The 59166-nt window shown below is 43.8% G+C and overlaps 2 protein-coding genes across 2 annotated transcripts in view; one reads left to right on the top strand and one right to left on the bottom strand.

The window, feature by feature from the left end:
• The first annotated feature begins 233 nt into the window (after positions 1-233).
• Positions 234-45424, top strand: dync1i1a (dynein cytoplasmic 1 intermediate chain 1a). The gene is made up of 18 exons (XM_079287941.1): positions 234-283; positions 1277-1390; positions 1660-1777; positions 2195-2288; positions 2849-2890; positions 4308-4367; positions 4680-4795; positions 19102-19197; positions 21315-21486; positions 22730-22829; positions 22971-23096; positions 32208-32354; positions 33789-33902; positions 34107-34240; positions 34618-34762; positions 39457-39597; positions 42106-42231; positions 44579-45424. The coding sequence occupies exons 2-18, from the start codon at positions 1283-1285 to the stop codon at positions 44687-44689; spliced, it is 1950 nt and encodes a 649-aa protein (XP_079144067.1). The 5' UTR covers positions 234-283; positions 1277-1282; the 3' UTR covers positions 44690-45424.
• A 2009-nt stretch (positions 45425-47433) lies between these two features.
• slc25a13 (solute carrier family 25 member 13) overlaps positions 47434-59166 on the bottom strand; it is a gene marked incomplete at both ends in the record, with an annotated part of 38391 nt that continues 26658 nt past the window's right edge. Inside the window, 5 exon segments of the mRNA XM_079287783.1 lie at positions 47434-47647; positions 48610-48700; positions 49223-49381; positions 52037-52154; positions 56596-56736. Of these exon segments, the coding sequence (XP_079143909.1) occupies positions 47434-47647; positions 48610-48700; positions 49223-49381; positions 52037-52154; positions 56596-56736 (723 nt within the window).

Below are 59166 nucleotides of genomic sequence, written 5' to 3' on the forward strand. Positions count from 1 at the left end.
CCTCATCTTCCTACTCTTCCTAGGGATGTGTCGGCGTGCGGTGCACCTGTTTTGTGTATTATATGGGTCATCAACCGCTAAGATGCTGTGCTTTGACCGGTGCCATCAATAGCCACACGAAACGGTACAAACGACCTCTCCGGTGGTTCCCGAGAGTCCTCGATTCACTGTGACTTCACGTTTGGTAGACTGTGTGTTGATTTGTATCTCTTGCTTTCGGGGTGCAGCAGTGAGACAGCATCTTTTGCCGGGTGACACATCATTATCTGCACGAGTGGACAAGGTACGAGTGTTACAAGAACAGTGCGTCATACGGTCATTCGCGAGGAAAATTGTCCCCTTTATGTTAATTGCTCGCTATCTGAACCCACAGTATTTTTAGGGAAGGCCTTCAACGCAGTTTAAATGTCTTAATTTGTGACTAGCTGGCTGCGAGTGCATATTCCCCTGCCAATATAATAGTACTTCAACATGCCTGTTTGTCGAGGACACATTTAATGGCGTCATTTGTGTTTTCTGTCATGGTTATATACTGTACCATTTTAGTTATTTTCTTATGAATTGTACCAAATAGCTTTAGCTGACGTTGTTAAACCTCCAGGGTCAAGTGTCGTCTACACATGTGCTAAATCACTGGGGCGGCTCGGTGCAGCAGACCGATACAGATGTGCAGACTGATGCAGATGTGTAGCCCACCTTACTGTAATAACTCACAGCATTCTCAGGGAGCCTTTTCAACATCCGGACTACCGTAAGGCTACATTTAGGTTGTTTTTGATAAAATGTATCAAACTAGTATATCCTGTATGTACCAAAACGAGAAATGTGGCAATAGAGGTCCTATGAATCACAGAGTATTTTAATGCACATTAAAAGGTTTGTTGAGTTATTTAGAGTACTTTATTTTGATTAAGGTAAAATAAGTGTCTGTCTAAATGTAGCCTGCACGCACTGGACTAGTTCCAGTATATAATAAGAGAAAAGGTACTATTGTCACACCAATGTGGAAATCCCTCTCGGCCCAGTATGGCGCAGTATTGACAACTGTTTTGCCGATATGAAGTTCGTTGTGGTTTGCTGAGCCAGCAAAGTTATGGATCTACTGTACTGATGGATGTATAACGGCCACGCCCGGTGTGTTTTCCGTATCATCGCTGAGGCTCACTTGATGAACGTATACTCCTTCACACTGTATCACGTTCTAATGAAACCTGAGCAGATTGTGACAGCGCCGCGCCAAAGCTCATTCCTGCTCGTTCCTCTCTCTCTGTTGAAGGACGCCATGTCGGACAAAAGCGACTTAAAAGCAGAGCTGGAGCGCAAGAAGCAGCGCCTCGCCCAAATCAGACAGGAGAAAAAGATCAAGGAGGAGGAGAGGAAGAAGAAAGAGGTAAGGAAAAAAGTGAGTAACTTCACACAACTGGCACTCATACTGTATGGCACTCTGGTGTGTGTGTGTTGCCCGTGTGTTCGATTGCTTTTTGTCAGGCCGTGACACAGGCTGAGGTTGTGTGTGTCCAGACGTGCGTACAATCATCTGCGTGTGTGCAGAAGGTTGGTTATTGGACTTTTTTTTTAAATGTCAAAAATGTGCATGCACGTGTTTGCTTGTCCTTTAGGTCTTGGCGAGTGAGCTAATGTTTTTCTGTGTATCCTGAGCAGTCGGAGAGCCAGCAGAAGAGAGAGGCCACGCCAGAGGACTCAGACTTGGACCGAAAGCGCAGGGAGACCGAGGCCCTGCTACAGAGTATTGGCATCTCACCGGAGCCTCCACTAGGTACCGTAACCCGCACACCCCACACAGCTAATGTATCCTGAAAGGTTCTTTCACTTTTCTCTTTTGATTGTACTGCAAAAGGTTTCGTTAATTGTCACAATAACTCCGGTAAAAGTTAGCGTGACGCTTCTGAAACTACACCAAACCTCATTAATTACAGCCCAAAAAATCTCGGATGAACCCTTTAATGATTAGACTCACCAAGCAGTGAGCTTAAGTTGTTCATAATGCATCTTCAGAAGAAGTACAAATGTGTCACACGAATCAGCAATGCGCTTGATGCTCTGCCCTTCCTCTCTAACAGTTCTTTCATTTGTCCATCACCGGTTTTACTTTGTTGCAATTCATCCAATTTCTTATGAGCAGTCCATTCTTTGCAGCCTTTAATGTTCGATTCATGTTTTTTGCATTATTTAGTCCCGACCCCTGTGTCACCCTCCAAATCAGTGAGCACACCCAGTGAGACGGGGAGCCAGGATTCAACCGATGGAGCAGCAGCAGCAGCAGGCAGGTAGGCCAAAATCACACACGCCATGCCCACGTTCAGTGTCAGAAGTCTCATTAAAGAGACGTTAAAGGTGTGAAAGACCTACATCACACTAGAAAAAACAAATCAAGTGGCCGAAAAATGATGATAATGTGGAGTTGCTTTGGCACATTGTCACCTTTGACACATATTCCGTTTCTTTTCTTGTCAATGGCACAACAGGCTAAGGTATGGATGGGTGTCCCCAGTGGTGAGGTCGTGGTGCCCTCTTAGGTTTTGAATGTGTGGTATCCGTCTCCTGTCACGCCATCACTTCTCATAGCTTGTAGACACGAGAAGGGATTAGAAGGTTATTGGAGCTCAATACAGTTTCTAGCAGAAATAAATGAACTTATGTACGATTTTTTGTTTTTTGTTTCTTTTTAGCTTTTACAAATTGGATTTTACAAAGCGGTGAGTTAGTGCTACTGCCTGGAATGATTTCTTTCTCCCCCAAATCCACCCGTGATGATGGCATGACATTTTCTAGCTCCTCCATTTGTGGCTGTGTGTGTGTGTGTGTGTGTGTGTGTGTCCCTTCTTAGGTCAGGTTTCTCTAAAAACAAGTCCCAAGCACAGAGCTCAAGGTAAGCATTTTCACGTCAAACCCAGGAATCGCCCCCCCCCCCTTCCTTTCTTTAGCTGACTTTACCCTCACGTGAACACAGAGAGGCACCCGCAGTGTTGTAAGTGGTCTTAGCAACATGTTCCCAGAGCACAGCGCCACTCTATTCCTTCGTTCCTCCAGTCTCCTCCGGTGACGTCCTGTCTGCAGCCTCGACCGTCTACCCTCAATATCCGCTCAAAAGATTTCTGTTTGCACGAGTCGAGCCACAGAAGTCACTTCAGCCTTCACGGAGTTGACGATCTGCTGCTTAAAGTGTCATTGCTGTTACTGCAAAACAGCCAGTCTGTCAGTGTAAAGCAATGCCTTGCCACTCTCACCTCTGCGCTGTGTGGCACAAGCCGAGCGTCTGACGGGCATGTTCACTGGCCCTGAAAGGTATCATCAGAGAGCGTGGGGATGTTGGAAGCATTATCCCTTCACAGTTGGTGGACTTCATCCAAGTTCCTATTAAACTCTATAGGTTGCAGTTGTTGCTTGATTTCCCGACTGCCTATTCCTACCTCCCCAAACTAAAGGAATGCGTTTCTGCGGATAAGCTGTAAATGCACTGAATGAGCTCAGCAATGTCCCCGATGTTTGGGAAACTCATTGATGATGCATGGCAAGTGTATCGTCACGTATATATATCGAGCAGGCTAACTCTTTATAAATGCATTTTAATGTGATGTTCACATGCTGAAACTTGGACAGTTCATCGATGATGTATGTTGTGCTGCAGGAGTGAGATGGAAATCATGTTGCTGGAAACATTGTTCATGGTTTCATGCATCATTTGGCACAAGTTTGCATATGAAACATCAAGACACAGAATGTCACACAAATGTGGACTAATGCCATGCAAGTTGCTAAAAATTGGATGCCGTAGTAGATTATTTAAAAAAAAAAAATCCAAACGAAGATTCCTGCAGAGGTTTCCAGCATTTCAAAGTCAGCGGGTCAAATTGTTTTCCCACTGGAATCATTTTGAACCTTCCTCATTCTCCATAAATGTTTTTTCAACTCATGGATTCCTGGCAGAACACCGAGACATCTATCACAAGAGAAGAGCAGAGAGATCTTTTAAATAGATCGAGTACATTAAAGCCTAATGAAATGCAATGTCTCCCTAATGTATATCGCCCTCCCACGCCACGTCCACTTATCTCAACATTTTTCCATTAACAGTGCCATCTTTGCATGCAATTTGATGGGGAATCCCCGTGTTAAGCTGGTCCCTAGATAAGTGGTCCGTGGGTGAGTGTGTGTGTGCATCCACGTGGCAACGTGTGTCGGTGCGGCGGCTGACACGCGCGCCGATGTCTCTGTGTGTTTTGTTCTAACGTGTCCGTTTGTAAACATGCATGTCCTTCTCTTGCTCCCCCTGTTGGTGACATCAGGACGCTGCAGTGGGACACAGACCCCTCTGTGCTGCAGCTGCAGGCTGATTCTGAGCTCGGGTACATCTTCCTTCTCTCCTCTAGTTTGCTGTCTGACCAAAAAAAAAATGGATGCTGTAAATACACCTTACTTTGGGCACTGTGCATGGCACTCAATAATAGCCGACAGACAAAATGTAATATTCCATTTTAAAAAGGGTAAACCACTCTAATGACGCGATCTTCTGAATATTGAGATAGTGGTTGCTACAGACAAAAAGGCTCTGCATGTTATTCATTGCTTTAAATCTTAAAACAAATGTAAATTGGGAGAGATTTGGTGTGTGCACAATGTAACCGTGCTAACGGGAACGTCTTGTCTCTGTTTCCCAGGCGCAGGATGCAGAGGCTGGGAGCCTGTAAGATCACACAGGTAGACTTCCTTCCCAAGGAGGTGGTCGCTTACTGCAAGGAGACACAGACGCCACTCACCGCCCACCTGTCTGAAGGTGAGGATTTGTGTGTGTGTGTGTGTGTGTGTGCATGAGTGACTTCTCTTGACACTCCATATCATGGCCTAAAAGATTGGAGCTGTTTTAGGGTCCACGGGGCAACACGGGTCACAAGAGGCAACAGAGGGTCTCAGGTTGCAATGATTGTCGTCGTTGTGTGGTTGAATCTGATACTCCTTCATTTAGCCAGTTCACAGCCTGTAAACCTGGAGTCATTTAAAGCCTGACAGATGAAAGTCACCCAAGAGGATTCCTGCCTGCTATGCTGTGTGTGTGTGTGTGTGTGTGTTGTATACACACAAAGATCTACATTTGTGTGTTTTACGTATTCCTTACCATTATGGACAGTTTGGTTCTTGAATAGGAACAGCTGTCATTCATTCCATCATCATTTTTGTGTGTGTGAATGAGTGAGTTTGCATGTGAGGTTATGCGTGCATACATGGAAACGTATACGTGCATATTTGTGACTCTGCAAGTGGGCGTGCGCATGTGTGCCGAGCTGCAGTTACTAAACACATCCATATGGTGTAAATTGAGGTTAATCCTCCACTGGATTTGGCATGACGTTGGTGGTTGTAAATCCAAGGCGTATACGTTTGAGTATCTTTCTGTTGGAGCAGGAGGACGCTGGAGATTTGGATGGATGGCGGTTGCAGTTAAATTGAGCTTCAAGCCGTTGCTTTTATTTGGAATGCAGATCTTCCATTTATCTTCACGTGTAGGAATGCACAAACACATACTCCACCTACACACTCTCCATCCAAACCGACTGTCAGACATGTATCGAACACACACTCTCTCACACACACACACACACACACACACATACACTCCCTATCATCTTCTCTATCGTCCCTCTTTTTGTTGTCAAGACAGCTGGCAGCCATGTGACTCTGAAGGGGTTGTACTTCCTGCTTCCTGTCATTATAATAGATGGTCTGGTGTGGATTCCACGGCCCTCCTCCACCGACAAATCACCACACACACGCACACGCACACTCACACACACACACACGTCTGTAGTGATCAGCATCCATGGCACGCCTCAACTCCCCCCATTTCCTTGACAGACCCAGGAATAGATTAATTTATTTAACAAGTGCACAGGCACTGACTCACTTACACCCACACACACACACACACACACACACACACTCACACACACACACACACACACACACCACATTCGGAACCAAGCTTTTAACTTTTTTTAAAGTCTGCTCGTACAACCTGTTGTCGAAGGCAGTATACCTTCAATAAAAGGAGCGGCAAACCAACACACGCACACAAACAACACAACTTGTGAGTCTGAGAACATCTGGAAGCCAGAGCGGAGCTGTGGTGGTCTACAGGGAGGTGACCTTGGCCTGAGGAGACCCTTTTGCAAACTACCACAAAGCTTGTGTGTCTGGAGGAAGAGGAAAGGAGGCTGATGGGAGCACCTGCCTGCACGTCTGGCTGTATGTTTGTTCAGGCCAGTTCCTTTTGTTGATTACTGAACCCAACATGCACACCACACACATCTCATTTCCAGCTCGCAGCTACAGGTTGTGTGCAAGGCAAACCAGATCTATGCAGATCCAGACACTCCCACACACGTCTAGTGGTCTGTAAGTGACGATCGAGAGAGATTCTTTTTCTAGAAGTCAATTGTTTTTGAGGAAAATACTCATTCTGCCTAGAAGTTATTTGTAACTGTCGGTACTTAAAACTATTGGATGCAAATCTTTAGTGGATTTGTTAAAGGATGCAAAACGATTCATATTTAATAACATGCTACTGAATCAACTTACTGCAAGGTTGGACACCTGGGTCCCCTTTAGAATTAAACATAACAGTCTCTTGGAGCTTCACAAACAGTGTGTGTGTGTTCAGTGTGTGTGTGTTTCATATGTAAAACTTCGTCGGTCATAAGTGTGTATGTAGCGTTGAGGTAAGAGAGCCAGTAAGCTCACCTTTAAGCTCCTGGTGGTTTTCTCATGCATATGTCTCAGGCATAACCTAAATAATGCAAGTAACGAAAAACCACCTTAATCCCCTAATCACCCTTTTCTTGTACAGTTTACACAGAATGCGTCTGCGTTTCTTTCTGAAACATGCTTAGTCTCTCTTTTCCTCCCTTTCCTCTCTGCCCTCAGGGTCTGATCTGGAACTGTTCTGTAAAGCAACTAATGCTACCTCTGTGTTATGTTAAACATATATATATATATATATATAAATGAGAGAGAGATTTAGTGGGGGGAGGAAGCCAGCTGGCTGCTCTGGAGGAATGAACGGAAGAGTAAGTTGTCTTAATGATGGTGGTGTGTCTCGGGGCTGTACAAATCTCTGTGGGACTTCTGGTTGTTTGCGTATCTGTTTTTGAACCTGCGTGCACGTGTTAAACAGTGGTAGTATGTTGTGTTTAAGGGTCATTTTAACAGTGGTTCAGCATGTCTCAAGCTTAGCAAACTGCTCCTGGGTTGGACTGTAGTGGACCTCCCAAACTAAAAAGAGAAAATCCAGAAAACGATTAGTATTTACAAAGAAATAGTGTCCTATCTATCGATTGTGTTTGTAAAGGTCACATGTGGCATTCATTCTTATGTTAGTAGGGCCTGAATTGACTAGATGGTTGTTAATGTAGAATGTTTGTGTTTTAAAGCTCTCATGGAGTTTGTGTGTGTGACTCTCATTCAAACCAGTTCATGAGGTGGCTTTTCATTTCCGTGTCCGACTGCCTCCCTGTAATCCTGATGTGTGTAGCCGTCTATGTGTGTTCCTTTCTCCCCATTGGCTGCTGGCTGATCGGTGTGTCCTGAGCGTCCATTGTGAGAGGCAATCGGATTAGCCCCTGTCACGGTTGGCTCCGGCTATTTACTGCTGTCCTAATGGGTATGAATGGACGTGCTTGTCGCGAGCGACGGACGCTTTGTCTGAGGACATAGCAGGGAAATAAAGTACGGGATGATGTGTGATAGTGACCTAACCAACTAAGGTCAAGCAAAGTGTGTGTTGGATAGCTGCTGTTTCATGCCTACGTCTTGTGCTTCACCATGTTGACATGTTCTCGAGAAAGAGAAGTGGTTGGGATGTGACTATGTGCTTTTCACCCAAAACACAATATAATATGTAAACAATGCAATTCAGTGTAATGTAATTCAGTTATACCCAATTTACGCAATTCCAACACTGTTTAAGTGCATAAACATTCAAATACACCATTTTTAAAAAAGGCGAAAATAATATCTTGAGGTGCCAGGTCAAGGGACCCAATTTAAAATGGCCATGCAAGTTTTTGCCGTTCCTAAATTTAGCCTATAACTTTGGGCCGTTATTTAGCCGCCTTCCCGTCAAGCTAGCGTGCCATGAACACCGAGCCCGGTCCAGCCTCGTAAAGACAGTCATGTCAGCTGGGTTAACAGGGTTTATAGACTTTTAAATTAGATTGCATCCAAGTTGTTGGGCTTCAGAATAACTTTACTCTGCAGTGACAGTCTTAGACATATTAAATGATAACGTTTCTCTTTGCAAAATGTAAATTGTGCTGTATTTTGTACTTGGGTTCTAAAATACAACACTGTAATTATCACTGTTGAACACTGACACTGTTGAAGTATCTCAGGAGTTTCACTGGGACTGTGAACCCTTCCTCGTGACTGTTATTTAACCACAGCACTTGAAATATTCCACCTCCATTTTACTCCGATCTGACAATATTTTGTGGAGCCAAGTTTTAAACTCTACACGTGGGAGGAGGCGCTGAGATTTCACATAGTTTCAGCAAAATGTGGGCAACCTTACGGCCTCTCTCTTTGTTTCTCCCTGCATCCCTCCTCTGGACCGGCCAATCCCTCTTGGCCATGAACGCAGTGAATGTCAGACTCTGACAAAAAAAAAACACTCTTTTACTTTCTACTGATCCCAATCTGGAGATAACTATCAAGTGTGTGTGTGTGTGTGTTTACTTGAGATGTTGGCAAGAGCAGGAAAGGTCAAGGTGATTGCAGGCATTTTTGTGTGCACGTATACATGTGTGCAGGTTGGCATTAGTGGAGCCTGACCCAGTTTGTGGTAAATTGGTTTCGCTCAGTGGAGCCTTAAAAGATCCGTAATCGGCCTCAGTGGAAAGGTAGCCCAAAGAAAAACAGAGAAAAATGAAGGGAAGGGAGCAAGTAAAAAGGTGAGGAGAAATCTTTGGTCATTGGAGAATAAGCCGAGTTTAAGGAGGAACAAGAGAGAAGCAAATGGGAGAGAAGCAGCGGTGGCCACTGAAAGATGTCGTAGCAGTTATGATATTACAGCAGTAATTGTTTGTGTGTGAACACAAGTAGGCCTTCAGAAATACAACTCTGAGTGTGTTTGGGTACGATTTGATGTTGCAACTGTGAAAAACCCCAATTCCTATGGTTAAAAGTTCATAGGGTCAGGAGTGTGTGTTGTCAAAGTACATGCATCTGTATGCAAAATTACGTGTGAATGTCTCTCTCTCTCTCTCTCTCTCTCTCTCTCTCTCTCTCTCTCTCTCTCTCCCCCCCCTCTAGTATTTTCTGGCCCATTAGTTTTCAGGGTCTGTACAGCTTGAGTATATAGTTGGTCAGTAATTCACTCCTTAAGTATATTTACTGCAATAAGTGGCTTTCTTTTGACATGTGGTGAACTGGTAATGGCCTCTAATTGCAGGAGAAAACTTATTTTCCAAGCACTAATCTGAAAAGACGCACACATTTTGTTTTGTGAGTGTACTCGCACACACATAGATTCATAAATATAAACACACATGTGCAGACCAACAAACACTGGAATAAACAAGCATGCACACACCACCAGAAATGTACACAGGAGCGCACACACACACACACACACACACACACACACACACACACACACACACACACACACACACACACACACACACACACACGTCAGCTAAACTCTACATAATCCCATAATGGAGCAGTTAAGAAAGCAAACGAGAAATTAATGAAATGATCCTGACCATTGGCAGCACATTGGTCCAATTAGAGTGTTTACTTTTGTTTATTTTTTCACAAATTTCTAAATATATTCAATATGGTTCATCAGGTCATGAACTTGTAGGTATTTATCAACAGGATTTAATCCAACGGGGCTGGATTTTAAATATAGTTTTGCATCTGAAACTCGACTTAATAGTTTATCTCACCAGGTTATGATGATGATGGTGTTTGTATTACACTTATACGTTTGTCTGATGTACTGCATAACAGGAAAATCTGTTGGTTTTCAAACATGATTCTGCATTCATGTATTAACATTGGAAAGATATTCATATGACTGTATAGAGAGCTGGTTGCTCATTGGTTGATCTAACGCTGCAGACGTTCCTCTTTATTCGTGAAAGTAAAGATTCACCTGAGAGCAATCCATCGATTCAGGATTTAGAAAAACAAATCTATATAAAAGGTGCTTGACAGATTATGGCAACTGGTTCAACCATGTAATGATTTATGAAATGTAGATGTTTTTAGGAGTATTCAACAGAGAACCAGTGTGTTTTTAAACAACATGACAAGCAATTAATAATGTAGGAATCAGCAGACAATTGCACATCAGCATTTGAATTAATGTGCCAAAGCATTTACATTTTGTTCCAAAGAATGCAAAATTGCTTTTATGATGTGTGATGTAGTTTTTATCTCAGAAATGTACCAAAGCGACTGAGAAAAACTATAAAATTGTGATATGTATTTCAACCACATTGCTCGTCCTAGTTAGCAACTCAAAGTAAACCTTAAAATATATATTTTTGACATTCTTTGACATCGTGCAACTAATGTAAGTAATGCTTGATTGTAGCTGTTTTGTCTCTCCTGTAAGACATCATCAGGAGGGAAAGTATTGCTGTATTGGGCAGCGGCTGAGGCTCACAGGTCAGTCAAGTTGTCCCGCGTCTGTAGTTTGCGCGATGCATTCAAGTACAAGCAGTGAACGCAACGCACTCCCAGTCTGTACGAAACCGACATGATTGAGGGGTTTGTGGGCAGTCTTCAAGGAGGAATGTGGTTGCATGAGTGTGTGCTTTGCATGGTTAGGTACTTATATGTATGTGCACATATATGTGTGTATATATATATATATATATATATGTGTGTGTGTGTCCGTGTGTATAGAGGCACATATGGAAGTGCTTGTCTCATACATTCTTGTTGTTCCAGCCAGGCGGCTACAACAGACGGGAACAGACCAGAGTGTGTGAGTGTGTGAGTGTGTGTGTGTGTGAGTGTGTGTGTGTGTGTGTGTGTGTGTGTGTGCGTGTGTCTGTGTGTTTTTTCAAGGCAAAATTCAAGGCAAATGGGGAAAAAACACAGTGAATGGATCCAGTGGTCTCGAATATAAAGTACTAAATTAGTTTTACTTTGAATCTGTTCTCGTGAAAGTACATTTTAGAGTTGTCTTTTTATGTTTGGTGAGTTCTGGAGTTATTGCCTTGAGGTAGCAGCTTGTAGGGAAACTGTTTAAACCAACTGTGAACGTGCTGTCCGTGCATGTTCACACACAAACTCATTCTTCAGATCTGACTTGGGTTTTTCCTATCATGATCTCCTCTCGTCTTTCCTGCAATCACACATAATCGGCCAAACGCTTCTCACTTTCTCTCCTCGTGAAACAACTCTGAGTTCGTCTTTCGTCGGCATCGCCCTCGAAAAGGGCGCAGCCTTCACTCTTGTTTCACTCCCGGAATTGATGCAGGGTCCCAAGCGGATTCTGTCAAAACGGCCACGGCGGTGAAAACCCAGAAAACTCTCGATATTAGAGAGAAATAATGTCTTTCACAGTGCGTAAGGTATGCCAAGTGAGTCACAGATGATTGCAATTTTCCCCCATGACCACCGTATAATAAGGTACATGAACCCCTTCTTCACCTCCCACTGGCTTTCTCTCTCTCTCTTTGGCAAAATGGCCATCATCCAGAATAATATTTGCCATCTGATGAGGGCTTTAGATGAGAAGGAATACAGTTTCATGTGTCCCATTTTTCTGTTTTCAAGCTGTTTCTTTTTTTTTTTTGCATTTCGTTGAACTTGACTTTTTGACATGCGTGCCCCACCCTTCCCCCTCCTTGCTGCATGTTCTTTTAACGTGTGTAAAACAACGTTTGCTTGGGTGGTCTCGCTTGTACTCCGAGATCCCTTCCACTCTCCAGGGATTTTCATTTGAGAGGGTAGCGGTTCACTGCCACAGCTAGCCTGAAGCTCATAGCCCTGCTTCACTTTGGTTGTTTCAGTTTGATGTTAGTTAACCCTTCGTTTGGTACGTTTGTGCCTTTTGACTGTGTTATACGCTCAGTTAAAAAAAAAATGGCACCTTTTAACAAACCAAACCTTTTAACTCAGGCGGTCAATTAAGAATATAATTCAAGTCAAGTCAAAATAAATCTAGGTTCAAACTACATACGTTTGTTTTCAATTGTTCTTCAGTCAGCCCCGGTGATCAAATTGAACAGGCATTCACTTTTTTTATTTTTGAATTCAACTCTAAATTTTCCAGATTATTATCACAGTTTATTGCTTGACAGTTGATTGAATGTGATAACCATGCTGGTTTTCTGTTTGGCTGCAGTGTGACATGCTGTTCTGCAGCTCTACAGCAGGGAGCACTCTTGGCACATATACTTGAGGCCTCCCTCAAAGTCTCACCAACCAGTGTCAGAGATTTTTATTAGAAGTGAGTTGAATTCAATTATGCTAATATGAATTCACTGTTTTACAATTAATCTCACACACGTGTTGGCTTTTAAAGTCTTAATTTAATTAAGAAAATTCCATGAAATAGCTTTCGTTGACTCAGAATATCGGTGTGTATGTTTATTTGACAGTGTTGCTGACTTGCTGTGAATACTTTTGTCTATTTTAGTACAATCCAGAGGGATTCAACCTCAAGCGTCAACCTTCAGCAGGCCTATAAAAGCTGTTGGTTCCATCCGTCCGTCCGTCCCTCATTAAAACAAAATGAAACACCATCTCCATCCAAGTGGTAAACACAGACCTCCAATCACCATCCGAGCCACACACACACACACACACACACACACACACACACACACACACACACACACACACACACACACACGCACAGCGTTATTTCTGAGTGACACAAATCCCAGCTCAGATGACGCGTTGAAAGTGAGTCGATGCCACAGCGGTGATTTTATGTAGGCTTTTTTCTTCTTGCTGTTGGTCTCTCTCTCTCTCTCTCTCTCTCTCTCTCTCTCTCTCTCTCTCTCTCTCTCTCTCTCTCTCTCTCTGACTGGGTTCTTGACAGTTTGGAAAGTTTGAAGTCATGGGTTTTAATCAGGGCCTTGCGGCCGGGCTCAGAGCATGGCGTGGCGTGGCATGATGGCTCGTCTTAAAGATGTGGGTCTGGGTCGAGGCCAAGCCTGGGTGGCACTGCTAGAAAGAGAGAGGGGGGTGAAACAGAGAAAGGGGGAGGGGGGGGGTGAAAGAGAGAAGGAAATGGGGAGAGAATCTACTCTGACGGCGCCCTCAGCACACAGCAGGGTTGGCCTCAGACTCCCAAAGACCTAAATGGGCTGCATTAACTGAATGCTGATTATGTGAGGGCATGCATGTGTGCATACGGTGTAGACTCGTGTGTACATAGACATGAACACACACACACACACACAATACACAATGAGGAAGTGCGGTGAAGAGATAAATTAATTTAAATCATCCTGCAGGTTTTAGCCTCACCAGTTTTACATCAGGTCTTGCTGCTAATGTGTGTGTGTGTGTGTGTGTGTGTGTGTGTGTGTGTGTATGCGGCGAATACTTTTACCCCTACTGTGGTAATCATGACTTGATGAACCATCATGAATTTTAAGTATTATTTTCTATTAAAAACAAATGGAAAGGCAAAAAAAAAAACCTGAATACAATTTAACAAATTGAAGTGAAAGGGTTTAGTGGGTATTTTATGCACAATCCTGAAACACTCTCGGGGGGGGGGAAAGGTATTTAACAAACTGACTTTGTAAAAGTGGTGTTGTGTCTTGGGAATACAATTTACGAGCAAGAAGTTGCAACTGTGGGATCAGTTGATGCCATTTTGTGACTCTCTTCTCTCCAATCTGTCCTGTGTGTCCTGACCATCTACACATCAGCGAGATTCTTGGCCTCTCACCTCTCGGCAAATGATCTTTTCGACTTTACTGCAAGACTGACTCCAACCCATCAATTTGCTGTCCGGCCGGACTAACGGAGGTCCCTAAAATGTTGGCAGTGTTTCACTGGGTTCAGAAGTTGAGTATTAACAAAGCCTATTGATCTGTCTCAGGTTGTTCAGACAAGTTCGCCAAGACACTTGTGAGTGGGTACTTACAAAGAGCACGGCTGGTCTAAAGCATGAGAGATAAGGTGGAGCAGTGCTTATTTTAATCGCTGAGTCTGTACTCAAAATGAACTTGTTCCATTTAGCTGAAAAATCAAAAGACTCAAAAAAAATAAATAAAACGGGGAGACATGCAGGCATTACAAAATCTTAGGACAAGTAACGAGGAAGGAGATATTAAAAAGCCTTTTATTGTCGTGGCTACATCATTAAAAAGAGAACAATGTTAAAGGAAATCACATGACAATATGATAATAACATGAAAGGTGAAAAATATTGAAAATTCTGAAAACACGAAATATCATGAGATGTTTCTTACATCATTATTGGACGATAGGTTACAGGTTTTAACGTTTGCCCAGTGTTACCGTTCATGCGTTTAGTCGAGAGTGAGTGTGTGCTCTTGATTTGTACAGAATTATCGGACAGATGGGTATCTTTTTAAATATTTATGTGTTGAAAATCTCCCCACAGGCTTGTCATATCACATTTGATTTATCTTAGAGTTGCATCATTGTACTTGTGACCTATATCATTACATCAGTCGTATAAGATCATCGCGGTTGAATAAATCTTTTAGATAACAAGGATTACGTTACTGGAGGTGGGACGAATTAAAGTCAGAAAATTCCCCGGCAGCCTCGGGTCATTTGTAATATATGGAGAGGTGAAGTGGATGTAGTGTGTGTGTGTGTGTCGTGTCTGTCGGTCTCTAACACTACGAGCTGCTTTCAGTGAAGTCGATGCATAGCCTGTGTGTGTGTGTGTGTGTGTGTGTGTGTCGTGCCAGGGCCACATTAGAGCAGCCTTTCAAGTCATGTCAGCCTCCTACTCCTCTGCATAGTGCTTGTTGTGGTCGGCCCAACAGCCAACCTCCAAGAACCCCTGCAAACTCTGTGTGTGTGTGTGTGTGTGTCCCCATATGAATGCCTATATAATGTTGTAGGGTTATTCCCAGTGCATGGGATCCCCCAAAGTCCTGCTGGATTTCTCTTTTGTGTCCCTCTTCCTGTTTCTGCCGCCTCTTCTCTATCATATCAGTATCTCACTTCTTTGTGATTAATACAATAGAGATCTATAAAAATTACGAGTTCTGTCAACTTTGATTGTGCGTGACTCAGTTTAGCAGTCACCTCCATACTGCTATGACAAGTCTGCGGCTCTGCCCCCATAATGTAGTCAATGACAAACTCCGGGCCTGGTCTCATCCTCCCTTCTACACGCACACACACACACACACTTACACACACACACCCGCAGCTCTTTGATAACTATGCCAATCGCTCCAAGCATGCGCTAACACATTTCAACACACTAGCACTTACTGTGGATTGGGTTCAGAGTAAAAGGTTAGCGAACGCTTTGATCCTTACCAAACAGAACACATGCTAACACATTGTGACACACCAGGCCATTGTGCTCTATGTAGTAGCCGAAGGGGGGGCAGAAGACAGTGTGTACATCTTTTATATACGCTGTCGGTGTCTGTACAACTTCTCACCACATGCTCGACAGTAGCAGCCTACTGTGAAATAATACAAGATGTTTAAGCGAATGAAACGCTCAGCGGTGTATCAGCCTTCATTCAGACTATGTTGTCTTTATTCCACAAACAGATCAGCCCATTACTCGTACTTTCACTCTTCTGTTGGTTCATAAAAGCAAAAAAAAAGACAGAAAACATGATAAGAAAATGTTAATTGGGCTCAATACAGCAGCTCGTTGCATTTGAATTACCAGTTAACTCCTTCCTGTCAGTCTGGGAGGGTTAAGAGTGATCTAGCTTTGGAAGAACTCTGTGCAGGAAAACCAGCATCATTTCAGAATATCATAAGCATTTTCTTTTTATTGCTACAGTACCAGCACATGTTGCTGCTGTATATTTGCAATGCAATGCAGAAAGGATGCACGAACAGAGTAGTCAAACTACATGACTGCATTTGTTACGGTAGTATTGTATTTCACTGTTCGCCTAACTGACAGCATCTTGGCCCGTTTCTAGCATAGTACTTATGAAGAGACAGTATATCAAAGGCGATGTTGTTACTTCCATCCTTTCTTGTAGTAAATAATATTTCTCCGCTTCCAAACAATTTCACAAATTCTCGCACATGCCTCTGTATGTGTGTGTGTGTGTGTGTGTGTGAGCATATGCATTTACAAACACTTTTACCCATTTGTGTGTGTGTGTGTGTACTTGTGTTTTTTATCTCCACACTGTGAATCTGTGTGTCTACATACCTGCTGGGTTGTGCTGAATTGACTGGGCACAGTCAGCATGAGTAAGCAGCCAGGGGAAGATTGAGGCAGCCAGATGCGGCGGTCCCGGGCTACCGAGGATATCATTACCCCGGGTGTGTAGCCGGCCAAAACGGGAGCCCCCAAGCGGAGTTTCATCAAGGTGGACCCCCCGTCTGCGGCGAGGGGGAGGATACCAGTTAACCTGTTGTCCTGCAGTGAGGAGCGGTATTAAGCGGCAGGTGGAAAGAGAAGGCAGCCCGTACCTGGAAAGAGGTGGAAACAAGAAGTGTGCAGATACTTACAGGGTAGCAGGCAGACACACTCAAACTGTGGAAGATTGGCTCTTTTTGATTTATCCTCCCTGCTTCTTTTGCAACTCAACAGGAAACCCTGTTGTGCCTCTGTGTGTGTGTGTGTTTACATAAAGTTTTATATTCTTATTTTCAACCCATGAGTCCTACTTTCCTAGTATCATTTACCGCAATCTAAGCTTTTGCTTTACTTGCATACATAGAAATGTATCTCTGAAAATTTCCATTTGGAGGAAATAGTCTGGATATTTTTTGGTGCGGGACTCTTGACAGAACAACTTGATGCATGGCTGCTGGCAACGACATCAGCAGTATCTTCATACAGGAATTGGACCGTCTCCCCTCGGTGAGGTAACCCATAGGCCATGAATCACGCTGCCTTGCTCCAGCGTCCTGTGGTCCCGGGGGGGGTTGACAGTTTGACCGCTCCTCAATGTGGTCTCTCTCTCCTCTGCTCACGCTCCTCCCATCCCCATCACCACACATTCCAACCACCGGACGGACCGGTCACGTAAGGTCAAGAATAAAAAGAATAGAAGTTTGTTGTGTCTCTTCCCAACGCTGGTTAGCAGGATCCGCATTTCTGTTTCACATCCTGAAGCCTTTGCTGAGTAATGACAGCAGTTCGTGGAGGGGGGAAAGTGATGAGAATGATAGATGATGACAACAACAACAAAAAAAGCATTCGAGGGAAATAAAGCTCCACAAACTGAAGCATGGCGGCAGAGACAAAAGGATCTCGATAGAAGGGTTTTCCTGTGCGTCTCTGTTTGCTTGTCTGTTTTGGCAGCTCAGACATGGAGCTAGTCTGGCAGTCTGCCTGTCTGGTCCTCTCTGGCCTGCCCTCCATACTGGTGGGTCACTGGTGTTTGGATGTCTACAGCTGACTGTTAACCACCGACTTGGACTGAGCCTCACCGCCGCGTGTTTGATTTAGCGCAGTCATTTATTATATACACACAGCATGCAAAGGTCATAAATCAAAAACTTTCACGTAGGAGTGAAAAAGAAAAGAAAACAAGGAGGGAGAGAGCGAGAGAGAGAGAGAGAGAGATGTACTGGGAACCCTTAAATAATCAATCAAATAATGCCAGAAATTATTGCAATTGAAATAATAAAATTGCTAAAGTGCTCCACCAATTATCATCGTATTTGCGCCTATTTAAAGCTGCAGCAGTGAGTTCATTAAAAGCTTCGGCGACTTCAAGTGATGAATGGACAGTTCATCCGGTGCAAGAGCGGCTCTTGAGCAAGTGGTTTTAACAGTGCCCCGGGCCATACTCCAGCTGAGTTAAACACACCCCAACGTGTGTGTGTGTGTGTGAGAGAGAGAGAGAGAGACATGACACGTCTGAGGGTGTGATGTAGTCACTTCCTCCCGCTGGACTGAGCGACTGTTGTCAGCTTGACCCTGCGCCAGTTAACCCCTCGCCACCCCTGGCACTGCAGGCGAGGGCCCCGGGTGTGTGTGTTTGAGAGAGAGTGTGTATGTGTGTGTGTTGGCAGACCACAGGTGTCTGGTCACGGTGTCAGAGTGTTAAGAGGTCTTCTGAGAGGCCCCCCGACTCTCAGCATCTGTTTCGGAGGGAGGGGAGCGGCAGAAAAGGGGAGGAGAGGTTGGCAAGGGTTACCAACACATACACATAGCCTGAGGGGTGTGGGGCTTGTTGGGGGCGCAGTAGCTGACAAGCAGGTGCCTATGTTGACAGTAACCCTTCATACTTGAACCCCACCCCCTTCCAAACACTCACACACACACACACACACACACTGCACACACTTACAATGAATCCTGAAAAGGCAAGCGTAATTGCAGAGCCTGATTGGAGGGAATGCAGAGGGAATCCCCTTTTACACACACACATCAGTGGATCTTTTTGGGGTCAAAGGTGGAATAAAAAGAGGAGAGCTCACACAACTCTGACATGTCCTGCTGTGTGTGTGTGTGTGTGAGATTTGCGTGCACAATGTCCACACATGCAGACCATGTGCACACATGCTACAACTACAACACGGATTTGGGCACGGGCTTGCTTCCTGTTGGATTTCTTTTCCCAAGACCATGTATACTTTAGACACATAAGCAGCAGCAACATAAACTCTTTTCTCTTTGTGTTTTCTAAAAAAAAAAAAGTGAGTGCGTGTGTCTGTAAATGAAACCCATTTGGACCAAATGTTAGTTAGTCAGGTGTACCGGTGCATGTCTGGCAATGATTATTTATTTTGCTAAGAAGGGGGGGGGAAGGCAGTACCCAGCGGGAGGTCGAAGAAAATTGGAACAGCTGTTGATTAACATGAGTTCTCTCTCGCTCTCTCTCTCTCTCTCTCTCTCTCTCTCTCTCTCTCTCTCTCTCTCTCTCTCTCTCTCTCTCTCTTTCTTTTTTTTAACTCTTTCAGTGGAGGAGGAAGAGGAGGATGAAGAGACGATGGCGGTGAAGCCAGGCCCTGAGTCTGAGCAGCAGGAGGACGATGACAACAGGGAAAACAAAGAAGGTACAAAAGGATGATGGGAGAGTTAAAACGATCAGCTGTTATGATTTCATAATTCAGGTGTAAAATGTCCTCCTGCATGAAAATACTTTATGTAGCAGTTGTCCTCCCAATTACTGCAAACACAAAACTTCCCATTCTTTATCCTCCAGGCTCTTTCTTCCCTCGACTTCTCACATGTTGCTGGTCAAACTGTCACGAAACACGGTCACTTGTGTGTGACACCCTCAGCCAGTCGGTGGGTGTATCAGATGGAGGGATGTGGGTAGGTTACGGTGGGGGTTAAGGCGGGTCCAGCATATCAGCTCCATGGCATGTGGGGGTCAGCACTGATTAAAAACCTGTCATTTGACCCCCCGACCGCACTTCAAAGTGGAGAGGAATGGAGAAGTGTGTCTGTGGACGCCTATGTGGATGGTTCATGTGGTAAAATATGGAGAAAAGCGCTTAGGTGGTGTTAAAAACACACCATTTGACAGACACTCGGATTGATAGACATAGTCATATTCAGACACACACAGTGACTGCACTGAATGTGACTCAAACACACACACACACACACACACACATAGACAGATGTATGCACACACGCACTCATAAACACACAGTCATCCGTCTCCTCTCCATCCTGGCCTATTAGAAGGTCTGGCCTTTGATCTCTGCCACTCGATTCACTGGGTCTTTTCTGACAACTCGTAAGAAATACAAAGGGATGGGGGGGGGGGGGGATCAAAGTCAAGAGGCAGGGTAAAGGTCGATATATGTGTGTCTGTGCATGCTTGTGAGTGTAAAATTGCATGTGTGCTGCTTGGGGACAGTGACTTCAAAAACCGGACGCCGTGCTGTGCAGCCATTACGTTCAAAGGGAGGCGTCGTGCTCAGAGGGCTTTGTTTTGCTCTTGTTTGTGAAGTTCTTGCCGTCGTGTTTTATTCGAAAAGATGCATTAGGAGCCGTTTGTAGTTTATTGTGTCCTGGATGGGATTCTGGTTTTGATAGAGATGAAGTGAATGTTAATCTGACATTGGGAACACGTGATGTACTTTGTTTTTTGTGCAGAAGTAAACAGGACAATTACTGCGTACAGTACAACAAGATGCAGCGAGGTGTCTGTACTTCTGTCAGTATTAAAAGTGTCATTAACTGGCTCACAGTCCAGAAAACACAGGATGGAGGTCAAACATGAAACGGTTCATTAAATAATGTAATTGACAAAACTAAAATAAAGAGACGTGACAAAACAGTACATCAGTGCCAGGATGAGTAAAACACAATATGTTATGAAGTTAAAACCAAACACAACGCAAAGCAACCAAACCAGAGGAGCGGGTGAGACAGACGGAACTGGCCAGCTTTGTTGGCTCAGCAGCTCACGTGAACATGCCAGACAGAGCAGAGACACAGGGCGGGTCGTCACAAATGCCACAATGTCAGCTGATTAGAGTAAACAGACGCTTCTCAGTTCAGAGCTCCTGCACAGCAATTGAGAGGAAGGTGGAGAGAACGAAAACTCGCTCTTATTTGGCAGGTCACATCAAATAAAAAGGACTTGTATTTACTTGATTTGAAATGCCATATTCAAATGTATTGTTATTTGTTTTGTTAATATCGGTAAATAATGAAAATAAGAGGGTTTAGCCTTAAAAAGAAAACAAAAAGAATTTGTGTAATGTATACTTTAAATATAAATAAAGTAAAATGGAAAAGTTGCAACACCCTGGATTGAATTTATGCCCATTTATATTTGTGGTGTTATTTATTATAAGAAACTTGTTCTTGTACTCGATAATCTGTTAATCATATAAGTACATTTTCAAGCAAAAGTGCCAAACATTCCCAACTTGCAGCTTCTAAGTTTGGAGTATTTGCTGCCTTTCTTTGTCTTATAACTATGATAAATGGAATATTTTTGGGATTTGGACTATTGGTCTGAGTTTGTAGATGTCGTCTTGGGCTTCAAGTAAGTATGATGGGCATTGTTCACAAATAACAAATAATAGTTGAGAAAATATTAGTTTGATCCATCAACAATGAAAGTAACTGTTGTAAACCCAGGTGTCCTGTGGGTGCACAGTGTATGCACATTCACAGGATTGTGTCTGTATTATGTTCCTTTCTCCAGGCTCATTTCCAGTTCTGCGGGAACTGACGGAGGAGGAGAGGCAGCAGATCCTGCACTCTTCTGAGTTTCAGAGTTTCTTCGACTGCAGCATCCGGGTGATGGAGAGGGCTCTGGCCGAAGACGGCAACATCTTCTTTGACTACAGCGGCCGGGACCTGGAGGACAAAGAGGGGTGAGCAGAGAGAAGGCGAGAGAGGGGGCAGGAGGAGTGAGGGAGGAGAGAGTCAGTGTTTGGACATCACAGCACATGCGAGTGTTTACTTGCATGCCTCAAACTAAGAAATGTGCAAAGACTGACTCACGCCCACTGTGTCAATCTAGCGGGCCTGGGGAGCTTCTTTGTCCTTCGAAATGCATGTCTTCCTGCTGATGTCACACTCTCAGGGGGTCTTGTGTCAGTGCGAACTGACACAAGAGCTTTGTCTTGCCGTCTGAAGAGTTGCCTCCAAATGGAGGTTAATGAAAGTGTCGGTTGAAGTTATAAGAGTCATAAGAGCAAAGCTCTTTTAGTATACTGCTCTGCTATTATAGAAGAATGCAGCTCACTTCGGCTTTGACCACTGCAGCCACGGAGAAGCATCAAGCCTGTGGTCAAATAGAGATTATGTCTAAAACAGGCCGTGACCCGGTGCTTAACATCAGTCCCCTTCTTTTTTCCACGGACATGCTATTTATGAAATTGTAACAACATAACTTACATTTCCTTACGTTGTTTTTACTGCTATTAACTCTCACACATAGCATTGACGACAAAGTGGATAATTCGCACTGGTTAGTGTACAGCATCTGTTGTAACAATACGAATCTGCTTATAACTGACGGTCTGGTAACTGAGTTGACGTTAACGAATGGACACAAAGACAACACTGCGACGATACAACGCTCTGAAATGATGCAACAACGTGCACAGGATCCAGTTAAGCACGTGCAACATGTTGGCTGAAACTACTGACTCACTATGACTCACGACAACCAGTCAGACTGCTCTCTCACCAAATTCTTCTGATGTCAAATAAATATGCCGAGCTGTTCTAGAGCCAATGCATTTCATTCAGCTTCAGGCAACATGGACGGCCGACTGTGGACTCTGTGTGTTCGGGCACTTTTGTGCCCATGAGATGATATTTTATTTCAATCACTGCGCTTCATGAAGACATACTTCATGCTTCTGTTATTTGTTAGACACAAGCACATCACATGTTTGTTTGTTTTGCTGTGCTTTGAACTACATTTGACTTTATCGCACTAAAGTTATGCATTTTCAGAAGATTTGTATTTCTGATATATGTTCATGATAAATGCACGAATTCCACTTTTCGCATTCAGTTAGGCGTAATGCAGCGCAATGCATTCCGTTTAAAAAAGCTGCTGCACACTTGCGTACTGTGGCGAGTACACTGCTGTCTGTTTTTCAGAGACTCGGGTGGCGGCTCCAGTCTGTCCTTCAGCAGACTCTTCTACGATGAACACTGGTCGAAACATCGCGTGATCACCTGCCTTGACTGGTCCCCTCAGGTGAGGCCAGCAGCCCGGCGTCGCTGTGAACTCAAACAATGCACCAAGAACAGTTTCTTCCATTTCGAACTTTTGACACCAATTATGCAGATGTTAACCGTCACTATTAAAATATGTATTTTTTCTCTTTCTCTCTCTCAGTATCCTGAGTTGCTGGTTGCCTCTTATAACAATAATGAAGACGCTCCTCATGAACCGGATGGCGTTGCGCTGGTATGGAACCTCAAATTTAAGAAGGCCACACCAGAATACATCTTTCACTGTCAGGTACTGGAACTTATCAAACCTCTCACATATTTCCATAACTATGGAATACGATGGCAGTTAAGTTAGTTGCGCTCTTTGTGTTTGTTCCTCTGTTTTGTGGGCGGTTATTTGCAAGCATGAACCTAAAAACATCTGCCACAGAGCTACATGCTGGGAAAAAAAAGAACAAAAAAACATCTTCCTCTCATCTCCTTGTTTGCCTCTCAGTATTTCACACTAAAAAGCACCATTATTATTCTCCACTATTTCCTCTTTTCTACCCTATAATGACGGCACCTTTGTGACTGGAAAATACAGAGTGAAGGAAAGGGAAATGAGAAGCAGCTCCACATGCGTTCATTTGACCCTCCAGATTGGATTAAAGCTGAACGCTGCCACGAGAGGCGAGTTTCAATGGAAGAAACTTGGTGGGAAAGAAAGTCGTTGACGGGTGAGACGCTAATAGCAAGTGACACTGAGAAAACGGTAGGGAGGAGAGAAGGGATAGAGGGATTGGGTGTGAGGGCTTCACGGCTCCCACGAGACAGGCGAGGCCACGTAGAAACGTCTCTGTAGTAAAATGATGCGGCCGACCGCTTCCTAATCCAACGCTGCCACATGTGTGTGTTAGCCCACCCACATTGACGCTGCGTCTAACGTCAGCGGCGCTGCGTTTCCTACTAATGACACGTCTTCCTGTAAATGTATAGATACACCTGTACTAGTATGAACGTCAAAGGCATTCACCTCACTGCTCAGATATGATGTCAGAAATGCACACGCATGCGCTCGCTTTTAAGTTTCATTCAAACAGGGGAAATAGATTTTCTCTCTCCTTTCTTCCAAACACATACAGAACCACATATTCCTGCAGACCACATGCTGCGTGCAAATATTTCAATATGAAGCTCGCCATACAAGTCTTAACGCCGTAATGGATTTTTAAAGCACTCCGTTCTTTCACTGCACCATAATTTATGCCGCTGCCGAAATCCATGTGGTGTTACGGATAGATTACATTGATGCGTCTTGTAGCTGCGACTCAGTCGTTTTTCCATGTGGTTCTGTGACGGAATATGTACAGTGCATCTGACTTTATTAACAATGCGGTTTCTCAGCATGCTGTGAGCCGTGAGTGTGTAATATTAGCCGTTTGGGAACAAGGATATTTGTGTTAGCAGCTGATAAAATGCTCGGTTTATCAAAAGGGGGCAATCAGCTGCTGATGTGTACGACAGAGGTGAACTGTGCTCAAGTGGAAATGTGGTCCGAAATACAACGGCGTCGGTTTTGCATTGAAAAACAGAAATAGCGATATGTAACATATCAAAGCGTTGTCATTGTTTTTTTTGTTTTTGATTCTCCAACTCATACAAACCACTTCTTCAAACACAGTGGTCTTGCCCGCATGCTGAGATTCATTTCAAGCGAGTGTTTACTGGAAAGATGCGCATTAAATGAAGCGATATCAAATGGAGAAAAGACAGAGGAAAGAAATTGAGGGGGAACAGGAACTCCCAAGTGCCCCACTTTCCTACCGCCCCCCCCCATGTTAGTCAGTGAGCTAGTGTGGCCTGGGGCGGTGCCATGGTCTCTTCATGAGGGGAGGAAGAGAAGTGAATGACAGAAAAACAGAGAAAGAAAGATAGAGTGGGGAGCAAACAAACTTATGAATCATTTCAACCGTAGAGGAGACACGCAGATGAAACAGATTGGAAATAGAAAGAAAGAAGTCGTTTTGAGTCAGCCATGACTTCCACTGTCACTGTTGGATTTGGATGAAAGGAGCACAGGAGTGGTTAGACTTCTTTTTTTTTTTTCTTGCTCTTTCGTTCTGCGGGGGCCTTTTGCAAACAGAGTCGCGACTCCCTAGTGAGCTGCGGATCGAATGGCTCTTAATGTGCGAGCATGTTCTGCCGTTTAACCCCCCGAAACCACAGGGCTGGGTGCCTCCTCCCCTCTCTTTCTCTACTTTCTTCTATTTTTCCTTTCACCTTCCACCTCCCCGTCCTCCGCTAAAGGAAAGCAGAGAGGCAAACTGTTCACATGCTTTCTCTTTGCAATTGTTGCAAATATTCATCTGGAGGATGGATAGGTAGATGGCTATTTGTGTGTATGCACATGTTAATGTGAGTGTCACACACACGTGTAAAGACCGTGGCGTGTGTGTGTGCGTGTGTGTGTGTGTGTGTGTGTGTGGAGTATACAAATGAATGACAGTGCTGGGTCGGTATTGGAGGGTTGGGGTTTTGTGGTTGAGGTCTGGTTCAGCAGGGGCTTTATTGTATCAGGCTATGGCTTACAGAAGGCTTCATGTTTCAGATGGGGTTTTGGTGAGGTCAAGCTTCTACATTTCTTGCCTGGCTGTGTGCAGTTTGGTGAATGGTCTTAGCAATACAAAACACTGTTCTTTTAAAAAAACAAAACTTTTATTCAGGGATGTTTTTTTCCGATGGGGTCAGCTATTTCCAGTGACGTTTTTTTTTTCTGCGGATGGATTTTTTGGAGCTGTATTTTGCTTCAGATTATTCACAAAAAACAAAGTCATAAAAACTCACGTGGTGCAAAGTAAAACATTGAAAAGATGGTGTTGGTTTCATTTTTGGGAGGAGTCTCAGTGTGTCTACTTTAGGCAATTGCAATCTGGGAATTGTGCACTAACATTTTTTGGCACAATGCAGCAGTGTTGTATAACTGCATTCTGACGAATGCAACAGTTAGACAGACAGGTCCTGGGATGACACATGTTGTTCCCTTGTGGACAGAACAAATCTGACAGTTATGCATTCAATGTTCCATTTCCTTCTCCTTTTTCCTGCTTTGCTGTCTTTAAGCTCTTATATTCAGGGTAAATAACCTTACACTTCTTAATTACAGCCATGTAGCGAGTCCATTTAACGATTTTATTGTTACCAATTTCACTTAACAAATTAAGTATATCATGGTCCTCTAACTCTGCCTAATTCTAGACAGTGAATAAACTATATCTGAAATCAAACAGTGTCACAGTACACTAAGGGGTCCTCTCTACAATCCCCTTGAGGACCCGTGGCAGTTTCATGAGCCCACTTTAGGAGCCATTGATCTGTAGTATAGTGGAGGAAGTGTGTGACCCATCAGTGTGTGGGTTGGGGTTGTACTTTAGGAAAGGGGCTGCCGTTGCTGTGGATTCTGGTACCCTCATCGCGGACGTCTCAGCAGTTGGATCCATCATCGCCCCATCCCAGTTGGGTCCAATCTTGTAACTTCACACCAGCCTCTCAAGTGGGCAAAGTCACACCACATTAAAGGGCCCGTTTGACTTAAAACCTCTGCTGAACCCCCCCCCCCAAACCACACGCCTCCCTGTAACAACCCCCGCCGCGACTGTCAAATCCCATTGGACTCAGTCATATTTTGTTATTAATATCTTGCTGCCTTGCGTCGGTCCCTAGACCTTTGACGCTTCCAGAGAGGTTGAGTAAGAGAAGCAGAGTGGGAGGGAGGGCCAGGGTAGAGCATTTTTATGAAGAGAGAACAGGCCAACAACATTATTCACAGATATTGTCTAAGTGGGAACCCGTGTGATAATAAACTGGAGGATAAATGCTCACTGATGGGTTAAGACCGTGCGACTGACTGTATGTGATTTGCAGCAGACTACACAGATGTAGCTTCTACTGGCAAAAATAATTTTGTGTTGAATTTTGCGCTGAATTTGATTCTTTTTTACAACTTTGGCTCTGCTGATCGGAGGTGGCTTTATTGATATTATAGGATTAAATTGGAAGCAGTCCGTGTTTCGAGTATATGTTGCTCATTGTGAAAGAAGAACTAGCTCAGATTCTGGGTATCGAACCCAATTATTGGTAAGAATCAAAATTTGGCATTTAATTCATGGTCAAATTCTTTGGTTTCTGATCTAAATCAGGGGACATTTTCATTTTATTATTTTTAAATGTAAATGACAAAAGAGTTCAATGTTTTAGGGAAAATGTGAATCATACCCGGTTAGCTTAGCGAAGCTAAAGACCTGGAAACGGGGAAACGGCTAACCAAAATCCTCCTACCAGCTCCTCTGACGCTCATAATTAAGACGTGTCTTGTTTGTTAAATTTGTACAAAAACTGCAGTGTAAGAACAACACGTTGTGGTTTTATTGGAACTATTTTATGTGCTGGACTATTTCATCCAGGTCGCTTCTGGTATCGTCTTTGTGAGGTGGCTAGCATGAAAGCTAATAAGCACATCCAGGTATTAAAAGAAGTATTGTCTTGGTGTCAGTACAGAATCTTTGGTCTAGTATTGACACTAATATCGAGAGGTTCGGTGGGTGTGCTAACATTGCGATTGATATAAATGTGTTTGGAAAACTGACCTGAGGAAGAACTCAATATCAGATAGAACAGATTACTGTCGGGTTGAGTCGGACAATCATTATGTCGATAACACAAATCAACCATTAAAGCCACAAACCATGAAGTGAGGCAATGAGACAAGCAAACAAACAAGATATAGAAAATAAAGGGAATGGAGGTCTAGGAGGCAGAGAAAGGCCTGTTTGTCTTCCCGGAGCCTCCTCCTCATGCTTGTGCTCCGTCAAAACCCTCAGTCTATGCCTGCTGAAATTGAGACTCGACATGGTATTTCTCTCTCTTTGCCAGAAACCACAGAGTGACAAAATCCGTGGGGTGTCATAAACGAGTGAAGCCAGGGGGAGAAAGGGAGGAGAAAGGTGGTTGAGAGGGGGGGGAGTTGAGAAGCAAGGGAAGACGGTCGGATCCATCTGGTCCTGATAAGGCAGAGTGGAAAACAGATGAGTGTGGTGAGCAGGGGGGGGGGGGTGCATGGATCTACTTTGGAGGATATACTGTCTGGCGTGCACTGTCAGCCCCCCACCTCCCTCTTCCTTCTCACCATAGCCCTCTTACTCCATTTCTGCCTTCCCAAGCCGACTTAAGCAACAGTTTGTTGCCCGAGGAAAGAGCGAGAAGAGAGGAGGAGGCAACAAAGGAGGGAGTGTTCGCCTCTCTCTAGCTTTCTTTCTCTTTCTGTCATTCCTTCGAACCACCCTAATCCCTCGCTGGGTGCCATCTTTCATCAGTACCTACCATGTGTGTATTATCCTCTACAGAACACTTCCCATCAATATAATGAGGGCTGCCAGAAGCACTTAGCCCTGTGAGCCTATGTGAGATGTGGTAGATGATACTTTGTGTGTTTGAGTTCTCACACACACACACACACATAGCAGACCTTGCCCGGGGAAAGAAATGAAACCCACTGTTCTGACTGCAAGAGTGTCTCCCTGTAAAACCTCCACAATTTATCTGGGGCCTAATATACCGAAGTGACTCTCTCCGCTGCTTGTTCTTCCGGGAGCTGTCACTCCCCACATCCCCTCCGTCTGGGCTGGCAGGAGATGACTTGGCAGGTGTCTGACCCGCGCTGCGTGTCAGATGAGAACCATCCACGGAGCCACTCTGCGTTTTGGAAATGAAATGTCAGGCTCGGTATCAACTTCAAGTCAGCCCTGGTATGCGTGAGCATTGTTGACATGAGAGTTGTTGAGGTGTTATTGAGACAGATGTGGTGCGCGTGTGACTGATGTCCAAACCTATCAATCGGAAATGAAGAGGAGCTGCAGGGGAGGGAAGGATTGTGGTTGTGTTTGATTTGAAGGGAAACGATTGAGATTTGGGGAAAAATATACTTATTCAAGAGTTAGATGAGAGGATTGATGCTACTCTCAAAGGTTTATATGCTAAGTATGAAGCTACGGTTTAGGACTTCCTGCACCGCCCTATTTATCGCACGGACGTGAGAGTGGCATGAATTTCCTCATTTCAGGAAGAGAGTATTTCTCAAAATGTCAAACTTTATCTTTAATTCAGAATATCAGCTTTTCAGTCGTGTTTGCAAAATAATTTGAGTCTTTGATGGCAAAGCCTCGTCAATGAATACAAATTTAACCGAGAGACAAAAATCCAACTGAAACACAACCCAGCGCTCCATAATTCAGCCCTAAACTCAGTCATTAATTCCCTACATGACATTAAAATTGAGAATCCGCTTTAGAGTGTCAACCAATTCCCCTTGAGCTTAAATCATAAACTTCCTTATAGCGCGGGACAAATTGATCTTATTTCATACAGTAAGTTTAAAAGGCATAGAACTCCAAAACACATGTGCTGATGTGACATTTTGATTAGAAGCATTTAGGGAGAATGGCTTTTATGTTAAGTCCAACCTCGCTGCTGGCAAGGCGCCTCAAAGTGCACTCCCGGGACAAAGCCGGGATCATTTTCAGTAGCTCTTTGGCAATGATGGCATAACGTGTGGTTTCTTAAAGAGTGGATTCAGAGTTTAGTCAGGCTTTTTCCTCTTAAGATGGGGACACTGATAGGGCTTCGGAGTTACACTAACATGTGGAGCGAATAGAGGGGGCTCTTGATTTGATTTAGTTTCTCTTTGTCATTACTCATGTGGGGTTGGGATGTTTATTTAGCGTGACAACCGGTGGAAGAATGACAAGAAAGACAAGAGAGCAGGGATGCTTTCTATTTGTGTCTGTGTATGCTTGTGAATTTGTTTATTTTTTTTAATTTTTGATGGTGTTAATAGTGAAAAAATAGGGTCGTATTCATCTTTCCTAGAAAGATCAAAGAGAGGAAGGTCTCTGCAGTGAGTTTAAAGATACGGTATTAATATATTTGAGGTATACTGTTAAATTGGAACAATCTGGAGTACAACATAGACGAATATATATATATATATATATATATATATATATATATATACAATTCAAATTAGAAATTACACTTTTATAGCAGTCCTATGGTTTCTATCTCTTTATGCATAAAGATGAGCTTTAACAGAGTAAGTGATGATGGCGGAAAAAGACAGAAATAGTTTGAAGGTTTTTAGCTTAATTTAGCTTAGCATCAAGACTAGTGACCGGGAGAAACTTTAAGCTCAGCTGATGAACACATGTGAAAGTGGTAGCAATCTTATTTTATTTATTTTTTTAAGAGTTCAGAATCAAGAAACACTTCACTCTGCTCCCCCAGAGGCTGAATATCGTGAAGAGATCATCTTCTTTTTGAAGACTGATCAATGGTTGTGGTGATGGAAACATGTGTGTGCGTGTGTATTAAGTGAATGTGTGTGTGTTTGTGTGCAGAGATGACAGAGAGGACAGGATCTGGGTTCATTAGCCCACTGATGGAGAGGGGGGGGGGCAGACTTCAGACAGCAGCCCACAGAGTGTAAAGGTCATCCCAAAACTCTTGGCTATTTAAAGAAAGTGATCAAGTTGGAGGCACACATCCTTGTTTGAGGAGTATGAGAGCTCTCGTAGTTTTACTGTTAAAAACCTTCTTTTTTTACTTTTTGTTTCCATACACACGCTGTTTGCCAGGTTAGGAATATTTTTCTTTAATTGTCCAAATTAATTGAGAAAAAAAGACCTCCTAACGTCTTCAGACAGTTATTTATGTTTTGGACATTATTTGAATGCAATTGTTGGTGCTTTCACTGCACATCGTGTGTGTTAATACGTGCTAAAAGACCAAAATTGCTGATCCCTTTTTACTAAACCGCGTAAATAAACTTTTCAGTAGAGTGCCTCCTTCCCGGCGGACGAGGGACTTTATTTTTTCCACCAAAGTTCAGTTTATTTTGAGCCATGACATCTGAAGCGACTTGCCTCGAGTCCTCAGAAGAAACAACACAAAAAAAGAGAGCGAAAGAGTGTGCAGTGTTTTCTTTCCCTCTGGTTTGTTTTCCAGTCTCCGTTCAAAACGAACTGGGGTTTGGAGTTGGCCGCTTCGCACATGGTGTGGTGGCAGAGAGAGCGAGAGAGAGAGAGAGAGAGAGAGCGAGAGAGAGAGAGCGAGAGAGAGCGAGAGAGAGAGAGAGAGAGATGAAAAACGAATAATGTAATGTCCTAAACATGAACTGCCATTGTTGGATTTCCTGCCGATCTACTAACTGGACCCCAAAACTGCCATGATGACCACATTTAATATTGGCACATTGGTGCCTTGTGCCTAAAGCATGTGACGGAAAAACAGATTTGACATTAACGATGCCTCGGTCAGACAATTGGCATCCTGCAGCCTCAGCAGTTTATAAATGTACTGCAATGTTTGTTCACACATACTTTGTATGAATTGGCCGATGTCAGTTTGTTTTTAAAGGGGCTCATTCGTACGAGGAACGTGTTCATTAACTTAATCAAATATGAATTTCCTTTTATTTGAATTCTTAAAATCATAAAAATGACTAATTGTCTATTATTAAACCACCAGTTCAAGGTAGTATAGTATCACCAGGTTTTAGGCCACCAACCATTTGAAACATAGGATAATGAATACTTTACTGTCAATGTATTCACAAACATCTTTGCTAACATTCCCTTGTTAACGCTAATACAGTGATTCATTTGGGAGGATTCTGATAATTAATCTTTGCCTCCAAACAGCGTCTCACAGCTGTCGTTCAACAACAAAACGTCTGACATACCGTTTACTGGAACACTCAAACTGTCAACGGCGGTGTGTTATAGTTTCAGGGTTTTAAATTGTGATGTGCGTCTGCGAGCTTCTTGTTTAATGCACTCTTGGCCGTGTCTTGCCCTTATGGGACGATCAGTGAAGAGGAACCAAGACTCAATAAACACGCCATTGGGGAGGGAGGGAGTTCAAGGGTGCGCTTGTCATGATGGAGGCTACAGTGAGCGCTCCAGTGGCTGCTGGGGTTTTGATGCTGTAATGTGAAACGGCTGGGGGAAGAGGACTACAATTCCCCTCTTTGTCTGGTCTCCGCCCCAGCGTCACCCCTCTCTCCTCTCCTCAGCGGACCCTCACCGTAGCCAAACTCATCATCTCCCTCTCCGTCTATCTCCCGATGTCTGCCACCCATCACGATGCCTTGATCAACTCGTGCTCCGTCTAGCGTTACCGTTTTCCGCTTCATATCTTTCTTTGTTTTAGCTGTTTTCTCTCGCTGTCTGCTGTTTTATCTGCACATTTCATCTGACTGAACCATTTCAATCGTCACCATGTTCCTTGCTCTGTGATGATTAAATTCAACACCAGAGTAATACGCAGTGATTCTGTTATCTCATCCTCTGCGCTCCTCTTTCCTCAGTCTCCCGTGGTATCTGTGGGCTTCGCCAAGTTTCATCCCAACCTGGTCGTGGGGGGGACTTACTCGGGACAAATTGTCCTGTGGGACAACCGCAGCCACCGTCGGACCCCCGTGCAGCGGACTCCTCTGTCTGCTGCTGCTCACACTGTAAGACATACAGTCCAGCACAGCACACTGTGAATCTAAACACTGGGAGAGTGAGGCATCGCTGATTTATTTCAGTTTTAGAAAAACAAATTAAAAAATGTACATGTTGTGTTTTTGTTTCATGGCTGAAATGATTTGACGGTTTGTTGATTGAGAGAAAAGTGTCACATTTTTTAATCAGTTTATCAATTAATTAGTTTAAGAAGCAAAAATGCCAATTATTTGTCTAGCTCCAGTTTCCCCTGTTACATATGATTACAAGTTCAATATCTTTGGATATTGTTGATTACGTTGGTTTTTGGACGTCACCACTGGCCCTGTGAAATCTTGAGGAAGAAAATAATGATGAAAAAGTTTCAGTCAATAATGAGAAAAAAAAGTTTGTTGCAGACCAGGTGAAATGAGCTCTGACCTAAATGAAAAGCTCCATTTTAATTAGTTACATAAAACAATAATGAAAATGTTTCAGTCGGAACATTATTCTGAAATGCGTCACATTAATCCTGATGTATATTTATGTATATTCACATCACTGGAGCTTTACATTTTACATGATAACACTGCAGCTTTGACACTGATCATTTTCATATTAGAAACACACACACACACACACACACACACACACACACACACACACACACACACACACACACACACACACACACACTCTCTTGACTTGTGCAGTCAAATTCTAGACATAATGAAAAGGACGGCACAGTTTAGAAGCTCATGAACTCACTGACCCTCGACAAATTACTGACCAGTGCACACTAGCAATATCTTCAGACCCGAGGCCGTTTATAATCAAGGCTACAGAAGCCACACACACACACACACACACACACACACACACACACACTGCTACACGACACCCTTGCTCTAGGTTTAAACTCCAAAATGTGAGGCCTTCGCTCCCGTCCTCTTCAGTCCAGCCCAGCTAGCATGGTGCTGATTGCTGAATGGATTCTTTGTGCTGCCCAGTACACAAATGCATTACTGCCCAGTAATGACATAATGGTTTCACACACTCCTGTCGTAAGGGACGACTGCACGCTGGCATGTGAGCATGCTGCATCTGTACAAAGTATCTCATGTGTTTAAGGGTGAAATCACATGATCATTTCAGGCTCATGGAGTTAGGAATGACCCAAATATTTATTATATTAACTGACAAATGTGCTGAAATGTTGAATGCCGCTAATCAATGAGACTAATAAGAATTTATGATTGTGACCATTATATGCATCAGAATAACAAGCACTTTAGAGGGGGTTGTAGTTGTACCATGTACCATGTTACAAGTTGAGTTAAGTTACGAGATGCTGAAAGCACGGGGCATTAACTGTTCTATTTTGCAAGTGTGCATCCTCCCCCATCTCATTGATGTGCCATGTGTCTTTATCTTTGTGTGTGTGTGTGTGTGTGTGTGTGTAGCACCCAGTGTACTGCGTGAACGTGGTCGGCACACAGAATGCCAACAACCTGATCACTGTGTCTACAGACGGCAGGATGTGCTCCTGGAGTCTGGACATGCTTTCCCAGCCACAGGTACACAACACACTCAGCACCGAACACACTGAACTGATTTCAGTTTTAGTGTTGAAGCATATTCCACATGTACTTTCTATAACTGTTGATGAATGTGTATTTAAATGTTTGTGTCTTTGAATGTGCGTACTGTATATAGGCTCACATTAGTTCTTCCACCTGTGTGTGTGTGTGTGTGTGTGTGTGTGTGTGTTTGTACTGTAGGAGACCATGGAACTGGTGTACAATAAATCCAAACCCGTGGCGGTGACAGGCATGGCTTTTCCCACGGGAGACGTTAACAACTATGTGGTTGGGAGTGAGGAGGGCACTGTGTACACTGCATCCAGACATGGCAGGTTGGTGGACACACACACACACACACGCACACACACACACACACATGGAGAAAACATCACGGGCCATTCTTTGCTGGATCACTCAAGTATGTTTGGACCGGTGTGTTCATTTGTTTGCTTGGATGATCGAGAATTATATCATCGCAATCGCTAAAATTATTTAGCCAAAAATATACATTTAGAAAGTAGATGAAGCAAATTAATTTGTCATCAAAAATAAATCTGTAAATAAATTTCAGGTAGACACCTTCACACCTTCACTGCTTTGCATTTATTCAAGTTAAGACCACTAAAACACAGCAGAACTGAATATTGAATGAATGAATGAATGAAAATATTGTGGTTATGAACGTCTCATCTTTGTCTTCACTCCGCAGCAAGGCGGGTATCTGCGAGATGTTCGAGGGCCACCAGGGGCCGGTGACGGGCGTCAGCTGCCACAGCGCAGTGGGCACCGTCGACTTTTCCCACCTCTTCATCACATCCTCCTTCGACTGGACCGTCAAACTCTGGAGCACCAAGGTATGCCGTGTGTGTGTGAGAGAGAGAGGAAGAGAGAGAGAGAGAGAGAGAGAGAGAGGATGTGTGGGGGGTTGATTGTGGACTCTTGTGGAGGGAAAATATGTGTGAGCGAGAATAAACTCGTGAGTGGGGGGGGGGAGGGGGGAGCTGAGTACTATAGGTAAGAAACTGTCCGTCTCCTACTCGGGAGTTGGGTTCGTTGTATTGGTTCGCTTCATTATACAATAGTAGAGTGACACAATTAGCGTCTGTGGTGTCGCAGTGTTGTAAATCCCCTATTCATTCATCAGAGTCAGTCAGACAAAGCTTTTATGACGTTGATACTGATTATTTTGACGTGAATTTTCCTCCGAATCTGTGCGCTGCCTTCAGTTAGGTCTACGATGCTGTGGGTTTCTAGATGTCACAGAGCAGGTGAACAGTCAGTACTGCAGAAGTAGGCTGGATGTCTTCACAACAGCTGTGACGTCTAACAGAGAGCAAAACATAATTCAATGTATCATCTGTCAGTGGAATCATATCGGGATGTCATCGTACATCAAGATACCGTGATACACTTATGTCGTCTAAATTAATAATAATAATAATAATAAGCACATACTAACTCAAATTTCTCAGAAAATATAATTATTCTGCACTAAATATCGTATTAAATTGAGAAAATACTTTTCATTTGTCAAGTATTTAATTCACACACGACTGTACAAAACCATGTCGTTTTTTTCACATGGAAGATTTGATTGTTGAACAACCAGAAGCTATATCGTGACATATACACAACCTCGTTCACTTTATTTACCAGCAGCTTTTGATTATTGTTTTAAAAGAATTGCACACGGCGCTCATTCAGAACAGTAGGTGAATCAGATCAGCTTCTCACGTCGGGCGGTCTGCACAGATCTCTGTGCACCTCAGGGAGTTAAATTCCCCGAGGTGCACTCAGTGAGTCCAACACAGACACACTCTAAAGGTAGACGCTCCTCCTCTCGCTGCTGTTTGAGTGACCTCGTCCACTCGGGGCATTTGTTCTCCTTTCAAACCGCTGCGATGAATGCCATTTGGCAGAAGTTCAGCGGCAGTAAAAAAAAAGAAAGAACTGTTACTGTTTCTGTCAAAATGGGTGTTGGAGAATAGAAATCTTAGCTAATAGATTCAAGGACACTTTGTGACGATGCTGACATGCAGGGAGAGTGCACTCAGGCACATTTGACAGACTGCACAAGAGAGGAAATTCAAGATTATAAACTTCGTTGTTAAATGAAGAACCTGTAGAAGAAGAAAGTGGAATATTGAAGAAGGTAGGAAGTTAAGAATGGAGGACAAAAGGTAACGGGATAGCAAGATCCAATACCAGGACTTTGTACAGGGGATGTAGACACAGAAAGAAGGAAAACAGATAGAAGAGTCAGTGGGAGAGAGTGAGGGGGAAAGTGCCAGGAGGCATTTTAAAGAATCACGGTTAATAATGGAAGTGATGCTAACGTTGAAGGACAGAGGGATCAACATGAGCAGGGCGTCAAACCGCAAACACAACCAAAAATCAAAGAGAGACCTGTTCAACGTGAGCAAAATACATAATGCATATTGCATAATACCTTCAGCTTGATGCGAGATCCAGTTACAGCCTTCATACTTGGCTGTGACGGGCAGTAAAGCACTCTGATGAGTTTTAGCTCATGTTTTGCATGCAGCTAGTCCAGAAGTCTTGTGCCACGGGTCCCGTGACACATATTCAAACATTTCTGCGGATTTTCATCAGAAGAGTGTGTTCTTTTTCAGGGTTTGGGAATTCCCTTTCCTTTGAGGGGTACCGCAGGAATGTGTGTCTGTCTCTTATCCCACAGAACCGATATTTGTGTGTGGGCAGGCGGAATACCTGACTGTGTGTGTGTGTGTATATGAGTGTGTGTGTGCGCAAATATATACGCACCACACATGCCTCACATGCACTTTAAGCAAGCTGCCTTTGCTTACCTAAAATCCCCCCCCCGAGGTTTGCCTTCAACACTGCAACACACAAAGACGCGTACATTTGCAGTGAATTCTCTTTGCGTTCACGTTTTGCCCTCGCAGTTCAAAAAGGCCGTCGCACAGAAGTATGCTGCTGTTTTTACACTCGGCGGTGCAAATATTGTGGTGAGCGAAAACATTTGCAGTCGGTCAGAGTGCGAAGAATATCTCAAGTATTAAATGCTGAACTGAACTTGCAGCTCTCCAGTGCAACACGTGGCGTTGCACTGCGATGTGTTAACTATCAGTGTTCAGTCATGGTTTTCTAGTTCAAACGTGCCAGAAGCTCCCCAAGCTTCTCCGCACAGGAAAGACAATGACAACCAGTTACATCACGAGCGGCGCCACAAGGATTAAGCTTCATTTTAAGATTAGTTTAAAGCTTCTGTTGCTGCAGATTATTTACCCAAATCACCTCATTTAAGATCGGTAGACTGCGGACATCTTACAGTAAAATAGTAGTTTACATACAACCGGACTTTATTCATGTCATTTCTAATCTGATGTCATATTCTCAGCTATCTTTTTAAGTCTTAGTCCTGTGTCAAATGTCCTTGTTCGTTTGTCATATTTAATCAAACTTATCCTGATTATTTTAGTTAAGGTTTAGTTCACTAAACGTTTGGGCATTTTAGTCTTTGACAAAGTAAACCCTAACTATTGTACTCAATAAAAACTGTTGACATTGTAGTACTTTTTAGTCATCATTGATCATCATCATCATGTTGAACATTTCAGTCAGTCTAGTCAAATATTACTCCAAATATCACATTGTTTTTTCCTTTAAGGCCAGTTGTTGTCTTTTAATTTAAGTAAGTTAGTCCTTCTGATTGCTCACAGTAAGTGTTGAATGACTTCTGTGCTGCCTGGTCATCGTCTTGTCTTGATTATGGAAAAAAAGATCATTGGCAAATATTTAGTAATAGTTTTCATTAACAAAATGAACACAGATTAAGAGGAATTATTCGGCCGGCAGATTATCACAATGAAATTACAATCGAAATACATTTTGGTAATGTGAAATAAAAGAACTAGAGTGATTCAAAGAGTGTGGTTACAAAGTAAAAAGGGGACACAAACTAAAAAAAGATAGAGAACATAAACAGGAATCGCTGAGCTGATCGAATGCTGAAGCTGTGAGATGGAGATAAATGACCTCTGCTGTCACCCGCCGGCTCTGGAAAACAGGTTCAATCGAGGCTTGAAATTGGCTCAGCTCTGTTTGTTTGTGTGTGTGTGTGTGTGTGTGTGTGTGTGTGTGTGTGTGTGTGTGTGTGTGTGTGTGTGTGTGTGTGTGTGTGTGTGTGTGTGTGTGTGTGTGTGTGTGTGTGTGTGTGTGTGTGTGTGTGTGTGAGTGTGCAGTGCTGTCCGTCTGCAGGTCTCACAACTCAGAACAACTGTGGAGTGAAAGAGTAAAGGTGATAAAGAGAAAGAGAAGGCGAGAGAGAGAGAGAGAGAGAGAGAGAGAGAGAGCAAGAGAGAGAGAGAGAGAGAGAGAGAGCGAGAGAGAGAGAGAGAGCGAGAGAGAGCAAGATAGAGCAAGAGAGAGAGAGAGAGAGAGACGCTACATTCCTTCATTTGCTCTTCCAGCCAACCTGTCTCCTCTCTTCCAGCCCTCCCTCTCTACCTGTCAGGAATGCGGTTTGTGAGCCTCTGGAATCCTAACAGCCGCTCTGAGAGATGGGCGCGGGGGCACACACACACATACACACACACACATTGGCAACACACACTCATATTTGTATTATTCCCACACACATTTGATTTATCCTACATCTTTAATTGCAGCACAACAGTAGCCTTCAGGCTTTAGCTGCTCTCAGAAGTCAGTGTGACTCAAGTTCAAAGTTTCGAGAAGAAAACAAATCCCGTACACAATAAGAGAGGTTGGTGGTGCAAAAGCTTCATTTCTACGATAATGTGCACACTAATGTAGCACACTTCAAAAGACCTTTACTCCCTAAAGTCTGGCCATAACCTAAACTGTCTAAAGAATGAGTCAGTGAAATAATCAAACCTACTTCCGAGGATTTTCTTTTCGTCATCCTGCTCCATAACTTCAGAAAACACACCGATAAGCAGGCAAGATCGATATCGTCGTCAGATGTCTGCTCATCATCAGATGTCCGTGTGTATTGTGGTCGATAACTGACAAGAAACTGCAAAAAAGAAATGCTGACGATGTGTTTTAGACAATTTAGAAACAGAGAGTCCACAGAGAGCCCTGACGAGTTGGTTTTATTTTCAGTACATTTCTCGGAAACAATTCTTCAATAACTTGTGTTAAAAGATGATTATCTGCTGATCTTGTCCACCGCTCCTTTTCCTCCCATCTCTCCCTCTCTCACACCCAGACAGCTGTTGTGTTGAGGTTACAGTACACCTTGTGGAGGGGCCCTCCCTTTCATCTCTCCCAGCGGTTTTATGGTGCTGTGTGAATGCGCTAGGCTTTTTAATTAGGCTCTGCACCCAGACAGGCCCCAAGGCTGAGGCAGCGCCACTCTGTCTGACGCTCACTCACTCCCTCTCTCCATTTTTTCTCTCTTTCTCCGTCTGTCTCTCTTTTCTTTCCATCTCCATTGTGTCATCTTCTGTAATCCCCAACGCTCTCTTTTTCTCGACACTGCGTGCTTTTGCACACCATGCACGCTTCCACAGATAACCTCTATTTCTCCCTCTTTCAGCACAACAAGCCTCTGTACTCATTTGAGGACAACGCCGACTATGTGTACGACGTCATGTGGTCGCCCGTACACCCTGCGGTCTTCGCCGCCGTGGATGGCATGGGCCGCTTAGACCTGTGGAACCTCAACAACGACACTGAGGTATGTGTGTGTGTGTGCACTGCTGGGTGAATATAGGTGATTATGCGTGTGTTTTTCTGTGTCATCTCTTTGTGTGTTGATGCATGTGTGTGTGTGTGTGTGTGTGTGTGTGTGAGAGAGTGTTTGGTGTCCTCAGGGCCTGTTGCTGGGCCTTTGCCCGAAACCGCACAACCAAACCACCCAAGCCTTTCCCCTCCCATCACCCCCCAACCACCACCACCACCACCCCCTTCACATCCCTCCCTACACACACACGCACACACACACACAAACACACGATTCGAGATTCCCCTGTGGGCATTTCCCACAGCCTTCGCTTTAAATCAAACTGGGTGACAGTTCCTCATCCCAGCTCCCACCCAGACGTTCCGCTGACATTCCTGCAACCTCTGTCCAACGTTCAGGCAACCTCAGGACCCCACCATCTCGTCTCATCTGCCTCCCACACTCAGTTCCATCAGTGAAGTACACAGATGTGCAAAGAGACCACGAGCAGAGAGTCCCAGGCCTCAGTCCGCAGTTCCATGCTGGAGATGCAAATCATAAAAGGAGAAAGTTGAGGCCATGGGTTGAGTTCCTCAGTGCTGTGGGGCAAGATTTATCTTCAGAAGAGAGCCTTTGAGGCCAGTAAAGGATTATGTTGTCTTATTATTCAGGTTAATTACATACAACATACAATATTGACTCAAATATAATACAAATATAGTATGAAATTCAATAAATTGCATACCGAGAAAAAAGAACTGTATCTCCCAAAATGTTGAACTGTCTATTTAAGGAAGAAAAAGCTGCATTACAGTGAAAAGATATCTTCAGCCATGAGTCTAAAAAGCATACCTTATTCCAACTCTGATACGAGAGTGGGAACCAAACCTTTGATCACTCAGGTAAAAGTTGGGATGAAAGGGTCCTCCATTTTCCTTTTCTCTTGGTTTCCATGGAGACAACACCCACAGTGCCTTCAACCTTAATTTAATACAAGTCTGCATCTCTACAGATGCTCTCCTCCCTCTCGCTCTCTCGTAACGCCCGTTCACTCTTCTTCTCATTTTCTTGCAACCCCTTCGTAATGTCCACATCTAAAACCCTATGTTACATCTCAGCATCATCTGTCTCAGGTAATCCCGCTCCTCTCTCCTCCACCGATCCCATCACGAGCATTCAGTCTTCCCCTCTGCCGCATAGATGACAATTTTCCCATGGGTCCCTCAACAGCGGCCTTTTCACAGAAGGACGAGTTCATTATCAACGGCCTAACTTGGTTAACAATGTGCTTTACGAGAAACATTCTCTCAGACACACACAAACGGATGTCCCAAACGCACGCATTCACTCATACGCAGTCCGTCTAATAGAAACAGACTTCCATTGTGGCAGCATATTAAAAACACACATAACGACACACTCACGGAGCAGCACAGCGCCTGGTTCTCATTTCCAGCACACGTACACAGACGTATACAGCCAATTTAAAGCGCTCAGTTCAGATCCGCTCGGGCGGAGCGGTGGAAGCTAGGAGGCTAATGGCAGTCAGTCTGTGGTTAGCGCCGCTTTAAATACTCAGAAGCTCGGTGTGTGAGGCGACGTGAGGCCAAGTCCTCTGTCTCCACTGGTGACATGTGTCAGACTCGCCCGCCACATGTCAGGAACAGTTTATGGAAACGCTGCCGATGGTTTTAGGATTTCTGAAGGTGCAACATGAGCACTGCTGTTTACTTAAAAGAGCAACAGCTCACCCACCAACAACAAATATTGGTGCAGTTATTGTAGTATACAGTAAACAGCACTGTGTGTGTGTGTCTCGATATTTGAATGAGAAGTTGTAAATTTGACAGTCAAGTCAGTCTAACCTCTCTCATGCTACACCATGGCTTTTTTCAAAATACAATATTATGACTTTATAATTGCTTTCTTTAAAATACTATAGGACAGTATGTCCAAAAAAAAGTAATTATGAAGTCATAGTACAGGAACTAAACTTTTTTCAACAAACTGTACTTTGATTTTTTTATGAATTTTTTGGCATAAGGTATTGGGACTTTTTAATAACTTTATTCGACTATGCTATGACTTTTACTACTTTTTATGAAAGTACTATACTATTAGGTTTTTCGACATGCTATACTATGACATTTTAAAGACCTTTTTTGAAATACTGCACTGTTACTTTTTAAGTTACTTCTTTCGACATGCTATATGACTTTTTTATGACTTTTTTCAAAGTACTATACTATGACTTTTTTCGAGACTTTTTTGTAAATTGCAACTTGACTGGTTGGCGGAGTCAATCAACCGCGAGGCTGTAATTCTACTTATTTATGTCGTGTAGGGTTTTATGTTCCCGATTAGAATCTAGCATCGTATTTATATACAAAGTGCACAATTTGCTGTAATTTTGCTGTAAGGATTGAGTTCCAATAGGTCTCACCCCTTCCTTGTCTATATGTTGTTAATTATACATCCCAGTTCACATGTAAATACGTTTACAATGTTTAATTTATCCTCCAGGTACCGACTGCCAGTGTGACCATTGAGGGCGCTTCGGCCCTCAACCGGGTACGCTGGTCATCCGGGGGGAAGGAGGTTGCCGTGGGTGACTCAGAAGGCCGAGTCTGGATCTACGATACTGGAGAGGTAGTGGATGAATCACATATTACATTTGCTGTAAAGCAGAAACGTACTGCATGTCTGTGAGCAGAATCTTTATTGGTCCCCAGAAATAAGGGCAGAGTGAGCATTTCTCTTTTTCAGGTATAGTCCAGAATAATAACTGACATTTTGAATCGTGATGTTTTTCATACAGTATAATGTTAAAGCAACTACAAGGAAGTTAATAGAAAATAAATTTAAAAACCGGCGAAGTACATCGCAGTGTTCAAATGAATCTGCTGAGTACATTGTTGTTGCATTGGCTGAGAGTGCTGCGATGCATGGAGCTGGTGGTTCTTGCGGGTTTATTTTTCAAACAATCAAACATTTAATTACACCCTCGGTGTCAAAAAGCACGAGTCAACTACAACAACCAGAATTCATTGCGCCGTCACAATTAAGTTGTACACCAGCAGATTTAGATTATAGTAACTGTGGTCTTACCAAATAAAACAGTAACACCTCCGTCACTCCTGATTCTACCAAAATAAATGTGGTGGGAAGAACTGTTGAAAATAATAAAGTTGTGTTTGTGATTTTAACTGAATCATGATTTTACAAATGTATATTTCTATTTGCTGAGTTTTAAGAGGACATAATACTGTAGTCTTGATGTGTTTCATGTATATTTGGTCCACTGACTTTGGCAAAAGACATGTACTGTATATAAGAGTAGAAAAGAGTGCGTTTGTTTACCAGTAAATCCCCCACATGCACCACAACCATTCATTTTAGGTCTGTTAACTCTGTATGTTTACCCAACTGTCAGAATTGACATGAGTGTATGTGTTGGATTCCCCCCCCCCCCCCGCCCGCCCAGCCCCCCCGCCCGCCCTCTTTCGTGTCCCTGTAAAATGGCCTCCACATGACTTTGCCATCACCACAAGGCGGCCAACCACCCGCCTGTGCCTGTATCTTCTCTCATGCTTGAAGGCCGCTGGTTAGGATCCCCATGTGAGGTTGCGTTAGCCTAGCCGCTCGGCTAATTTTAGCATCTTTTTGTTTTGTGGTGGGCTGGAGAGAGGCTCGACTAAGCCGGTGGCCTCCACGCTGGGTAAATGGTAACGAAGAGCCATCATAAAAGTGAGCAGGCTTGAAAGGTTTTATGATTCCAAAGAGGAGTGTGTATGTGGTGATGAGGGCAACTACTTCACTAGAAACTCCTATCAAACAGCTAAAACCAGGAACAGCATGTGGAAAAAAAAAGAGACGCCAGCATGGGACCAACAGCAACCCTTGAGACGGTTCCAGGAAAGTAAAATACCAAATACTACCATTCCAGTATTATTTTACTCCATACATTCTAGTTTTAGTTCATGTATCAGCAGGGATGAGGACTGTTTGGATTTGTCCTTTACTGGTGTTGATCTGTGTGGAAAGTCCAAAAAATGGCTGCTTTCCTCCTCCTGGTTCCTGTTTAATTACAGCCTGGCCATGCAAAGTGGTTACAGGCAGCTTGGGTGGCAGCCGCAGCTTTTGGCCCACTCATTCTGTCTCCCACCATGTAGGACCGTAGCCGAACACTGAAAGAACAGTGTGACATCCTGTATTAGCCCTATGATCAGTGCAGCTAGCACCATTTGATAGATTGTTGAATGGATTTTTTTTCACATACATTCATTGTCCCCAGAGGATGAATCCAAACGATTTTAATAGTCTAACTTTACCTCTAGCACAGAGGTTCCTAAAGTTGTGATGACTGACTGAATTTAGATAACCAGCATTCCATTGAGAGTTGCACAGGAAGTCTTATGCTCTGTGATTGGTTCATCATTAATATCCCTGAGCACTGAATCCACCTGTTTGCAGATCACTTAGTCTCTCCCCCCGACGTAAGAGTCGATACATTTTTCCTCAAACCCTTTTTTTCGCATCAACCATACAGCCTTTAGTTCGATGGTGGCTCTTCCATCTCACCTCCACATTCAACTGTCTTTTTGTCCACTGAGACCGCTAACTTTACCAAACACCACTAGCATTGATGACAGAACGTAATTCCTCCGACACTCGTGGGGTCCCACGAGTTTCCATGCGACCAATTTGTCATTCCTAACCTGACCTGGCACCGGACGGGCCCCATTCAAATGAATGAGAGGGCTGCATTTCTTTCACGTATTTTCAAGTCGGCCCCGACACATCCTCTTCTTCCATCATTGTCCCCTGTTATCATTGATAAAATAAATCCTGAGAGAAAATGTGTTCATGAGTCCTCAGAGAGGATTCTTTGGTTTCCACAACAAGCCATGACAGCAGGAGTGTCTACACACCGTACAGATGTGTCCACCCAGCGCTTAATGCCACGTCACCTGTGCTTCTTTGATGTTTCTTACAGCTGTCAGTGACTCACACTGATGACTGGGCGCGCTTCGCTCGTACCCTGATGGAGATTCGTGCTAACCGAGCCGACGGCGAGGAGGAGGGGTCGATGGAGCTGGCTTCATAGAACAGGACTCCAAACCAAAGAGGAGGGAATTGGAGACCAGCGGGGTGTACTACGAAGCGAAATTAAAGCGCCGGCGACGTATGTTGAGCCTAAAGTCAGAGTTTTCAATGTCATGAACGTGGCTCTCTTTTAACCTGGCTAGATTGCCATGGTAATTTATGCTGACCATCTAATCTGATTATCTTGCAAGTTTCAGATTAAAACCGGCTATCAAAAGCGCCACCCTTCCACTCTTCAACTCCTTTGGAAGTGGTGTCCCCATTCTTGCCAAATCCGGTGGACCTCGGTGCCAGAACGGTACAAGTGTCTCGTAGTTTGGAGAGCGAGTTTAGAGTCCAAATAGATATGCTGGCTTTTCCTCATGATGTTCTTCAAGAGCGATATATTATGCAAACTTGGTGAGCTGTATGTTAGTTTTGCCAGCGAACAAGCCGTGCAATTACACTCATGCGTGACCTACAAGCGTTCAGTTGCTGATGCAGAAAATCGAAGCAAGAATTCAACATGCACAGGTTGTTCGCGCGCCGTCTGAACTGCTGAATATCTCCGTCGTGTTCTCTGGCTTTTTGCCCACGCTGGCTGTAAAAGATAGCATGCATTAACAGTTCACTGTGTTATTAATCATTATGATGTTCTCTTGCACAGAAGATGCAGTATAATTCCTATGTAGGATTCCCGAGAGGCACACGTGTAGTAGATTGCCCATACCCATCACTGGAGCCTTCGGGGAACATGAGTGTGATTTTAAACAGAAGGTCCTTTCACGTCATCAATTGTGAAGTCTGGTGGAGCTGCCCCCCCTCCCCCCCCCCCCCCCCCCCCTCGTCCTCCAGTCTTGCTCCTCTCATTTTTTTCGTGCCCATTTGCTTCAGGTAATATCAACACTTCAAATTTTACACAAAAAATAAATAAATTTGATCAAGGCTTTGTCCTGATTTCCTGCTGGTCCGTTTTACGCTGCTATCCGTTATAACGAGCTGTTCCTCTTGACTGAAAGTAGGCGGCGCGCTATCGATCCATTCGGTGCCGAAGACTCAAACGCGCACAGAGCCTGATGAAGAAGACCGGGGTTAACAAAGACAGTTGATAACCATCAACGCCATGCCCATTATCTCTGATTGGACTTTTAGGTTTTTGACGAGCCGCAAAGAAAGCCCGGCTGTGACGAAGCTGCTTCGTAGTGCACCCATCTGGTGCGCTTGTATCGGTGTCACTGTAGCATGTGTGTCTCAATCACTTTTGTTTTGTTTCTTCACCTTCATGTACATGTTGGCGTCTCGTCGAAACAAGGCCACTTTTTTTTTTTTATTCTTGTGTCGACTCTCCTGTAAATGCAAACTGTCTGTTAATGGTTCAACTTTGGACCTCTACTCATTTGTGCACCCTGATTTCTTTCAATGCATTAAGGTGATTTGTTGCTTGCAACCCGTGCGCCTCCTGTGTATACAAGTCTTATAGCCTTATGAAGATGTATGTACTGTGAAGATGCTTTGCACTATCGTAAAAATAAGGCAGGGTCCATAGATTAGTCATGTATTGTTTCCAAAACGTCATGTTCACTTTATGTTCTGCTTCTTTTCTCTGTACTACGCCTGCATGTGACACATTCCTCAAATATTCCAGATTCATGGAGTTATTATGGTGACGTTTCCACACGTGGGGCTTTGTGGCTGCTTTATCGCCGTGTTTCAGGGTGGCAGAAACTGAATCAAGTGTGGTCTTTGCACTTTGTCTTTTGTTTTCCGAACAAGAGAAACAACTGTATATTCTTGAATGGACCGTTCATTATCGAGAGAGATATTGTAATGCAGAGTGCTGGCTGTGGAACCTGCTGTGTTTACTATTAAAGCACAGCTGACCAACTGTTGGTCTCTCTTTTTGCTCGCAACGTTCAACTGGGAATGAAAAAGAAAACTCCGGCAGACATTAAGTTTACTAACATATGTTTCTCTTTACTCTTAGTACACATACGCACAGTAAGGCACGAATATTACACACCGTGTCTAACTCCTATGTTCTCTGTACTGTACACATTTAAATACTCCGTCGTGACACACTGCAGAACTGCAGTCGGTGCCAGCTGTCTCTCCGACATTTACACATCTGCATACATTTAGACCTGAAAACAAACATCTTACAGGAAACATTGTGTACAATTCAGAATGTATCACTGTTACTTTACATTCAAGTACTTTTTGGTTCATATTCTTGTGGAAGCATTTGATCAAATGAGCACACTATTGAAAGAGCATCTCATCACCAAAATATCTGTATAGACATGAAAATATGTCTGGATTTCTCATATGTACACAAGTGCCTCATTTATGATCAATTCATCTCTTTCTTTAGATGATTTATATGATCATGTGAGGAATGTGCTCTCGGTTACAAAGCAACAAAAGGAAGACACTGGGAAAAGCTGCAACTGTATGTGGTGTTTGATAATATATTCCAAAAATAGCAAGCAAGTTTAGGTGTGTTTAAACGTCTTCTGCCTGTGTGCATGAACCAGCTGAACTGTATGAAAAATAAAGCCACATTATAATACAACGCTATACAATATCAACCAATGGTGAAACAAATACTGCACGAGTCCTACAAATCAGCTCATATAGACTACCGTGTACAGTACTGATTAAAAGAAAAACATGATAAATAACTTGAAATAAGTAACTTATAATACTAAAATGACTTGGTGAAAAACATACAAGCCCCCGTCTTTCACTTACCCCCCCCCCCCCCCCCTACCCGTGGAGGTTCAGGGGGGTGCTCGCATCGGAGGGGGCCTCTTCTGCTGCCGCCGCCGCCGCCACCGAGTAGCGCGGGAGATGGAGACCAAACTTGCTATCGATGCCAGCGAACGTGGCCACGGCCAACCTGAAGCCTCCGGTGTGGTCGGGGTTGGGCGCCGGCAGGCTGATCCGAGACTTCGGGGTGGGCTCTGAGCCAGCCGGCTTTCTGTGGTGTGGAGAGAGGGAGAGAGGGAGACGGGAGGAGGAAGCCAGAGGCACAGTGAGAAAGCGTTGAATAACAGAAGAATTGAGAGAAAGGTGAGGAGCTGTGAGAGTTAAAGGGAAAACTGAACAACACAAACAGATGTTTTCTTAACCAAATAGTGGAGAAAGCGAGCGTGCACAGACAGTTTTATCATCATCATTATTAAATCATGAATTAATACCATATTCAACACTGTTCACCACAGACATAAACATCTTAATAGAAAATCAAAAGTGGAACAGCAGAACAAATCAAATCCCTCGTTGCGCTTTGTGATTGGCTGCCAACAGAATCAGAGAGGGAGCCACATGTGGAAGTCACGAGCCATCCAGTGACATGCACGCATGTGCAACACAGCTGGCCATAGAAAGAAGCACTTCTTAGTCATTTTTTAGAGGTTCACCACCTCTCTTCCACACTCAACCTTTTTTAACTTCAGAAAATGACTGAATTATTCCCGAGTGACCTATTTTGAGGGGGAAAATGAGCTCGTTGCAATCCCAGAAGTGGGGACAGGACATGTGCAAGTCAAATGGGTGCTGCCTGTCCTGATCGCTATGCGGCAAAAAACTCTCGAGTTTGAGAAAATTGTCACATGCAGAGCATTGACTGAGAGCTTCAGTCTGTGAGCTAATGTGCACGGACATTATTTTTGGTCTTGTGGAATTTCTTTTTCTGCGGTCGAGGAGGGAGGACACACAGTAAGCGCAGCTACTGTGTGCAGAAATGAACCCCGTTGTTCTAGGAGCAGGTGGTGTTTGAATATTGGATGAACTCGCTGTAATATTCTGGCAGGAAGAAATAGATGAATGTTTTATGTCGTTTCGCTGGTAGATGAGGGGAAGTGGTGGTTGAGAGTTTTGTAATGACAGCAGCAACATAGAGAAACAGGCAACTAAGTTAGTAACTAGAATGGGACTCACTGTCCTCCAAAGTCGATGTAGAACCAGCGCTGCAGGAGTTCATAGGTCACCAAGGTCACTCCAAACTGAGGCGAGGATCTGCACACACGAGCTGCAGGAAGGGGGAGATGTGTGTTTATTAGAATTCATATAGACTAAAAAAAACCTGTATATTTATATGGATTTATATAATCGAGCAAATATTGAATAATTATTCTTTTTCTAACTATTCATCAAACAGCTGAAAACTATAACATGCATCTTCTAGTCACACATATACAAAATCAAAGGCAAATAAACCATTATGTGTACTTATGTGTACTTCTACATACTTTCAAATGACATGTACTGTATTATCACTGTATTGTTAATCTGCTATAAAAAAATATTTGTGTTACAATATGTTCAAATGATGTTAAAACAAAGCACCCATTCTTTTACCGTCTCATCTTTTATTCATGCTCAATTTCAGAGCCTTTTTAGGAGAATATTAGCTGAAAAGAAAAATACAGAAGTCTTTCTCTAAGGCTGCATACGGCCCAACAACCTCCACCAATAAGGCACAGCAACCTGTATGTAACCCGACAGGTGAAAAGTACAATCATCACTGGACATTGGCTGTGGCAAACGTTACCTCCAGCTCCTTTCCAGAAAGCCCGGGGCCCCTCTTCTCTCAGAATCTTCCAGAAACAGTCCACACGGCCGCTGTAGGTGGTCTGACCGCCACGTGCCGCCACCTGTAGCCTGGTCTTGATCACGTCAGCTGGGGTCACAAGAGAGGCCGCCGGCATGCCTGTGGAGAAGAAGAGATGTGTGGTCAAGTGAGGCTTTTTTTGTCCCCCCCCCCCCCCCAGTCGGATGTGTTTGATTCTAAATACAGCAGACGTTTTAAAATCAGCCCCAAACATACGAGACGATTTGTAGAAAGCAGCCACCAGAGGCCGAACCAAATCTTGCATATCATCGTAACTGCATCTGATGAAGTGGTTGCAGCGTTCTTTGTTCCCTCTTTTAAAAAAATCGTCATCTTGGATCTTGACCATCTTGCAGTAAGGCTGCCCGCATACATGCACTATACACAAGTAGGGGCCAGTTTCTATCACCTCACCATCAACCAATCTATACCCCCAGCTAGGCCATTATTTAATCTCTGCCTTTTTTCTTCCCTTCCTCCCTCTCTTACTTTCCGTACAGCCGTTTGAAAGGGGCCAGACAATGGATGGTAATGAGAGCAATGCACACTGTGACCCGTGTGCCGGTGAAAGTGACTGGCTTGACTGAAGGGAGTGACTGCAAAGCCCCCACTCCAGCCACTTCAGCCATGAATGGGCTCAATCATTGATGGCTCAGTCATTACCATCAACTGCCCTCTTGACGATGTATTCTGACTTCTTGGTTCTTGTAAGGGCCAAACGAGCTATTCAGCGAGCCTAATCAACTCAGCATTAGGTAGCAGACTGGCACCCGGTGGAGACTGACCACCTGCACTGAGCTGAGGAGAGAGGAGAGAGGAGAGAGGAGAGAGGAGAGAGGAGAGAGGAGAGAGGAGAGAGGAGAGAGGAGAGGACCTTTTTGAGGAGATGTGGTGGAAATAAGTTAATGGAGACAAAAAAAAGTTCAGGAAGAAGGGATCTGATGCTGCGTTCCAGACAACTCAGAACTTGAACATTTACCATCTTTTCGTAAAACAAATTGCAATCATGCCCTCAAAGTCAGTTCCTACTTGTAAACTGGGGGGATATCCATCTTCCCCGACTTCATGAAGAAGCAGTTGTCTGACGTCAAACAACAATAGCAGCACCCATCAACTAAAAGGCAACGTAAAGTATATTTGCCTGTATTTCATTAAAATAATACATGCTATCATATAGCATGTAAATTAAATTAAATAAAATGTATAATGACGTCTGTTACCTCTGCATTGTGTTTACTCCTGTTGCATCTATATATGCAAAGAAGCTCTATTGCCGAGAGATCAATTGTGTGTATACTCGTCAAAGAAACATCGGTTTCTCACCGGCAGCCATGTTGTTCTTTACGTGTTGGCATCGTGCTGCTCCTGCAAAGCCTGGAGGTCAGGAGCTGGAAATTCCAACCTCCAACTTTCACTGGAAAGCAGCGTATGTTAGAGCTGATGCAGAAACTCGGACCCTCAGAAGGCAAACATTTAAAAAATAGCAGATTTAAATTTGCAGAATAATGGCACAGTGGTATTTCATATAATACCAATCCTGCAATTATGCCTTTAACACGGATACAAAGCAGAGAAAGGAAGAAAACAGATGTAAGAAGACATAAGATATGTTTGCTTGAAAAGTGACTCAAACAATTAAATCGATTATCAAAATGATTTTCTGCCAATCATCTCAATAATGAATCGGCTGATTGTTTTTACCTTTACATGACTAAACAGTGGACAACATGGCTAATGCTTACACCTCACAGCGAAAAAGGACAATATTTCAGACACACACACAGAATTACTGCGAGTTAGAGATGGCCAACACGATGTTCTTCACAAACCGGAGTAATGCTAAATAACGCCGCGCAAACTGAGCGTGTAATTCAATTTCCTGTGCCGACTGTAAAACACTAATTGCCAGAATGTGAAAGGGAGGATAAATGTGTCGAAGTAACGAAAAAAATAAAGAAATCACGAGACTCGTTTCAGCTCGGAGGCTGTGGGCCGTGGCTGCCAGTCGTGTGGTGAGAATTCAGAGTAAAAACGGAGAAGGGAGGCAGGATTTATGATTTTTTCCGTGTGGTGCTGCACCTCTGCGTCAAAAAGAAAGTGCTGCTGACACATCTTGGATTCAAAACAAATATTAAGTATTTCATGCATTATTCCCTTCTACAGAGCTCCAAAACCCCAGTCCCCAATCATTGAGCAGCGCTCCAATTAGCAGCTACCGCCATGGAGCCTGCGGTCAGAGGCTGCCTCGCTTCCAAACTCTGAGCTCTGCTACTGTTATACTGCAGGCCCGAGGAGGCGCGATGAGAGAGAGACCTGCTCCTGGCAGCATGAGAGCCATTCATACCGAGAGTAATGTCCAGAGCTGTATCCAGTAATTCAGACATGAACAGACTTAATTACGGAGTTTGAGAGTGTAGAGACCTTTTCTGTTGGTGATCTAGTTCAAAAGATTCACCAGAGATGATCCTAATGAAATGAAAGCTTTAAAGCTGCTGTAATTATCTTCATATTGTCTTAAACGTCCATAGGGGCATGTATTGGCTACATTCAGTCTCAACAGTACACTACCAATTCATAATACAACCAATGAATCGACATTTTTTTATTGAACACGTTTTCTGTTTCATTTCTTTTGACTCTTGTGTACAATTCTTGCAAAATCAGTTGTTTTTTAATGTTATCTGGGAACTTAAAACAGACCGTTGCCTCGAAACTTGAAAGTACTTCTTTCTGTTGAAGTCTAAAGTATTTCACCTGCCAGCGCTCCAGCAAACAGCATCTTGGCTGGCCCTATCCTCCCGCCCTGCTCGCTGAGGTAAGCCTTGAGGTGGGCGTAGCAGGGGATGTCCCTCAGGAAACAGGCCTTGGAACCCCAGAGAAAGAGTCAGAATGAAAATAATATGTTTTCGGTTATATTGTTGGGTTTATAGTCAAACTCTCAGAAAGGGAAAACAAATACGAACGGAAAGAAGAGCAGATAAAGCGTGATGGGGCTCGGGGGATTCAAACCGTGACTTCTGGCTCTGGTCTCTAAAGATGGATTGTTGTTGTTTTTTCGATCCACAATATGCAAGTGTCTGTTTCCAAAGCCAAATATTCAAGCATCAACTGATGTTACCACCAAAGAACCGACTTACAAAAGACTCCTGGAACTCTTATAGCAGAGAGAAACATCGACCGCAACATGCCAAACAGATCACGTCTCTCCATATGCAAACGATCCGTGTCCTCAGCAGCAGGTGAGGGAGGCAGGTCCAAAAGCAAAGCAGACAGAAAAAAAACAACCAGAGTGGGGAAAAGCAGAGGAAGACAGACTGGCTGACGAAGACGACTCCTTGTCTGCCACTGTAAACAACACTGTATCATCAAGCCTATTGAGTTCCCCGCTGTATTTAAAGCCTGTTGGCTCGCTGCCACCTTCTTGATACAGCAACTACAGTCAACAGAAGACATTTAAAGAGCTGGGCAGGGTCTCCCTGTTTTGGACAGGCTTCATTTAACTCCTATGGGATGATCCTTTGGTCCCTACACAGACTCACACACACTCACAAACAGAGAGAATTGGCAGATACCTGGGCTATCTCTTTCCCTCTCTCTCCTTTGGCACTTGTTGTTTGCCTGTCCGTCCTGTTGGCTGGCTGGGGGCCGAGCGGCTGCTGAAAGCTGGGAGATTCTACCGAGGCCGGACAGACAAGCAGCGTCACAGGGACTGGGACGAGAAGCCTTAATATCAGAGTCATGGTGTTGGGTAGGGTAATGCACCAGCATACCGGCGGCTGAGATGGTGTGCATTGAATCTGTTTAAAGCAAGATTAAATGATTTAGTTGAGTAAGAACAAGCAACATGCCTCTGATGCACTCCTGTGCACAAAAACAACTTAAATACAATAAGTCCATGAACGTGAAACGTCTGGTTCGATATTCCTACACTGACAACTTTCCCCCAGCGATGAATGGTGGCGCTAGTGCGTTAGCCACCCTACCAGCCTGTAGCTCCACCAGCAGAGGGTGAGCGTCAGGATAATTACCCTGACAAAGGCAGCTCTGTGCCTGGGTGCAGCCCCTCCGGAGCCAGCCCGTCTGGAGTTTGCAGGCTGGAGCTCGTCTCCTCTCCGCCTCCCCTCCACCTCCACCACCTCCACCGCCGCTGCTTTCTCAATGCACTTTGTCTCCTCTCTATGCATGGATCAGGAGATGAACACAATGAAGTATGTGCACAAGCATGCACAGCTTTACACACACACACACACACACACACACACACACACACACACACACACACACACACACACACACTCTTATGGGTAACGCAGCATTGAGCAGACAGTTGAATGGAGACAGCAGCTATGTGGACGCACACACACACTTTCTAGATTGGCATAAATTACAAGGCGTGAGTGCACAACTACACTTACACAGGAACAAGGGGCAGGTAGACAGAGACACGAGGAGGCTCCACACTCGGTTGCAGCCTGATTAAAAGAGCCAAAGGGTTTACATGGAAGTTGTCTGAGCTGACAGGTGGTCACATCGGCAGACAGAAAGAGAGCCGCACAAACAATCCTGGGAAACTCTGGGACCTGGGAGAAGTCACTCACTACTAGTTTGCCATTTTATCGTGCTGTCTGAATGTATTGAGAATTACATTGTGGACTCAAACTATCCCACAATGCATCATGAAAAGTAGGGTGCAACTGATTGTCACTAAACAAGCACAATATGCCGTGACGCATTGCACTGAAGGAAAAATGGCAGACGGACAAATCCATGAGTTGTGGCGTGAAAATAATGTGTTTAATAACACACACGATCACAAAGTACTTTGTATTTATATATTGAGGACGTAAGATCAGTATTAAATCATGTATTTATCACAAAAAAAGCCTGTTGGTTTGTATCACGGATGGTCCACCAGCCGACGGTGATCTGGCACATCTGGTGACAGAGAAAATGACCCGAGTGTACGAACGTGTTTTTTCATTTTGCTGATGAGCTCACTGTATAGTCTATAATCATGTCTCTACAGTGAGTAGGGAATGGTGTTGGACTCAGAGTGATAAGATGCAGTGTAGTAAATAATCAGCAGACTTACAAATGTAACGTCCGGCCTAAAGAAGACGAGATGTTCAACAGTTCACAACTTGGAATTTGACAACACAAGTGCCATCATTTTACTTGCAAATGAAAACAACCACAGGTATGAGATTGACATTTTCACCCTTGATTGTGTTTACGGTTGAAGCAGAACGTCCCCCGCCGAGCTCCATTGGGACTTATTGATGTCATTTAATTAGACATGCTCTGTTTTACCATGCGGGCTAATGTCCTTGTCAAGCCAGTTAAGCTGATCGTGTTAGCGGTATAGCCACAGCTTGTTCTGATTCCTATAGCTCTCAAGTCTGAACACTATGTGGCTGTCCACCTACCTGGTGTGAAGAGACCGATGCTAGAAGTCAATATCGTTTAAATAATAATAATTATAAAATACAGAAAATACTCTTTAGAACACACCAACGCAACGATATCTTTATATTTTCCCCTTATGACACTATAATCTTTCCCGCTTGCTTTACAATGTGTTGGGTGCATAATATCACACAGCTCTAATATGGTCAAACAGTGCACTGCAATTTTTAGCCCCGAGCCATTGAAAAATACCAATTATGGCAATTAAGGTTAAATACAGCTTTTAGCATAATTTGTGTCTTTTCTTGTTCTTGAACAGAAGACCACATGGAACCGTTGATTTATATGACGGCTGACGTGGGGTGAAATAATGTATAATAGTGCAATAGTTAATAGAAAAATTGCATATTATTTAGTCATAACAGTAATGAGAAATAATGGATTGCCGTGAAATTGTGAGGCTGATGAAAATACAACAGAATCTGAATAGCGGACGTCTAATTAGGGCGGGACACTACATGCAAAAACATCGTTTTTCAATGCATTGATACATTTTAAGATATCGGGCTATTTTACTGAGTCTTCTCACAGACGAGTGGAAAGAGCACATCCCAAACACACATATAGGTGTTTATTTCACGACACTTTGTCTATTTGCGTCTTTAGAGTTGTCCCAAATGAACCAAAAGTTACAATTAGATCAATAAAATAAATAAATAAATCCCGTATTGGTGCCGCAGTGGGGAAATGTATTCTCTGCATTTAACCCATCCGTAGTATATAGGGAGCATTGGGCTGCTGAGAAGCGCCCGGGGAGCAGTTATAGAGGTTCAGTGTCCTGCTCCAAAATGCCTCATTTGCATGTTTAAACATAAGATTTAAAAGAAATTACAATACAAAAATTGTCTTGATGTAAGTAATCAACTGGGGGACACGATTCACCTGTTGCGTCTTCAAAAAGTACGGAATTTTACAATTCTGACTTTAATATGTAAACAAAATGCAACAATTTTTAATGTGTTTTGAAATGTATGAAAATTTGCATACAATCGAATCGAGTCGCAACGAATCTAACAGCGTTATGTAAAACATGGCTTTAGGCTTCCTCCACGGCTGACTGTCTGAATTAAAGATAAATGTGAGTTTCATTTTTAAGTCGTGTCGACTCCATTTCTTCAGCCTACTGATTGTTTCAAAGTGGATACTAACCAACGCACATGAATTAATGAGCTACATGATTACAAATAGACGATTTCACAGTTGTAAATGAAAACATTCCAAATTAGTCCCACTTTACTTCAGTGTTTGTGAATTCTCTCATTCACATGACAGGAAGTAAACACTGGGCCGAGCTGTTGCCAGCAGGACAGATTGACATGAACCCAACACATTTACAAAAGGACTTTTAAGTTACGACGGTGACAATTCTACTGGAAAGAGAAATAGAGGAAAAGCACATTTTGCGGATTTCTAAACTCCTAGAATTCTGAAACTGAGCTCTTTGATCCTACAATGACTTAAGCAAAAAAATTAAACTTGGCTAAAAATATCAGATAGGTCTGAGAATATTGTGTCAATTTACAGTGTGTATTCTGTGGCCTTCCAGTTGGCTGCTTTGTAGGATTATGCTGCTTTTCATTCTGCACATTATCTTGTGCAAACTAGTTGCTTATGCAGAGACCAGTCTTAGCCTTGATATCTCTTAATGTAACAGTTCAAAATTGACACATCAATTTTGAACTGTATTCTCTCATAAGATGCAAGCAGATTGCACCGCATCTAAACAGTCCACTAGCATTTAAATACTGTAATAAAAACTGTAAAGAAAAAAAAGGCACTTGAAGAATGATTTGTGGCTCAGACGTGTGCACTACACATGCACGTCTGACCCCAACATTGTTTGTCACCTTGTAAAGTCCAAAGAAGCCGAGGCCCCTGATGACGGACAGGGCGCTGACCCTCGGCCCCGTGGTGATCTCTCCTGCCACCTGCAGACGGATCTTTACAATCTCCAGAGGGTTGGTGAAGATCACCTGGGAGCCACCAGCCTGGGGGAACAGAAATACAGAAAGAAACTTCAAGAAGAGACATGGATTGGATACGCAAGTTAAAGACTGACTTTAATATACTGCCTGCAACATACATGTTGTCTGTGTTAAATATGAGCTTTTGAGTGCATTGTTCAAAGCCACTGAAGACAAAGTGTTCATTTCAATACAACACACTGATTGAATGAAACAAAATCGTTTTAATACAATCGCTCGCTCGTACTGCAAGTGATGCAACGCAACAATAGTGCCACCTCAGCAACCAGCTGCAAAACAAACATGTCGAGAGGAGGAGAGTGCCGGCAAATCCAGCTGATGCAGTGGAGTCTGTCAGCTGTTTGTCTTCATCACACAAACCCTGCGGGGGACTCCTGACTTCTCTTTTTCCTCTCCGACTTCTCACTTCACACCATTCCCCAAACCTGTACTTGTGAGGGCAGCAATACCGCGGCAGGTTCAGACCGGTTTCTCTGCCTTTCAGGTCGGCAGGGCGTTTAAGTGTGAGAGGTAACTGCTGTGGCGAGACAAATGGGTAACTGCGTCTAGTCGGGGGAACATGACGGCACCTTCAGAATGCTTCTCGATACTGAGAAATGTTTACACCGTTTGAAGCGTCAGTACGAATCCTCTGACTTCTCTCTTACATTTTCCTTCACTTGTTTCTCTCTCTCTCCCTCTCTCTCTCTCTCTCAATGTCTTTTCCAGTATTGTCTCTCTCCTTTTACGTGCTTTGACCTCCTCTCAAACGATCTCTCTCATCTTCTCTATTATTGTCTCCCTCCGGCTACGGTTGCCAGTGGTTACCGTAGCTACACGCAAAAGGGCGGCACATCGCAATTAGATAGCAATCGGTTGCCATGGTGCCATTTCTGTCCTAAATAGGCCTGGTCTGTTTGTTGTCGTTTCTCCCCCGCCTTCAGTCGCTTCGTTATGAATGATGGATTGTGCTCGTCGCCTCCTGCCTTACGGGAAGGCATCAAGCTCCAATCTGCAACATGGGCCATTTCTTTGCTCAATTTCCCTCCGTTTTAAGTGTTACCATATATTGCCTACAAGAAGAGAGGGGAGACAGACATCATAATAGCCGCATTGAAGGTGTTTGCAGCCGCTTTTTAAATGACCCACAGAATAGTGGGCGACAGCTCCCCTTCCAGACCCGAGAGGCTGTGAATAGCGGGAGGGCTGCCGCTCTAAAGCTGCGACATCTCACAGCTAACTCTTTATGACTTGTTTCATGGAAATAACCGAGTTGATTACACGCTGGCTAATAGCATGAGCATCAACAAGAGGCTATTGGCTCCGGCCCTCAGCAGTGTTGGCTGTTTCAATTGGATACTAATGAGACCGGAGATGAAGAAGATAGAGATGTCGTTTACTCAAGGAGAGTAAACATTGTTGAGGTGACAATTAGGCCGGACAACACGAGATAAAAGGAGTGACGGTAGAGAGCTGTTTGGCGCACTTCATCATCACGTTCCTAGTTAGCTGTGGAAAATAACTTTGAGCATCCAGGACAAGAGAGGGAGACAAATAGAAACAAGAGGATCTGACGAATAAACAGAATGAGCTAATGAGAGAGAGAACGATGGAGAGACAGAAACAAGAGAGAGGAGTAGTCACAACAAGAGAAGAGAGGGAAGGTCGAGGCTGAGGCAGAGAGGTTGAGGGTTGTGATTATGGGGTGACAGCGTTGGCGGCTCTCTGATGATTCCCAGGTAATTACAAGGCAAGGTGATCCTTAGAAACCTGGAACGTCAGCACCTTATGCACGCATCACAGCTCCTGGCTATGTGTGTGTGTGTGTGTGTGTGTGTGTGTGTGTGTGTGTGTGTGTGTGTGTGTGTGTGTGTGTGTGTGTGTGTGTGTGTGTGTGTGTGTGTGTGCTGCAGAGAGAACACCAAGAGCTTAGTAAATAAGCACGCCAAACACTCACTACATCAGCCGTCCTCTATGAATAACAATTCATTTGTACTTAACACTCTTTATGCCACTTGTGCAGGTCTGGGTGTGTATTCGATTCTCTGATAATGTTTTAATAATTCACATCGGGCATGAAAAAGAAACTCATTACAAAGACTTAAACCAACCATGCAAACTGTGCTACATTCACAACGGACAACGTATTACTGTATTTTGACTCTCATTCTTACCCTCCTCCCCCTCGCAGCAATGACCCAGTAAGTGTTTTGTGTAACTCAAGTCCTAAAATGCAGACCAGTGACTGCCAGATAAGCATCCAGCCAGCTCAAGTCAACGGAGCATGCCGTTCTTACCAAATAATCATTAGAAATTGGCAACCTATGCTGGAGCTTAATGGTGCTGAGCCACGGGTTTAGGGAGGGTGAGAGAGGGGGGGGGGGCAAGTGGAGGAGGTGAGGAGAGGAAAAGAGCATGTTTCAGAGGAATAGGAAACGCAAAGAAAGACAAGGG

This window comes from Melanostigma gelatinosum (genome assembly GCF_949748355.1).
Source record: "Melanostigma gelatinosum genome assembly, chromosome: 17".
Taxonomy (NCBI): Eukaryota; Metazoa; Chordata; class Actinopteri; order Perciformes; family Zoarcidae; genus Melanostigma; species Melanostigma gelatinosum.

Excerpts from the sequence above, each read along its gene's own strand:
- dync1i1a (XM_079287941.1), top strand. The coding sequence starts at position 1,283 with ATGTCGGACAAAAGCGACTTAAAAGCAGAGCTGGAGCGCAAGAAGCAG. Across the intron at positions 2,891-4,307 it reads TCCCAAGCACAGAGCTCAAG|GACGCTGCAGTGGGACACAG; the intron begins GTAAGCATTTTC and ends TGGTGACATCAG. Across the intron at positions 34,241-34,617 it reads ACTGCATCCAGACATGGCAG|CAAGGCGGGTATCTGCGAGA; the intron begins GTTGGTGGACAC and ends TTCACTCCGCAG.